The sequence below is a fragment of the Monodon monoceros genome, unplaced genomic scaffold, assembly GCF_005190385.1.
Source record: "Monodon monoceros isolate NGI ecotype Baffin Bay Population unplaced genomic scaffold, NGI_Narwhal_1 Super_Scaffold_1, whole genome shotgun sequence".
NCBI classification, from domain to species: Eukaryota; Metazoa; Chordata; class Mammalia; order Artiodactyla; family Monodontidae; genus Monodon; species Monodon monoceros.
Window position 1 is genome coordinate 78,478,412 of NW_021703765.1, and position 70,899 is coordinate 78,549,310.

The 70,899-nt window shown below is 44.9% G+C and overlaps 2 protein-coding genes and 1 pseudogene across 13 annotated transcripts; 1 reads left to right on the forward strand and 2 right to left on the reverse strand.

Moving 5' to 3' along the window:
• Positions 1 to 1,914: 1,914 nt before the first annotated feature.
• On the forward strand, positions 1,915 to 31,187 carry HVCN1 (hydrogen voltage gated channel 1). 4 transcript variants are annotated; one of them, XM_029221152.1, is made up of 8 exons: positions 1,915 to 2,055; positions 3,221 to 3,302; positions 7,538 to 7,577; positions 21,403 to 21,675; positions 26,427 to 26,531; positions 28,098 to 28,329; positions 30,329 to 30,441; positions 30,805 to 31,121. In XM_029221152.1, exons 3-8 carry the CDS (start codon positions 7,557 to 7,559, stop codon positions 30,868 to 30,870), a joined length of 810 nt encoding a protein of 269 aa, XP_029076985.1. In that variant the 5' UTR covers positions 1,915 to 2,055; positions 3,221 to 3,302; positions 7,538 to 7,556; the 3' UTR covers positions 30,871 to 31,121. The 4 variants fall into 4 exon arrangements, with proteins under 4 accessions (XP_029076985.1, XP_029077004.1, XP_029076994.1 ...); XM_029221171.1 differs by lacking the exon at positions 1,915 to 2,055 and adding an exon at positions 2,550 to 2,597; XM_029221161.1 differs by lacking the exon at positions 1,915 to 2,055 and adding an exon at positions 2,825 to 2,853 and having other exon boundaries at positions 30,805 to 31,187.
• TCTN1 (tectonic family member 1) lies at positions 30,257 to 60,198 on the reverse strand. Of its 9 annotated transcripts, none has more exons than XR_003793219.1 (15): positions 59,915 to 60,198; positions 56,975 to 57,095; positions 50,979 to 51,109; positions 49,457 to 49,608; positions 47,845 to 47,932; positions 45,648 to 45,757; positions 44,191 to 44,211; positions 39,330 to 39,473; positions 38,078 to 38,203; positions 37,377 to 37,462; positions 36,719 to 36,859; positions 34,946 to 35,108; positions 32,769 to 32,894; positions 31,834 to 32,328; positions 30,257 to 31,266 (listed from the first exon to the last, which is right to left on the reverse strand). XR_003793219.1 is itself a non-coding variant. In XM_029221082.1 (15 exons), exons 1-14 carry the CDS (start codon positions 60,138 to 60,140, stop codon positions 32,185 to 32,187), a joined length of 1,779 nt encoding a protein of 592 aa, XP_029076915.1. In that variant the 5' UTR covers positions 60,141 to 60,198; the 3' UTR covers positions 30,257 to 31,266; position 32,184. The 9 variants fall into 9 exon arrangements, 8 of the variants coding, with proteins under 8 accessions (XP_029076915.1, XP_029076906.1, XP_029076972.1 ...); XM_029221082.1 differs by having other exon boundaries at positions 32,184 to 32,328; XM_029221073.1 differs by having other exon boundaries at positions 30,257 to 32,328.
• Positions 60,199 to 64,069: 3,871 nt separating this feature from the next.
• LOC114900964 lies at positions 64,070 to 64,433 on the reverse strand (annotated as a pseudogene).
• Positions 64,434 to 70,899: the final 6,466 nt, after the last annotated feature.

The following is a 70,899-nucleotide window of genomic DNA, read 5'->3' on the forward strand; positions in this document are numbered from 1 at the left end:
AGACTCTCTGCTAAAGATGTTAACACAACTGAGATGTTTTCCTGTCCACTGAGAAGACTAAGTAGTACAGGGATTCCAGTGAAGACAGCAGTGTTGAGAACATTACCAAATTCTCCAGACTTGCTGACCAGCTCCCTCAGGATCCTGATTCCTAAAAATGTATGGAAATAGGTCCCTGCTGGTGGCCCCAGCCTCCAGGGTATAGGTAAGGTTGGCAGCTGCAGGCTTTCCCGGGAACACTGCAGTGTAGGTCAACGATGAAGCGCATGGGAAGAATAATGAGTGGTGCCTCCAGCAGGGGTCAGCCAGAAGGTCAGGCCAGGGGCAGTGTTTGAGCCTTTCCTTGGTAGGGCCTGTTGAGATCACCGGCTGTCTGTACTAAGCTTAAAACTACAGGCAGGACTAGTTGTTAAAACCAACAGAAAGGGCTTCCCTGGTGGCACAGTGGTTGAGAGTCCGCCTGCCGATACAGGGGACACGGGTTCGTGCCCCGGTCTGGGAAGATCCCACGTGCCACGGAGTGGCTGGGCCCGTGAGCCATGGCCGCTGAGCCTGTGCGTCCAGAGCCTGTGCTCCGCGACGGGACAGGCCACAACAGTGAGAGGCCCGCGCACTGCAAAAAAAACAAAAAAACAAAAAAAAAACGAACAGAAAGAGGATTGCAGTGGGAGTTAGGTGAAGGAATACCTGAACCTGTTCCCTCACTCTCTTTCCTTCCCCAGCCCTCAGGGAATGAACGCAGGGGAGGGCTGGGAAGAACAGTCCACACTCCTCTACTCTGTCGAGCTGGCCCTGGGGGCGGGAAGGGAGTTTCTACTAAAATATAAAGTGGAAGTTTAGAATGGACCAGACTACGCCTTAGGGACCAGAATGGGACTGTTGTAATAGCAAAATGTGACTGGGGAGTCAGACCAGACATGTTTTAAGAAAGCCCCCTACCCAGCAGGAGGCAGGAGGCAGGACTGGGAGGAGCGGACTCAATAGAAGCTAATGGAGACAGTATCTCTGTGATAGGCAGAATGCTGGGCCCCCGGAGATATTCAAGTCTGAATCCTCAGAACCTATGAATATGCTACCTTGCATGGCAAAAGGACATTGTACATGTGATTAGGTCAAGGATCTTGAGATGGGGAGATTAGCCTGGATTGTTCAGGTGGGCCCAATATAATCACAAGGGTCCTTTTAAAAGAGGGAGGGAGGGAGGGAGGGGCTTCCCTTGTGGTGCAGTGGGTAAGAATCCACCTGCCAATGCAGGGGACACGGGTTCAAGCCCTGGTCCAGGAAGTTCCCACATGCCGCAGAGCAACTAAGCCCGTGCGCCACAACTACTGAGCCTGCACTCTAGAGTCCACGAGCTACAGCTGCTGAGCCCGTGTGCCACACTACTGAAGCCCACGCACCTAGAGCCTGTGATCCACAACAAGAGAAGCCACCGCAATGAGAGGCCCGCACACCGCAATGAAGAGTGACCCCCGCTCACCGCAACTAGAGAAAGCCCACGCACAGCAACAAAGACCCAGTGCAACCACATGTAAATAAAAAATAAATTTTTAAAAAAATCAGATAAAAGAGGGAGGGGAAAGGGTCAGATCCAGAGAAGGAGACTTAACGATGAAAGCAGAGGTCAGAATGATTAGCCAGGAGCCAAGGGATGCAAACAACCTCTCGAAGCTGGAAAAGGCAAGGAATGGATTCCCCCCTCGGGTCTCCAGAAGGGACACAGCCAAGCCAACACCTTGATTTTAGCTCTTTGAGACGCCCCCCTGGACTTCTGACCTCCAGTGCTTTGTTGTTTTAAGTGTTATTTTTGTGCTGTGTTATGCGACTAGGTTTGTGGTAACTTGGTACAGCAGCCACAGAAAACTAGTATGGCTCCCCCTCCGCCCCGCCCCCGGCCCCGCCCCCGGCCCCGCCCGCCAGCCTAACCAGAAGAAGCAGGGAGGTGTGTAGAAGATGGATGGCTTCTGCCCTTGGAAGTTTGGGACAAGTGGTATTTTGGGGAAGATGGAAGCTAACGGAAGAACTGAGACCAGAGCGAACAGTAACAGAAATAAGGTATGGACAGAGCGCTGGAGAAGCCTGGGTGAGGGAGGGCCTGCAGGGGAGGGACGGTAAAGCTGGGGAAGGGGAGCCCTAGTCGGCCTGAGCAAGGGTGTGCTCTGCCTCGAGGCTGGAAGGCTCCTCCCTCGTGCCAATACCAGCCCAGCTGCAGGGCACCTCCTCTTCACCTCCAGCCTCACCTCCCCACCCAACCCAGGGGCGTCCTGACAGCTTCGAGGTTGGCCACCCCCTTAGGGCATTCTGCCCACCCTCCAACCCCTGCCTGCAGATACTGTGCAGGGGACACTCAGGGCCCCCCTTAAGTAACCAGGAGTTGGCAGGGGGTAGGGGGGCCGAACAGGAGCCAGCCCTGCTTTCCTGAGTGTGTGTGGTGGGGAGGCGGGTGGACCCGCTGCCAATACATCCCGTTGGAGGAAGGAAGTGGTTCCCTCCTCCCACCCCTTCCCTTAGGGTCGCCTGGGCCAGGATTCTCATGATTCGTGATTGGCTCCCACGGGCGGGACCTTTGTCCATCTGCGGGATTGCAGGAGGCCCAGGTCAGGCTCGGGCCTGCGGAGCGAGGGGGCCGGGTGGGGGGAAGCCAGAGAACAACCGGGAGACCGACAGACAGGCAAGAACGAAGGCAACGGGACTGACGCGGGCCAGAGCCCGAGACCAGCAGCTGACTGAGTTTAGAGGGCGGGGGGGGCGGGGGGGGCGGGGCGGGAGGAAGGGGCGGGCGGGCGGGCGGGACGGCTGGGCAGGCGCCGAGCTCGCAGTTGCTGCGGTGGCCGCCGGCGGGCCGGGTGCAGGGTAAGTGCTCCAGGGCCGGCCCGGGGCGCGCTGCCCTTCTCCGAGTTCTCCCAGCCCGAGTCTGCCAGGGACCCCCGCGGGATCCCAGGAGGCCCCGGTGTGCCGTGGGTTCTAGCGTTTCCCAGCTTGGGGGAACGCGGGCAGACAGTGATAACTCAGGGATCCCTGCCTGGCCCACGGATTCTAGAATCCAGTGGAGAGGAGGACAGGAGACAGCACGCGCATCTCCCCTTGAAAACGGAAGTGTTGAAGAACTACCCTTTTGTATGGAGTGCTTACATGGGCCAGGTGCCTTCACTTCATCTCGTGCCTCGTAGCAGCAGCAGCAACAGGTGAGGTAGGTACCATCCTTGTCTCCCTCTTCCAGGTGAAGACACCAAGACTCAAAGAGGCCAAGCCACTCGCCAGGGGTCACACAGCCAAAAGAGGCAGAGCCAGAACTCACCCAGGTCGGTGTGAACCCCTAAGTCCTCTTACTCATCATGCCTGCCCCGCCCTGTCCTGCACCCCTAGGGAGACGGCAGGGAGAAACCAGTGCTGGGAATAGGGGAGGAGGCCGAGATGAGCCAGCCTGCTCATCCCTGCAGGAAGAACCTCCACAGCAACAAATCCTTCGCCTGGGTAGGGGATGCCAAGGAGTAAGAACAGTGGGTTGGGGCCAGGTTAAACTCCAGGACTGAGAGGAGAGGGCGGTGCAGCCCCTGTCCAGGAACTCCTGGGCCTGTACCAGCACTCCCGCTGGGCACAGGGGGGCTCTTGCAGGCTTAGCCATGGGACTTCAGTTCTCCGTGCCTCAATTTCCTTGTCTGTTTCCTTTGCTTATCCGTAACCTCGGGGTTAAGCATGCTTCGTGCCTCAGAGGATTGCCGAGAAGATTAAATGAGATGGTTGGTGTGAAGGCCTAGCCTAGTGCGTGACTCAAGCCGTGCCCCCTCCACCATCCCCACTCATCTGAAAGCACTTCTCTGTCCTTCACCCTCAAGTCAGAGCTATCTGAGATCTGCAGTATTTCCTACAGCCCCGCCAGCAGCTGGAAGTTTCTTGAGTAAGACCAAGGCTGGGGGCTGCAACTCCTCCCTCTCTGACTCCAAGGGAAAGGCTGGTAGGGGCGGGTTTTGAAAATCTTTGGGGTGAGGCTTGCACAATTCCAGGACTGCCCTGTAGCCCCCAAGCCCTCCCCCACCACCAGTTTTGCAAGAAGGAGGAAGCCTAGCATATTCTTGCTCCAAAACCTGCTCTTCTCTTTGGCCCTGACATCTAGGCCAGCAGCAAGTGCTACTTCTCAGCATATTCTGAATCTGGTCACTCCTCTGCATCCCCACCGTGACCCCCAGATCCTCAGCACTGTCTACTGAACTCTCTGCACAGTCAGGCCCTGATTGATTCCTGACTCTTCTCATGCCCCCATCCTCACTCCACTGCCTGCTCACTGCAGCCATACTGGCCTCCTCCTTTCTTGGACATACTAAATTCTCTGCTCTCTCAGGGTCTGTGCACATGCCCTTCCTTCTCCCAGGAATTCTCTTTCTTGCTGTCTTCTTGTGATGCACCTCCTTGCAATTCAGAGACGACCATAAAAGTCACCTACTCAGAAGCCTTACCTCACCACCCCAAGCTGCAGGAGCCACTCTTGCCTTCCCTTTATTGCATTACTGTTTTTCTTTCCGGAGCTTAGCCCTGGGTGATGTTACCTTGCTTATGTGTTTCCTGGCTAAAATGTCAGCCTACCAGGGCCCAGACCTTTTTCTTGTCTCTTCACTTTGGATTCCCCAGAACCCAGTGCCATGCCCTTGCACAGAGTAAAAGTTCTGATAACTGATAAAAGTTCTGCAGGCAGTGTGTGCAACCATCAGAGTTCTACTTCTCATTGCTTAATAGCCTTCTTTCTACATTTCTACATAGACCTCAGAATTGTCATTCCTCCCACTGCCTTCCTCAGCTTTTCCCTACAGTGGGGCTTATAGGCTGTTTCCAGGTTCTAACCCTAATATCCAACTTTGCTTTAAACACTGTGGGACAAATTGCACTTTTTTTTTTTTTTGCTTTCAAATGATTTTTGAGTTACAGTTTCCAAACTGATGTGTTCAAGTCAAGGGTATGATCATCCTGAAGGCATATACCACTTATTACCAGGTGACTGTTTAGAAAAATTATCCCCAGCAACGTGTGCAAGTTTTCCTACAGCCCCGCAAGCATTGGGTTTTTTCATTTTTTGTTTTGTCTAGTTTAATGGGGAGGTTAGGGCAGGTTTAAATTTTCCATTGCTTGAATTAGTGAATCTGGGTGTTTTTCTATGCATGCGGTAGTTCCGTTTCCTGTCCTATGGAGGAAGGAAATCTCCAGGGCACCTTAATTTTTCCCTTCACCTTCACTTTTGGTGGTGGTTCCACTTGAGCCCACCTCGTGAGAGCAGGGTGAGGGCCCCCAGGGGCTGGAACAGGAACACAGCCAGGTGAACTCTGCTGGTTGCAGAAGCTGCTCTACCAGTCAACCAGCAAGAAACTGAGTCCCTTGTGCCCTAAGCATGGTACCGTGGGGAGAAAAAGAACTCTTTTTTTCTTTAGGTCTTCGTGATTTTTTTTCAAAATAGTAGTATTTTTTAAATTACAAAAATAACACATGATACATAAGGTCATTCACTGGAACTTTGGGAAGCTAACGTTGGTCACTAATGGGAACTACACACACCCCCTCAGGGGAATCCTGTGTGGTCATCCAAAGAGTGCACTTGCTCTAGAGCACACGGCGTAGAACGATCTCCGGGACACTGTGTTAGTCTCCTGTGGCCGCTGTAACAAATGACCACACATCTGATGGCTTAAAACAACATAAATTTATTATCTAACAGTTCTAGGGGTCACACGCCCCAAATCAGTCTTGGTACGCCAAGATCAAGGTGTTGGCAGGGCTATATTGCTTCTGGAGGCTCTAGGGGAGAATCTGTTTTCTTGCCTTCACCAGCTTCTAGAGGCTTCCCTTATTTTTTGGATCATGACCCCATCCCTCCATCTTCAAGACAGCATAACATCTTCAGATCTCACTCTGACTCCAATCCCTGCTTCTGTAGTCATGTCTCCTATTCTTCTGATTCTCTTGCTGTACTTGTAAAGACCCTTCTAATTACACTGGGCCCACCTGGATAATCCCCGCATCTTGGAGTCCTTAATTTCATCACACCTGGGAAGTCCCTTTTGCCGTGTACATTGACCTATTCACAGGTTCTGGGGATTAGGACTGATGGGGCTATCTTTCAGCCTCCCCACACCCTAAAGGGAAATAAGCAAGGTTCAGAGCAGTGTGAAGGCTCACATTTGTTTAAGGGGAAAAAAAAGAATAAGTATGGCTGTGCTTGGAAAGACATAGAATACCTCCAAAGGCTATGTGGGAAACTGGTAGGAGAGGCGTTCTGGGAAGAACAGGAGTAGAAAGAAGACTTATTTGTCGTAGTATCTTTTTGTATTTAAATTTTTTACTACATTTGTCACCTATGTTAAAAGTAAGTTTTAAGAAGTAACACATAATCATTGTAAAAGTTCAGACCTTCCAGAAGCCAAGAGAAAGAAAACACCCACCCCACCCTCAAATCACTCCCATTTTCTCCAGCAATAACCACTGTAAAGAGTCTGGCTGTATCCTTACAGACTTTTAAAAAAATGCATATATCATTTTTTTCACATAGATGGGATCATACTGTACACACTATGCTATAATGTGATGGGGGGCGCCCTGTTATATTACATCTTTCCTCATCCACATATGGAAATGTAACAGCACTGGAGTCTCCCACTCCCAGATGTACTGTAACTGACTCAACCAGACCCTCCCTTGTTGGTGGACGTTTAGATTCTTTGCTGCTTTCCAGAGCAATCTCAACACTAACATATGTCTGTCTGGTTCTTAATTGGAGTGAAATTCACATAACATAAAATTAAATTTTTTTAAATTAACTTTTAAAGTGAGCAATTCATTATCATATAATACATTCCCGATGTGGTGCAACTCCCACCTCTATCTAGTTCCAGAACACTTTCATCACCTCAAAAGGCAACTCTGTCCCCATTAGGCAGTCACTCCTCATTCCGCTCTCCCCGTAGCTCCTGGCCACCACCAGTCTGCTTTCTGTCTGTACAGATTTGCATATTCTGGATATTACACATCAGTGGAACCAAGTACTATGTGACATTTTGTGTCTGGCTTCTTTCACTTAGCATAATGTTTTAGAGGTTCATTCATGTTGTAGCATGTGTCAGCACTTCATATCTCTTTTATTTTTTATTGAGGTATAATTGACCTACAATAGTTTCAGGTGTACAACATAGTGATTCGATATTTGTATATATTGCAAAAGTACTTCATTTCTTTTTATGGCTGGATAACATTGCATTGTATGGATATAACATCTTTTATTTATCCATTCATATGTTAATGGACATGGATTGTTTCCATCTTTGGCTATGAATATTCGTGTACATGTATTTGTTTGAGTGCCTGTTTTCAGTTCCTTTGGGTATATACTCAGGATGTACATCCTTCTCCACATGCTTTGAGCTTTATTATTTACTATTTTCAGACACTGTTAACCTAAGCAAGTTAAAAATAATTTGTAAGAAAGTGTTGGAAAACACATACTACGGCGAATGATACTAGGGTGATAGATCTAGACAAATGTTTTCTTATTTTCCAGATCTGGAGACGACAGGAAAATGGCCACCTGGGATGGAAAGGTAAATTAATTCTGGAAGACTAGCAGCGTTAAGGGACCTCCCAGCTTGAGAAGATAATTCTGTTTGGTGTTTCTAACAAGATAGAGGAAAAACACATGTTCAGGGTGCTTCCACCATACCAAAGTGTTAAAAGTCACCGAGGTGAAAGCTATAGAAGGAACCTCAAGATAGCCTGATAATCGGAAACATTCAAATCCCAGCTCTGCATTTTAATAGCCCTGTATCATTTGGTCACGCCCTTCACCTCCCCGAGCCTCAGTTTCCTTATCTGGAAAATGGGGAAAAGTTACTTAACCACCCCCGTTCCTGAAGACTCACAGGGAGGAGTTGAGGAGACAATGGTCTCAGAATGCTAGGCCAATACTGAGCCCATAAGGGCTTCTCCCAATTGCTTATTTTACAGGTAGAGACACTTGGGCACAGAGAAGTAAAGCTACTTGCTCAAGATCACACAGGTAGGAAGTGGCAGAAATGAGATTTCAACCTAGCCTGACTCCAAAGCGAATGCTGTGCCTCCTGTGCTGTGTGGCCAACCTGAGTAGGTCTAATAAATTCTGTCCTTGATATCTGGGGTGCAGGCTTGTTGGATCTGGGGAGACATTAGTTGTGAAGGGTGGGGCAAGGTGAAGAGGAAGTGTTGGCTCCCATTTCAGCTGTTCACTTGGAGCTTCTGGGGGCCTGGCCAGGTAGAGCTGTCAGGGCAGTGCCAGAAGCTCAGGGTAGCAGCAGAGTGATGGGGCAGAGTTGGAGAAGCAAGTGTGAGGGCCAGAGGACCATGGGATGATGATGATCATGACGATGGTGGTGGGGATCTTGCATTTCGTCAAAATGATGGCCCCTTTAACTGTAAGAGTATTTCTGATTTAAAGCTGTTTACAATGTGGGAGGAGGAAGTGACCAATGGCACTTACAACGTGCCACCAATTCTGATTTCAGAAATGTGGGAAAATGTTCAACTTTGCATTAATGAAATATGGTGGCATTTCCAGCAGAGGGATGACAATCGCCCTCTGTAGAGTTGTGTCAATTCCTGATAAGATATGGGAAGCTTAGTGCCTGCCACCCAATAACAGGAGCTCCGTGAATTCCAGTTATCATTAATACTCACAGAAAGGCAAATGGAACAGTTTCCTTCATTTATAGCTCCCTACTAGGCAAACCAAAAAAACAAGCGGAAATGCACGCTCGATGGTGGTTATGCTGTGGTGTAACCGGCTCACTCCTGCATCTCACGAGTGGATCAACCCACACGACTGCTGGAAAATAACTTGACAGGGTGTATCAAGAGTCATGAAAATAGTCATAATCAAACCTGGTCATCTTACTTGCGGGAAAGGAAACAACCCATAAAAAGGAAAAAGTATAATTTACAGCACAATTTAGAAACACAAATTTATGTGTTTCTTAGCATGTAAGATGCCGTTGATTGTAGATGCACCATTATATTATGTGCTACGAAGAAGAAAAAGTGCCGCCATTTACTGTGATCTAATGTAACACAACACTGACACTGGTCAATTGTAAGACAGACTTCAGAAATGTTAATATGTGAGAAAATGTGGCCTTAGAATTGGTGATAGAGGTGCTAAAAATGAACAGAAAATGCAATAATGAGCACTGACTTCTTGGTAAATTTCTTGGCCATTAAAAAGGCATAAGTCTGATACATATAGGTAGTGGGGAGAAAATAAGATACAAAGTTGTCTGCAGTCTTCGATTATAATTGTAAAAGACATAGATTAGAGTGAGATGGGTGGATAAGTAGATGATAAATTTGGTGTGTTGGGGTTATTATTTCTTTTTGCTCATGTTTTGACAATAGTAATACTGAAAGAAATAGATCTGGAGTAAAGATCTGCTCATTGGGGTGAATGACAGCAGGTAAAGCTGGGGATTCTGGGTACGTCAGGGGGTCTGGCTGCAGGGACAAGTCGCAAGGGTGGGGGTGAGGACACAAAAACATCAGGGCAAGCAGAGTGTTGGAATGCAGAGCCAAGGACACACCTCGGGGGACTCCTGGGGGCGGGGGGAGCCTGTCTGTCATCGAACAGAGGCCAAAAGAAGGGGTGGCTCCAGCGGCATTGCTGGGGAGCTGGGGAAATTGGACCAGGGCCACGTGTAGCAAATAAGCCTCTTACTGATTCAAAGAACAAGTTCCTTTTAATAATTTACCTTGTGAAGTTAATTATGTTTTTAAAAAACTATTTTAATAGGATTGCTTTTAGGAGATTTTTAATTGTCCAGCTCTAATTTTGGAGAGGAAAACAGCTCTGTCGTAGAAGAAACTGGTGGGGTTTTTAGCCATGGCTCAGACCTGATTTGCTGTAGCCAGCTCTGCCCAGAGGGGCCCTCAGCAGGGGAGCTGCCCAGAGGGGCCCCCAGCAGGGCCCTCCCTGCCCCTTCCCACCTCTCTGAGCCTCCGTTTTCCTCTTTTGTAAAATGAGAACAGTGAGGATTAAACAAGATAGTGACTGGAAAGCATTTAGCGGGGTGCCGGGCTATGACAAACGCTTGAAACACAGGAGCTATTGACGCCATCATGAGGATAAAGTGAAACCGTTTTCAGCCCATCAGCTGACCTAGTCCTCAGCTCAGATGATTGCATGTCACCAGCCACATCTGGAGAACCTGGTTGCCAGGTGTGCTTAGAAATCCTTGTGGCCCTTTGGCACACTTCTCACAAGGTGTTTGGAGGCACCAGGTTCATTTACGATGCTGGTTCTTGACCTTGGCTGTACATTGGAGATCCCAACACCCAGGCCACCCCCAGACCAACTGAATCACAATCTTGGGGCCTGTGACCCAGGCACTGGGTTTTTTTTTAAAAGCATCCAGGTGGTTCCAGTGTGCAGCCAGAGCTGAGAGCCATTGGTTAAACTGCAGCTGCACTGGCCTCCTTCCAAGGACTGAGCCACAGTGGGGCAGGAAAGAGGGGAGCCCTGAATTCTTGTTTATCCCATCTTTTCCATGGCTGAAGCATCACTAAGATGTTGGGGGATGGGGTGGCCCAGATGACTCAGTTGTACTGGTGATAGGTCCTAATTTCTAGCTGGGTAACTATATTTTTCTTTCTATGCTTTCATTTCTTTCTATGCTTTTGTTAACACAAATAGCAGCCTGACTTATGCTTCCCAGTTAACATGGCTGATATACAGACTTTGGGCAAGACTGCCACCTCTCTGACAATCATCCTCTCCCTCCCCCAGGGAAATAGAGTACATCCCACCATACCCGTGTTTTTCAAACTCAACCCATTAGTGATTCCTGAAATCCATTAATGGGCTGCCATCAGCCTTTTAAGAAATAGAATAAAGTGGAAAACATAAGTCTCTCACATGTTAACTTTAGTGTTGGTTATAGAACGTATATATGTCAATGTGTACTAAGTGGCAGGATATAAAATGTGTTTCTTACTGAGTAACACTGGGCTGAACTCCCCGCCCAGCATTGGCCTTCACCAGCTGTGAGCTGGGTCCAGGGCAGCATTCAGAGAGGTCATGCAGGAGGGAGAGGGCTCTGGGCCAGGCAGCCTGGGCCGGAGCCTGAGCTCTGCTTCTCACTGGCTGTGTGAGCTGGGGCAAGTTGCTTGGCCTCTCTGTTCTCAGTTTCCTCACCTGTAAATGAAGAGGATTCAGTCCCCACCTTGTCGAGTTGTTGCTGTATGTTACAAAGGGCTTTTGCACAGAGCTCAGAAAATGGCAGGTGCTCTGGGGTTAGTTACAGTCGCTACAGTTTCCACTACCTTAAATATTATTTCCCACATCGTCTCCACCCAGCCTCCTGATCAACTTGCCAGGTCAACAGACTCTTCCATCAAGTCAGGAGGGATTCTGACCCTACAGGAAATGGAGAGAAAAGTTGGAGAATACGTCTCTGGGGCACCTGGGCCACCAGTCAGGCTTCTCAGTCTACCAGCAGCACCACCCCCCGCCCAAACTAGTCAGCCGTCACGGTGGTTATTTTCGTGAAACCTCAAACTTCCTCCCCACCCTAGAGAAGGAAAAGCTGCTATGCTTATTTAAAGACTTCCCTGATTTTAAAAATAGGCATTCCTCAGAACATAAATCCCTGGGGACAGGGTAGGGGGAGGTGGCGGTAGAGTACGTGAGCCTCTGGGGTACATGAGTCCCCCAAGAGGAGATATTTGCTCGAGGGATTCATTCCACCCTCCAGGTATGTTTAGTGGGAGGGAACCTGTGGTCTTCCAGGCATGAAGAATACGGAAGATATGGCATGAGCAGAAACCCACCTACCCAGTCCCTTAATGGGGAGTGGGGGAGGAAACAGACTCTGTTACACAAACAGGTGGATCCATCTCCATTGGGGAGGCATGTGGGCCATGCATGAATGCAACAGGGGAGGTACATGGTCAGCTTCCTGGAGCTGGGATGCTTGAGGGAGACCTCCTGAAGGAGGAAAAGAAAAATGACAAGGTGGAAGAGGAGTGGGCGTTCTAGGCAGAGGAAATCATGTGTGCAAAGGCCTTGTGGTCGAAGGAACCTATTGAGTACAAAGGACTGAATGGAGACCATCTGGCCAGAGCAGAGAGACTGGTGACAGGTGTGGTTAGATAGGCAGGCAGAGGCCACAGAGTGCAGAATGGCTATAGGTCTCTGGAAGGCACTTGGGTCTTTTTTTTTCCCAGCCGCACCACACCGCTTGTGAGATCTTAGTTCCTTGACCGGGGATTGAGCCCAGGCCCTTGGCAGTGAAAGCGTGGAGTCCTAACCACTAGACCACCAGGGAATTCCCTGGGTCTTTATTTTTAAGATCAGTGGGAAGCCAAAGAAGAGTTTCAAATAAGGGAGTGTGTTAGGGTCCCCAGGATCACCCCAAGTTCCGTGATTCGCTAGGAAGGCTCATAGGACTCAGCATACAGTTCCACTCATGGCTAAGATTTTTACAAAGAAGAGTCAGCAAAGGGAAAAGATACATGAAGTGAAATCCAGGGGAAACCAGACACAAGCTTCCAGATTCCTCTCCCAGGAAGTCACATGGGACTTGCTTAATTCCTCCAGCAGCAAATTGTGACAACACATGCTAGGAGAGCTTGTTAGAGACTCAGCACCCAAGGTTTTCATCTGGGGGCTGGTCACATGGGTACCTTCCAAACTCCAAAAATTCCAGACTACCCAGAGGAAAGCAGGTGTTCTACATAAACCGCTTGTCTTTACAAAGAGTCCGGTCACAGTGAGCTGTCCTTACCAGGTGGGAACCCTCCCAAAATCCAAGTTCCCAGATGTCAGCCAAGGGCCAAGCAGGCCTTTCTAAGGGCAGCAGCCCCAGGCCTTTTCTGCACGGGGAGTGATGTGATTATGTTTCAAGAAGTGCTCTCAGGCTGCTGAAGAGAATCTAAGAGTGATGGGGAGAACAGTGAGGAGCTGGTACATCCTCCAAGTAAAAGGTGGAGGCTGGGGCAGGGAGGTGGGCAGAAAATGGGAGAAGTAGATGATGAATTCAAGGGTCATTTAGATGCTAAAATGCACAGGGCTTAGTGATAGGTGGGCTTTGGGGGAGGGAGATGGAAGGCAGGGGTTGGGGACAACTTCTCTGACCCTGGCTGGGTGTGTCTGAAGACTCCTGGACCCAGAAGACAAGGTGCGGGTGCAAGTTCATGGACTGTCCACTGGGTGGTGGCAATTGCCATGTTGCAAGTCTCAGTTTCCCCCGCTAAGGGAGAGAGGATGGCATCTCAGAACCTTGATTCAGCCTCTTTCAATATCATCGTTCTTGTTGCTTTAAAAATATCAGCTTTTCTGGCATGTTTTCCCCCTCATTGGCAGAGCGTCTCAGAAAGAACAAAGCTAGTAGACCTGAGTTCATATGCCAGCTTTACCACTTATGTTTCTTTGTTTTTAAAAACTGTACACAAACAAGTTCTCAGTGTAAGAAATTAAAACAACAAACAGTATATATTAGGTTGAACCACATGAAATTGTCAGTTTCTACCAATTTTGACCTACAAAAATGGTCATCAAAAAAAAAATTTTTTTTAATATTTATTTATTTTGGCTGCACCTGGTCTTAGTTACGGCATGCGGACTTCTCAGTTGCTTCACATGGGCTTCTTAGTTGCAGCATGCATGCGGGATCTAGTTGCTTGACCAGGGATTGAACCCAGGCCCCTGCATTGGGAGTGTGGAGTCGTACACACTGGACCACCAGGGAAGTCTCTGAAAATGGTCATTTTTTTTAAAGTCTTATTTCAGGAAAGTTTTCTTGAATTATATCTTGAACCATTCTGTTCCATTGTTTTGGTTTTCTTATTCAGGGATTCCAGTTGTATACATTAGATATGTGTGTGTGTCTGTATGTGTGTGTATATATATATATTTTTCATTCTCCCTCCCTCCCCACTGCCCCCAAATACTTCATTCTCTGCAGGTTAGATCTTATTACATAAATGACTATTTCTTATGGTTAAACCTAATAGGAAAAAAAAAAGAAAGTTTCTCTTCACCCTCCAACCCAATCCCAATCCCTATCCCTTCATAGAGGTAACCACTTGGTTTGGGTTGTTGATTTTGTTTTTAACAAAAATGGCATTATACATTTTGATATGTAATATGCTGGTTTTTACTTGATCATAGATGAAAGACACCGTTCTATGTCAGTACGTACAGCCACACTGGTGTACTGCATTCTTAACAGCTGTGTGGTATTCCATAGTGTGGTCTACCACAGTGTATTTAACCATGGACCTTGAGGTTGTAGCAGGTCTGCAGTGAGCATTATGCGTGAGTGTCTTTTTGCTCATGTGTGAGTCCCTTGTCAGGTCAAACAATGACATTTAAAATTTTGATAGAAACTGGTTTAAGGCTGATCCTCCTTTGCTCCCATGCCTGGCACATTGGAGAGACTCAAATATTTTTTCAAAAGATGAAGCTGCCTCATTGCCCTCCTAAGAAGGATGTACCCATTTCCTTGCCCACCAGGTGGTATAGGGGAGTGCCTTCCTCCCCCCATCTCTGTCACCCTGCCACACCAGGTGACTTTGGGCAGTAGGTCTCCCCTCCCCAAACTTCAGTTTCCCCTTCTGTAGAATGGAGAGACCACACCTCCCTGTCCTACCTACTTCTCAGGATTTTTGTCAGCATCAAGTGAGAGCAAGAGGGGATGGAGGTGGCCTATAAGCAGCAAACAAAAAGAAACAAGTGGTTTTGTGACCTCCAAAGGAGCCTGCTTTCTCCCAGGAATGCAGGATGGATGTGTGGCCCACGAAGATGAGAGAGAGAATGAGAGAGCACATGGTCTGTAGTACCCTTGGGCTGACTCGGACACACACCCTCTGTATTAGCTTCCTGGGGTTGCCATAACAAATGACCACAAACCAGATGGCTTAAAACAACAGAAATTTATTCTCTCAGTTCTGAAGTCCAGAGTTCTAAAATCAGCGTATTGGCTGGGTTAGAGGGAGGCTCAGAGGGAGGATCTGTTCCATCCCTTTCTCCTAGCTTCTGGTGGTTGCTGGCAATCCTTGGCATTCCTTGGCTTGTAGATGCATCACTCCAGTCTCTGCCTCCATCTTCTCGTGGCCTTCTCCTCTGTGTGTCCTCTCCTTTTCTTGTAAGGACACCCGTCACTGGATTTAGGGTCCACCCTAAATCCAGAATGGTTTTATTGCAAGATCTTTTTTTTTGGCCTCACTGTGTGGCTTGCGGGATATTAGTTCCCTGACCAGGGATTGAACCCAGGCCCTTGGCAGCGAAAGCATGGAGTCCTAATCTCTGGACCACCAGGGAATTCCCAGCAGGATCTTTAACTAATTACATCTGCAAAGGCCTGTATTCCAAGCAAGGTCATATTCTGAGGTTTCAGATGGACATGAATTTGGGGGCAGCCACAATTCATCCCACTACACCCTCCTAACAGGCAGATCTCCAGTCACGGGCTGCCTGGCTTTTTCCCGGCCATGTCTTCTAACACAGGGGCTCCAGGTCATACAGCTCAAGGGCATATCCTGGCTCTGCCATTTTCTGAGTGTATGACTTTGGACAAGGCACCTTTTTCACCCAGACCCAAAATGATGGCTTCGACTTCAGAGGGGTGTTAGGAATTAAAATGAAATTGTGCATTTAAGGAATTTACCGGTGTGCTGATACAACAAATAATAAACAATCAACAATAATAGATGTTACTGCTGTTGTGTCTTGTTTGGGGTACGAGTATTGATTAATAAGCAAATCAGGGGCTTCTCTGGTGGTGCAGTGGTTGGGAGTCCGCCTGCCCATGCGGGGGACGCGGGTTCGTGCCCCGGTCCGGGAGGATCCCGCATGCCGCGGAGCAGCTGGGCCTGTGAGCCATGGCCGCTGGGCCTGCGCGTCCGGAGCCTGTGCTCTGCAGCGGGAGAGGCCACAGCAGTGAGAGGCGGGGAAATGGGGACTTAGGGGATATTAGGCCCTGGCAATCAAGAGTCGGCTGACTTTCTTTAAAAGTACCTTTTTCAGTGATTGTTGGATGACCATGAAATAGGGACTTCCCCCTCCTACAGATGGCAGCTTCAGAGTCTGTAAGAATAGACATTCACAAGAACGTTTTCTTCTCCATCAATCATGGGTCTGTTTTTCTTGTTTTCCCCCTCTTTCCCAGGGAGTAATTTTTCAGATATAATACCTGTCATGTGTAAACCAGAAGTAGGCGATTACCTTTGATGGGTAGCTCCTGCGGTTTTGCTGTTAATGCATTTATTAAATACTTATTGAGCCCCTCCCTGTGACTGGAGGAGGAAGAGCATCTGCCCTCCCAGAGTTCACAGACCAGTGCCGGAGACAGACAACCCTGAGATGTCAAAGTGTTTGTTAGTGAGGGGCTTGATGGGGAAGTAGAGGAAGGACCCTCACCCAGCAGGCGGCGGTTAAGGAAGACCTCCCAGGGGAGGTAAAATCGACGTCTGTAAGACTTGAAAGAGAACCAGGGTGAGACAGGCGAGGGTATTCCAGGCAGGGGGCAGGCCGTGTGAAGTCCTGGAAGCAAGAGAGAGCATGGTTTATTCTAGAACCGCAATGCAGTTGGTGTAACTGGAGTGTGGCGGAGGCTGGGGAGGAGACCAAGAGAGCTTTGACTTTGTCCTGAAGGCAGCGGTTGGCAGTGGGTGAGGGTGGAGGGACTGAAGGTAATGGGAAGAGGGGGAGGATAGGCGAGGGCAGGGACACAGCCAGACCAGCCTTGGAGAAGGGTGACCCTGGCCACCACTGGGTGGAGAAAGGGTCAGAGACAGGAGGCTGAGTGAGGAGGCTGGTGCTGGTGTCCCGGCAAGAGGTGAGAGCGGTAGGAGAGAGTCAGACGGAGAAGAGAAGGTGCAGCATGAGTGGTGTTTAGGAGGTTAGACTGACGGAGAGAGAGGAGTCAGGAATGATCTTTAGTTCTTGGCTTGAGCAGCAGGGTGGATGTGACACCATGATCTAGGGGAACATGTAAGGAAGAGTGGACTTGGGGGGAAAGATAAGAAATTAGTTCAGTTTGGGTCATAGCAACTAATGACCTGGCAAGATATCAGACAGCAGGCTGGAGGCTGATTTGCACCTGAGCAGCATTGAAAACACAGGTGTGTAGAGACCACTGAAGGGAGAGAGTGGCCCTGTGCCAGGACAAGCTCAGGGTTGGGGACTTGAGGACTTCCGGTGGCATGGGGGCAGGGACATGGTACAGGAAGGGAGGCCAGAGATGGGAGAAAAATCAAGAGGCGCGGTTGTCAAACAGAACCAAGTCCACAGTGTGAGAGAATACAGTCCAGTCCAGCTGGAACCATAGTTGTGGGCTTTGATACGGAAAGGTGACCCCAGAGAGAGCAATGCCAGGATATATTGGGACAGCAAGGGTTAATGCAGGGGAGATGGAGATGGGGGTGTCCAGTGCCAGGGCCTCCACTGATCTAGATTCTCCGGGTTGCACGTGAAAGAAACAACTCAATCTATATAGCTTCAGCCAGAAAAGGAATCTTTCAGTTCATGTAACTAAATAGTCTGGGGGTTGCAGAGCAGGCAGCGGGGCTAGTAACCAGAGAAATGAGATATCCACAGGTGATGATGAAGTTGGAGGAGTGGAGGTGAGAGCTTTTGTTGTTGAGGAATAATAATACCAGCTGGTGCTTACAGAGGGGCTGCTCCAGGCTAGACACTGAGGCCAGTGGTCCCCGTAGCTCACTGAGTCAGTCCTTCCGTCCCACCCAGGCAAGGTGGGGGGATCCCGAGAGCTGAGAGTCCAGAGTGGGTGGTGAAGTTACTGAGGCCCACAACGTTTTCATGATCTTTGCCCTTTTCTGGAACTTTTCTGCTTCCGGAATGACAGATTTTTGACTTAAAACCAGAGTTGTTTTGTGCTCTGCTGGGTGCCATAAATATTTTCATCCCAAATTACTGAAAGTTGCTTCTTTACTGGGTGCAAAGTTTCAAAAAAAATTTCCTTTCCTGTATGAAATATAAAATGTGGTTTTTGCAAAGCACCCTGAGGTTCCCACCATGCTGAGAACTAGTATGGGAGGTTTCCATCTGCTAGGTGAGGTGTTTTGAGGGGGGCGGATTATGGCCAGTAGCCACCCAGAGAGATTTGGGACATCTGTGGGCCTGGCCCTTAGCCAGCCCTGGGAACCCAGCAATTGGAGGGCTGGCATGGGAGACAGGGCACCAGTGCCCTCAGCCAACAGGCACTTGATGGGCTTCCGTTCTAGGTAAGGTGTCACATGATACTCTGGGGACATGGACTCTTGTATCTACGTGTTTATATTTTTCCATCAAATTTGGAAATTTTCTTCAGCCATTATTTCTCCAAATATTTTTCCTTTCATCTCCTTTTGGTACTCCAGGTACATGTATATTAGTCCACTTAATATTGTCCCTGAGGCTCTATTCTTCCCCGCACTCCCAGTCTTTTTTCTCTCCATGCTTCCACTGGATATTTTCAATTTTTTATCTTTTAGTTCACTGAACTTTTCTTCTGCAGCATCTAATCAGCTATTAAGCCCATCCAGTGATTCTTCATTTCATATATGTATTTTTCTGTTCTAGAGTATCCATTTGGATCTTTTTTGTAGTTTACATTTCTCTTTTGAGATTCTCCATTTGTTCCCTCATTAAGTTCATGTTTTCCTTGAAATCCTTGAACATATTTAGAATAGCTATTTTCAAATCTCCATTGGCCAATTCCATATCTCTGTCCCTCTTGAGCTATTAAGCTAATTTTTCTATTGGTTATGGCCACATTTTTTCTGCTTATTTATCTGCCTAGTAATTTTTTATTATATGTTGGACATTATGAATGTTATGTTGTTGAGGGTGTTTTGCTGTCTTCCTCAAAAGAGCACTTTTGAGTTTTGTTCCAACGGGCAGTTAATTTACTTAGGGATAAGTTTGATCTTTTGAAAAAGCCTTATTTTTAAGCTTAGTTGGGAGAGGTCTAAGGTAGCCCTGACTGGAGGGCTAGATTAGGTCTACTTATAAGGCATGGCTTTTTTGGAATTTCTACTGCATGCTCAGAGTGTTCAACAAGATCTCTCTACTCTAGCTGTTTGGAACTCAGATCTCCTAACTCAGCCCTGTGTAATTGGTAGTAATTCAGCTCACAGTTCCCCAAGAGTTTTTTTTTTTTTTCCCTGAAAGTTATATTTTGTCCTGCCTCATGGAGTCTTGCTCTGCACATGTGAATTTTAGGACTCAGCTAAAGTCCAATTTTTTTAGTTTCTTCTCTGCGCTGCTTCATTTTCTCTGGTACCTTGACACACAAATTCCTGAGGAAGGAAAGTTCAATAGCCCTGAACTATAATCTTTGTCTCCAGAGTCCAGAAAGTACTTCCAGGCAGGTGATTGTGGGGGCTCATCTCATTTGTTTTTCTTCTCTCAGGGATCACAGTAAATTTCATATATTTTATCCAGTTTTATAGTTTATCTAGTCTTATGGCAGTTGCTTTAACTGGTATAGTTAATTTTATGGCAGTTGCTCTAACTGGTATAGTTGTTTATACCAGTTACTGTATCATGGTCAGAATCAGAAATCCCATTCTTTTGTATGTTTATGCTGACATTTTACACATTCCGAAAACAATGTATAGTAATATTTTGCGGCCATTGACGTAGGAAGAATACTAGGAGAGTGTGGAATCCCAGATGCCAATGAAGGAAGTTTTTGAAGAAAGGGAGTGATCTGCTGTGTTCAGTACTGCTGAGGGGGTACACGTGGATGTCATCAGTGATACACAGAGACATAGTTCATTCATTTTAACTGTGTATAAAATTCCATCACATGAATAGAGAAAATTCACTTCTCTATCTCCTACCATTTAGGTGAACATTTGCAGTGAACATTCTTGAACATGTTACTGATTTGAGTACATGTGGGTGAGTTTCTCTTTGAAGCCTATCTAGGGGTGGGATTACTAGATCATTAACTAGTACAGCTTCATCTTGACAAAACAATGCCAGATTGCTTCCAAATATAGTGGTGCCAGTGTCTGTTCCTGTCTTCAGGGTTCAGGAGACCCCCTTTGCTTCACACATTCACCAACATTTGCTATTGTAGTCTTAAATTCTTGACAGTGTGAGGAACAAAAAGCTGTGTGATTGTTACGTAAATTCACATTTTCCTGAATATTAGTGAAGTTGAGTGTCTTGGCCATCTGGGTTTCCTCTCATGTGACCTGCCTGTTAATATCCACTACCTAATTTTACATGGAGTTGTATTTTTTGGATAATATTTCTTTACATATTCTGAACACTAAAATCTTTGTCTATTAAATACACTGGAAATATTTACTCCCAGCCTGTGGTGTATCTGACTTTGTACAGATGTGTGTGTGAGAAAGAGAGAGCAAGAGATAAAAGTTTTTAGCTTTGATGAGTTAGGTCTATCCATTTCTTTTGTGGTTTGTGTCTTAGTTAAGCAATCCTTCCCAGACCTGAGGTCATAAAGATACTTGTCTATATTTTGTTCTAAGACTTTTAAAGTTTTTAAAAATACATTTATATAGGTTAACACAACTGAAATTTACTCTGTGTGTGGTGTGAGGTAGGGATTTCTTTTTTTTCCCTGTTGGGAAAGCCAGATATCCTAACCTCTCCAGTGTTTTCTCATTGACCTGTACTGCCATTGCCATCACATCCAGGTTCCCACAGGGACCTGGGTCTGTTTGGGGCTCTTTCTTCCTGTTATGCTGATCATATTGCCTATTCTTGTAAGCATACCTGAAAGTTTTCATTATTGAACTTTATAAAAAATGTGATGTCTGGTAGGGTAAGTTGGGCAAAGGAATGGGAGGATATTTGCTTTTTTGCTTTGAAGTCCGTCCGTCTTTAAACAGCTGTCCATAATGTATTTAAAACAGCACTGGCTGAACTTAGGAAAAATCCGCTTGCTGCTCAGACCTTTCCAGGACTGATCTGTGGCATGGAAGGCGGGGCAGGTGGCTTCACTTTTGTGTGAAACTTTGGGTACTTTTACTTTTGCCTTTGCCCTCTCCCCACCATGCCAACTCTCACCTCTGGGGTTTTAGGTTGTGATGTCTCTGAACCATGGGCTGCTCTTCCAGTATTTACATGAGGGCCTGTGGTGGGTGTTTTGCGACTGGGTGGCAGTACCTCTCCTGTTGGTTACTGCCAACCAGACCACAGTGGCAGGCCTGACGGAATCTGGGGTTTCCTGTTGCCTCACCGGCCCTGAGACCCTGGATTCCAAAAATAAATGCACGAGAAACCACTGTGACCTCATGGTCTGTGCTTGCACGGTGCTCTGAGCACGGGGACTGTCTTCACCCCGTGGCCCAGCCCAGCAGGGGCCCTGCTCCTCCAGAGTGACAGACGGGCCACCTGAATGCTTCCTCTCTGTCCCCTCCCTTCAGGCAGTCACCCGCAGGGCCAAGGTGGCTCCCGCCGAGAGGATGAGCAAATTCTTGAAGCACTTCACCGTCGTTGGGGATGACTGCCACGCGTGGAACATCAACTACAAGAAGTGGGAGAATGAAGAGGAGGAGGAGGAGGAGCCACCGCCCACACCGGCCTCAGGCGCAGAGGGCAGAGATGCCGATCCTACCGCGGCCCCTGCCCCCGTGCCCAGGCCCCGCCTCGACTTCAGGACCACTTTGAGGAAGCTCTTCAGCGCCCACAGGTTTCAGGTAGGTGGGCAGAGGCCCGAGATGCCTGGGGTGGGGCAGAGCCGTCAGCAAAGAGTCACGAGGGCAGGGTAGGGGCCCTTCTCTGCCACCAGCTTCTTCACTCCACAGACATCTACGGAGCACTGACCATGTGCTGGGCAGGTCCCATGTGGTCTGGGGCAAAGTAAGTCTTAATCCAAAAGTCAGTTAAAGTTCATCACCTGATGAAAATGGATAAACAAAATGTGATCTATCTGTCCTCAGCCATAAAAAGGACTGAAGCACTGACACATGCTACAATTCAGATGAACCTTGTCAACGTGATCCTAAGTGGAAGAAGCCAGACACAAAAGGCCACGTGTCTTATAATTCCATTTATATGAAATGTCAGAACACGTAAATCCACAGAGACAGCAGACTGGAGGGAACGGGAGGGGGGAGTGACTGCTTAATGGATACAGTTTCCATTTGCAGGAATGAAAACATTCCGGAACTAGACAGCCGTGATGGTTGCACAGCCTTGTGAATGTGCTTCATGCCTCTGAACTTTATGCCAGCTTTAAAATAGTTAAAATGGTAAATTTTATGTTATGCAAAATTTACCACACACACACAAAGGAGACCAGGGGCGGGGGGGCATCTCTTCTTTTGTGAAGTGATGCCAAAAATATCTGCCTTGCTTAACCCACCGCCAGCCTCCAGGTGTGGTTATGGGGAGACCCCGAGAGGGAGACGCAGACTTCAAAGAATGGCAAAGGGAATGGGACTTCTACAGGGTTCAATGTCTGTCCCAACATCTGCCGATTTTGAAGGACAAACGCGAGTGGAGTCTGGCCAGCCCTGTCTGAACCCCACCCCACGTCCCCGATGTGGGCAGGCAGGTGTCTGGAAGCATGTTCTGAGTCCCAGGAGAAAGCAGGAGGCTCCTTGTCAGCCCAGTCCCTGAACGGAGCCATTTTGGGGTCCCTGCTGCAGGGATAACTACGATAATCCAGCCCCTCCCTAGAGCTAATGTTCCCCCTGGAAGGAGAGAGAAGCAGCCCTTGCCTCTCCCATCACTGACTTTGTTCCATGGTAAAATAGAAAGAAGGAATTATTTTAGTCTTTTTTTTTCCACTCTCGTGTGACTTAGAGAAACAAAGCAGGCAACACAGCACTCCTGACAGCTTAGTGCTTTTCTCTGTGGCTCTGACAGAAGAGAAGACATGGTGTTAAGTTGTTGGTGTTGAACTCCCAAACCCTCAATTTCAGGAGAGAAGGAAGGAGCCAGCTTCCTTCCAGCTGCAAGGGGAGCCCTTGGGAGGTCCCACCTCTCCTGACCGGGCCCCCCAGGGGCACATGGCTCTGGGGGAAAGCAGAGTAGAGATGTTTATTCATTCACTCAGCAGTGCAGTCGCTTCTTAGCTTCTACTATGTGCCAGGGGTACAGCAGTGAGTGTGGTGGGCATGTCCCTGCCCTCAGTCTTGGAGGATTAATGGTCCGTGAAGAGGTGGGCATTCCAGTAATCAGACATGCTGGAATCAAGTGGAGAGAAGTCCTCTGTAGGGAAACTGAAGGGGGTTCTTGAGAGATATTGGGGGTGGGGGAGACCCGACCTAGGATGTTAGCTGGAGGACGTGTGGCAGAGGAGGTGACATTTCACCTGACACCTCAAGGTTGGGCAGGAGTGAGCTCTGTGGATGGGAGGGGAGGAGCTTCCCAGGCAGAGGGGGCCGTGTTTGCAAAGGTCCGGGGGTCAGAAAGGGTCTTCAGTATTCGAGAATTTAAGAAGGGTCCACATGGCTTATATGTATCCAGTAGAGGGAGAGGAGGCACTGGAAGGCCATCCGTGGGCAGTGGACAGCCATCGTTCTGAGTATGGGGGTGGGGAGGGGTTGACATGAGCAGTTTGTAGAGGGGCCCAGAGTAGAAGCAGGGAGGCCACCTTGGAGTAGGGGTGAGGGTTTAAGGGTTTGATCTCTGCAGATAGAATCAGCATACAGGAAGATTCTGGAATCCCTTTCTTGGGTGCAGTCTCCACCTATTTCCATGGTTTGAGGTGACCAAGGTGACATGATATATAGTTAACTGTTGTCACTTCTCCCACAGAATGGCACAACCAACCAAGGGAGAGAATTTGGGGTGAGTCAGGCCTCTGTGGAAACCATGGACGGACAGGGTAGCTGGGCTAGGGGAGGATGGCCAGGAAGGCCAGGAGCCTCACTTTTATTACCTGCTCACCGGGGCCGGGCCCTCTGCTGAGCGCTCCTCACACATTATCTCACACCATGCTCCCCTTGTCACTCAGGGTAGAAAATGTGGCCAAACCCCAGTTACCCCCTGAAGGAAGCTGAAGCTTAGGGTTAACGCTGAGGCTCAGCGGGGTTGAGAGCTGTGCCCAAGGTCCAGGCTGACGGGGGAGCCGGCCCAGGACTGGTGCCCCACAGTCCACGCTCTGCGCTGCTGCGTGCTGTGGCTAGGCACGGCCATTTTCCAGTGAGATTTGGAATTAACCAGCTTCCCTGAATTCTCAGCATTTTTCTTTGTGATGTGGCTCCCTTCAGAACTAGTACTGCCTTGTGAACTGGCAAATTCAGGGCCTTAGGGATTAGTTCATAGAGGCTGCGGTTGGGACCTGGGCATTATAGTTTGTGACCTTGGGTCTCTCTCTCACTTCTTAAAATTGAGGTGAGATTCACATAAAGTTAATCACTTTAAAGTGAATAATTCAGTGTCATTTATTTAGTACATTCATAATGTTGTCCAACTGTCAACCACTATCTAGTTCCAAAACATTTCCATCACCCCAAAAAGAGATCTAGTACCCATTAAACAATAATCCCCAATCCCTGATAAACACTAGTCTACTTTCTGTCTCTATTGATTTGCCTATTCCGGACATTTCATATAAATGGAGTCATAAAATATATGTGGTCTTTTGTGTTGGGCTTCTTTCACTTAGCATAATATTTTCTAGGTTCATCCACATTGTAGCATGTGTCAGTACTTTCATTCTTTTTTTTTTTGCAGTACGCGGGCCTCTCACTGTTGTGGCCTTTCCCGTTGCGGAGCACAGGCTCTGGACGCGCAGGCTCAGCGGCCATGGCTCATGGGCCCAGCCGCTCCGTGGCATGTGGGATCTTCCCAGACTGGGAATATATATATATTATATTCAGTCTGTTTTTAATAACTCTGTTCCTTGGTTTTAGACCAGATGAGCTCTTAGATCCCTTTAGGTCTAAAAACCAAAGAGGGAGGGTGGAAAGAAAGAAGGAAAGAAAGACTTCACCTGAGGCTTGAGTATTTTCTTGGCTGCGTTGGGTCTTCGTTGCTGTGCATGGGCTTTCTCTAGTTGTGGCGAGCAGGGGCTACTCTTCGTTGCAGTGCACGAGCTTCTCATTGCGGTGGCTTCTCTTGTTGCGGAGCACGGGCTCTAGGCGTGCAGGCTTCAGTAGTTGTGGCACACGGGCTTAGTAGTTGTGGCTCGCAGGCTCAGTAGTTGTGGTGCACAGGCTTAGTTGCTCCGTGGCATGTGGGATCTTCCCGGACCAGGGATCGAACCCACGTCCCCTGCATTGGCAGGCAGATTCTTAACCACTGAGCCACCAGGGAAGTCCCTTGAACCTTTACTAAGCTACTGAATTTGGATTTGTCTGAAAACTTCATTACAAAGCACTTTGCCGTACAATTTTCACAATAAACCATGTCATCAAATACTTAATTACTGAAATAATTACTACAGGTTGAAATGGTCAAAAGGTTTAATAGTCCACTCTTTATAGGCCTGAACTTGTTTAATTTCACCCTGAAACTGTAGAAACTGCCAAGATAATGGCAGATTAATTTTCAGAGATCAAAATCTATCTACCTGAGAGTGTAAGAGGCAAGGCCCTGGGGGAAGTAAGTGATGGTCCAGTATTTCCAAGGGAAGAGAAGGGTCACGCAGTGTCCTTTGGGGTTCCTCCCGTTGCTGCCATTTCCACCACCACCATGTCATCCCCAGGGTCTCCCCAAATGCCATCACCTCCACCCCACCTTTAATGTCCTCACCATCATCACCACCTCCGTCACCATGACTACCCCCACTGCCATTGATAAGACCACCCACTCAGTTCACCCTGGTCCCCATCTTCCTCCCCCCTCCAGCAGGTCACAAAACCCACCGGATTGTCTTTCCTACAGCAGCTCTTCTCTGTTCTCCAGGAGACGCAGGACTCCCTCCCCCTTCACTCCCAGCGAGCACATGGGAGTTGGGGTGGGTACCTCACGGCTCCAGCCAGAAGCTGTTTCATGGGCACACTGGACGTCACTCTAACCCAGCTGCCTGGAGGAGGCCATATCTCTGAGGCTGCATGTTTTCAATTTTAAATTGCTTATTGAGCATCTGTTCTGGGCATACCCTGGCAAGAGCAATCCCCAGAACTAGAAAAATAAATGCTTTTAGAAACTTTAGTGTATTTTGCCATCTAGGAATTAGCAGTTTGGTTGGAGAGATGCTGGGAAGCAGTGAATTTACGAGTAAGAGAAAGACCAATGGTGACCGAGGGTCAGTCACTGGGCCACACGGAGGCTTTAGGAGGACAGGCACTGCCCAGGGCTGGAAGGAGGGGCTCCTGTCCAGAGGGGCTGGCCCCCAGCAGGCTCCCTGCAGGGCACTCGGGCTGTGGGCAGTGGCCTACCATCCTTGGCGCCTTTCCCCAGTGGGTTCACTCAGGTGTTTCCAGCCCTTAAGGATGAAAGGAGGGTCCCCATTTAGGTCCCATGGTTCCTTGCTTCTTCCCTCGGCCCACAGGTTATCATCATCTGCCTGGTCGTTCTGGATGCCCTGCTGGTGCTCGCCGAGCTCGTTCTGGACCTGAAGATCATCCAGCCGGACAAGAATAACTATGCCGCCAGGGTAGTGTGTCCGCAGCCCTTCGATGTGCTTCACTCTGTGGGTGGGCAGGGTGGGGCAGCACCTGCCTTGGAGTAACCAGGCCTATTTGAGGGTAGTTTGATTGGGTGCTTTCAGTCAAAGAGCAGAGAAAATGTCTTCCTTTCCCAATTATAGATACGAATTTACTACAAGCAGGAAACCTCCTCAAGTCACTTGATGGCTTGAACCTTGAGCTATCCTAGACCACTGAGCTGGAGTTTGTCACTGATTATCAAACCAGGAGCATGATTCCTTCCCATCCCCCAGAGGAAGACGAGCTGTTTTTCCTCCTGTCAACATTCTGACGTGGTCCCTGTGCTGGAGCCATTTGGGGGGGATGTGCCCACCATTTATTCCCTGATTCACAGTTCCTGCCTGAGCCCATCCCAGACATTCGCCCAAAGGGCAGTGGACACACTGAAAATGCATTGTGCGGCCCATCACCAGTAACTGGGGAGAAGGCCAGGGGCTTAAAAGCATCTCCCCACACCCTTTGAAAAAAATTCAGTGGACAATGCAAAAATGTCTTTTCAAATGGTAGAAGAGCAGGCAGAAAATATTAAACCTCCTTCCTACTCGTGGCCCCTTTCACCACGGCAGCCGTTAATGTTTTCTTCTGTGCCAACCCAAGTCCTCCCATAGATGATTATCTTTCCTCTCCCTGTTGTTTAATAGAATCAGTAATATACCTCCTATACTGTCTTGTGCCTTTTTCTTTACTTTTTATTATGAAAAGTGGCAAATATACATTTTGCTGTATTTGCTTTCTTTATATATATATACATATCCACAAACACACCCCACACCTATCTATTTTTGTCTGACCATTCAAAAGTAAGTTAGACATCACGGCACTTCACCCCTAAATACTAAATATCCAAACTGTCCCAAATTTGGTCACTGTGAGCCTCTTTGAGCTGACTGCTCTGTCCTCTTGACATGACTCCATAGCCTTTGAGCGTTTCCTTGTTTTCTGGCCCTGGATGATGTCCCAGCTCATTTGTACTTTCCCTGCCCCAGAATGGAAAAGGTTACTTTAGTGAAGGCTAGTATTTATAAATCAAGATCTGGGAACTCTCTTCACTTACCATCTTACCATCATTTCTAGTCGATACATACAGATCAGCCTTGGTCTTTTGAACAATTGCGTAATGCTCCATGTGGAGATACCATAATGCATTTAACAAGTGCCCTAGTCTAGTGGACGTTTCTGTTGTTCTCCAAACAATGTAGAAAATCTTTTGTTCTGCAAATGATGTTGCAGTAAATATCCTGTCTTTGTGCACGCGTGAGCTTTGCAGGGCCAAAGGGCACGGCGGATGTTTTCAACTGCCATTGCCCCATTGCCCTTCAGAGAGCAACGTGTGTGCTGTTCTCAGCCACAGTCCGGCCCGAGAACAGCTCCTGGTGCTGGCAGGAATTTGGGATTGGTCAAATAAATGGATTCTCTCGGTGACTGGGCAGGGGCATTCAAGGCCAGCTCGTCCGTGTGACCTGCCCCAGCCCATGACAGCCTGAGTCTACTCTGTATCTCCTTGTCCCCTTCAGGTGTTCCACTACATGAGCATTGCCATCTTGACCTTTTTTATGATGGAGATTTTCTTTAAAATATTTGTCTTCCGCTTGGAGTTCTTTCACCACAAGTTTGAAATCCTGGACGCCATCGTCGTGGTGGTTTCCTTCGTCCTCGACGTTGTCCTCCTTTTCCGGGAGCATGAGTTTGAGGCTTTAGGGCTGCTGATTCTGCTCCGCCTGTGGCGGGTGGCCCGGATCATCAACGGTATGTCCCCTGCGCTCCTGGGCTGGGGGGGTGGGGGATGGGACAGTGGGTGGAGCCTGGAAGGGGCGCAGAGGCCCTGGTCCTCCTCCTCCTGGCAACCAAGAGAAACATGGTCTGATTTGGTGTCCCACTGTCACCTTTGTGGCTACAAATTGACACCAGGACATGTGCTCTGAGAGGAAGCGCCTGTCTCCTTCAGACTCTCATTTCTATGATTACTGAAAGATGGTTATGGCAAGGGTTAGACTAATCCCTGATCAATCCCTGCCGGCTTGGTTCCCAAAGCACCTTTGTTTTTCATTTGGTGTTTCCTGGAGAGTGTTCTACCAAACCCCATCCCACCTTGGGAGGGGCACCTTCGGAAGGGGAGCAAGGAAGCTGAGAAATGCTGTACACTAGACTCTGCCCCCTTTGAGAAAGTCACAACACGAGTTAGCATGATGAAGGCTCTGAGAACTGTAATTGTTTTCCAAGTTGACCAGTTCAACACTTTGGGAGGAAATAACACCTATGAGCGTGCTGTAGACTCTGGCTCTGGAGGACACACTTGGGGAAATACTGCTTTACCGTATTTCAGGTACAGATCCTCTTCCTCACACACTCTCCGTTGGTGCAGGGAGCCTCCATGTCAGAGAAGCCATTTGTGCTGTGGTTTTATGTGGACCTAGTGACTGGTTAGCAGTTCAGCCATCAGCGAACTAGTCAGAGTTGATCAAATGCCTGTCCTCAGACTTGCCGCATCAGAATCACCCTCAACACTTTAAGCGGAGAGTCTGGTGCGGAGCCCAGAGGGAGGTGTCCGTCTGTGAAGCACTCCCAGGTGACTGGGTGTCCAGCAGGGTTGGGAATCCCTAGACTAGTGCCCAACACGACGGGCTGTGGGTCGCTGTCAGGAGACTGACTGAGCGACAGTGCAGCCTGTTGGAAGCAGGCCCATCCCCTGCTGCGGCCGCCTGCTGTGGTGCCACCTGGCCGGGGAAAGGGCTGTGCGAGCAGCTCTGTCGGGCATGTGGGCTTTGGGGGCGGCCAGTTCAGATCTAGTGATTAAAGTAAAGCCTATTAAGAACCTTTATTTGGGTTCTGTCAAAGGAAATAATGGAGGCTTTTCAGATAGTATTTTAGATGCTTATGTCGATTTTTTCATCTAATCTAACAGAAAAATACTCTCTGCAAAGGTTATGTGAGGTAGATAGACCATGACTGATTATAAATGACTCATGAAGCAGTTACTACCCAGTACTCTCACATCACACTGTTGTGAGATTTGTCCATTTTCTTTGTCTAAATGGCAGCGAGGCATATGACTGGCTATTGCCCGTTATTACACTGCTATCAAATTTAGTAGCGTGACTGAAGCAACACAAGGCTAAACCGGATTCAGTGAGACAACCAGGAACACTGTGGACCAGGGACGGCTACTCCCAGGCCTTGTGGACGCCACACGTGTGGGGGAAGGTCTGGACTCCGTCACTCACACTTGGAAAGGAGCGGAGCGGCCCTACTGCAGCCCAGTCTTTGAGGCCGTGTCTGCAGTGTGGTGTGGGCATTTGGGAGCGGCCCCCCCAAGCTCCCAAGCCAAGATGCAGGTCGTTGCCTGACAACTGGCCACAGCTCTGGAGGCAGAAAGTTGGCAAAGTGACAGTCCCAACCCCAAGCTTGAGCATTTCCAGGCTTGCACTTAGTGCCTTTTGAACAACTGCTGCTAAGTAGCAAGACTGTTGTGAACTGCCCCCTACTGAGGAGCTTAACCTTCATCTGGTCAGTGATTATTTTTAAGGATTTCTCACACCAGAAAAGCCAAAGAAGTATTTCACAGCTGGGTACTGAGTAGCTCAGAAATGAAAACTCTGACCCTCCTAGTTCTGATGCCTTTAAGCCATGATGACTGTTTTACTTGTCACCACTCTTCCCAGTTATACATTTGTAAGGAATACAGTTTTTTTCCCAAGGGGCTAAATTAGAGACCAGTATCATGGAGACCCTCGCAATTATTTTTCAGGGATAATTATCTCGGTTAAGACACGTTCTGAACGGCAACTACTAAGGTTAAAACAGATAAATATACAACTGGCCACCAAGATCCAACACCTTGAATTCAGCTGCTCTGAGAAGGTAAGAAGGTGTCTGGGAAAACGCCCTCTGTGAACACAGATCGTTCCCTCCCTCCAGCACTGAGCTTCTCCAGGCCAGGCCTCTGCTCACTCAGTGCCCTTAGCCCAGAGCCCACTTCCCTTGGTCAGGCCTTCCTTGTCCTTTCGGATTCAGTTTAGGCGTTGCCTCCTTCCCAGCAGCTTTGCCAGGTCTCTCTCCTCACTGCCATCGCTGCTGGGCCCCGGCTGACTGATTGCATGAGGAGTATGGCTTTCATTCAGCTCTGCTTCCCTGTGCATGTCTGCGGCTCACTGTGTGACTGCCACATCCCTGGTGAGGCTCAGAAGGTAAATTCAGTTATTTGTCTGCTTTTTGTAATAACAGGAACAAGAAATTGAAAGACTTAACAAGCTATTGAGACAGCATGGACTTCTTGGTGAGGTGAACTAGAGGCATACCTGCTCCACCCACCCCAAAGAGAAGACCTGCCTCATGGGCTTGTGACGAGGAAGACAGCCGCCCCTCCTGGGGCCACGCTGGGGAGAGGTTTGCTTTGATGGCTTTGTCTCACTGCTGCCAGCTCGGATTCTGGGGGACACAGTCTTTCAGAGGCTCTATTTCTTCCTTGGTGTGACTGAGAATGTCCCATCCCATTCCCACCCCACACTGTTTAACAAATGTATCATAAACTATATTTTTCTCATGCTGAACACTTGACTCTTGCTTGAAAATGAACAACAAGCTGGACAATTACTAGCTGTATATAAAACTTAATCTCATCAAATGTACAGTTTTCACAGTTCACATGTATATTAAGGAACCAGTGCATCCTTTCATATGACCACTCTGAAAGACAAAAGAGAAAAAAGAGAGCTACCTTAGCTATCAGCACATTCTAGAAAAATATTTTCTATTTCCAAGCTGTTCTAAACAGCTAATCACAATGTCCCCCAAGGGGCTTGTTCTCAAGTACCCAGCCCCTCCTCTGCGTCCTCCAACTTTTAGCTGGCTCCACCCAGTTCTGCACCCTGACAACATTTTTCTCAATTACTGTACAATTAATGTATAAAATAAACTCTCTCCTTCCCGCAGGCCCTCCTACTGTATTCTTTCTAGGTTCAACTGCTTGGAATCACTCTGTGGCATCCTATACCAGCCCACTAGCTGGAGAGCAAGCTAGCTCCAGTGCCTGGTACAGAAGTAGCAATTAGACCCAAGACTCCACTGTAATTAACATGACATTTGGGGGAAGATCCCCTCGTGAGGCCTTGTACTCTACTTGCATGATTTTATACAACTTGCTATTTTTGTACTCATTTTAACGGGACCTGAAAAGCCTGAACTAAAAATAATATTTTAGTATATGTGCTGCCGAAGCGAGCACTAAAAATAATATTTTAAAAAATAACTCACATTAAAGCAGGGGATGAATAAACTGGATAAACCCTCAACGCCTGCACTACTTCAAGGTCTGTTCTCTTTACGTTCTTCCCAAAGGTGCAACTTGGCTCCCGCGTATGACCTATGTATTGAGAGTACTGGAAATGGCCAAGCCAGACCCCTTCTAAAGTCAAAGCATGTAGAATGAAATTCCCAAAGGGAGAAAAGAGAGGAGGGAAGTGAGAGGAGAGGGGAAGTGTGTCCGTCTGGGGTCAACCTCAAGGGTTATACGTATAATAAAGTGGGATGTCTCCAAGGAGCCCTGGGCCCCACACACGCTTGATTAAGCAGGTGTGGTGTAGTTTCCCTATTTAATGACTTACGTCAAACAAATGGGAAGAAGAAATTAAAGGGCAGCCTAGCATTGATGGTTGGCCGAGCTCTGAAGCCTGCCTCTGCAGGTGCAGACACATCCACAAAAGTAACCGCAGTGGAAATAAGAATTGTCCTTTTATTTCCTGAGTTGGTCTGTAATAAAAAAAAATCAGAGTGATGCAAGCCCTGCCCTCCAGTGTATTCACCAGGATAACAAAGATGGGACAGACAGCTTTCATTTCCTTCCTCACCCAACCACTGTTGGTTCATGAACCTGGTAGGTACGTGGAGGGCTAATCAGCCATTAGCTCAGAGGAGAGAGACAATTTTCACTCAGGTTGTCCTAACACATCGATGTCATTCACAACTCAAGACAAGAGTTTTAAAAGATCAAGTCTAAACAAGAATGTTAATGTGAATAAAACCCCTGTGTTCAGGGGAGTTTTTTCTCCAAGTAAAAGATAATGACTGCTAAATTGTTTTAAGAATCCAGATTGTTTAAATTTTAATTATCTTTTTTACAAAATAAATTTCACCTATCACAGTTTTGTCTGGACTCGTGTCTTAACCTATACCTTTAAAATTAGGCCTACCTCAGGAAACGAGGATGAAATCAGATTTGCAGTTACATTGACGATTTTAGCCTGTGGGTTCAATAAGGATCCGTATTTAGTCCACTTCACTTCTATAGCCAACGCCACTGGGAGCTGGCAAGAATCCTGCAAAACAAAATGCTATTAATCAATTTGAGTATTAAACAACCTCAAGTCAAACTTAATCTGCAGTTCAGAGTTTTAATTACAAAATGTTTCACATATTACAAAATGTTCTGAACAAGAGGATGAATAGACTCTAGAAGTTCAGATAAAAACAGCTTAGAAAAAGCACATATTTTAAAGTACTCAATGCTCCAAAAATATTTTAACACCTAAAGCATAATTTTTCCATCCCTTACCATCTCTAAAGAGGCCAGCATTACCTGGCAGCTGTGGTAACCACAATACCCAACTGTGGAACCTCCAGGGCCTTAACAGCTCTAACTGCACCTGCCTGTTTACATCTACCTCAGAGATACTTCAGGAGCGAAGTTGGCACGGGAGGAGGGGGGAGAGGGAGAACGGTATTATTGACAGAAATTAAACCTGACTGCATATCATGTTAAAATGCACTTAGAGGAAATTTAAGTGCTTCCTTGTCACTTATCTGATTTCATCAGTTGGCAATTAAGATGCTACATTGGGGTATACAGGCGGCATCTTAAGCTGTCACAGATGTTAGCTCTCCGTCTGCACCGAGAGCACTGGTGCCACAATGAAGCTGCCCGAGTTCAGGCTAGACGCTGGGACCTGGGCCTGAGGCCTCTGCCCAGGACCCCTGTTTGCTCAGCCCCAAGGGGAAAATGGGCGAGGGGGCCTTCCAGACCTCTTTCCTGCCTTTACAGTCTCATCAATTGGCAAATGTAATAATGTTGAAGCTGCCCAACGGGGAGATGGAGTTCCACTGGAGTATTCTACTTTTGTGTGTGAAATTTTTCCACAATAAAAAGTTTAAAAAAATACATCTCTTTAGGGCATGAAAAGCTAGCAGGCCTGCTAAATTTGGTGCCTGCCAAAAAGGCACGGGTGGAATTCCTTGGCTTAAAACTGCCTTTTAAGAAATTTGCAAGCTGAAAAATCCTTGAGCATATCCTGTTATTAGGAAAAGATGCAACACGCAGCTGGTATCAACTGAGCTTAGCAGATGCTCTCGTGCTGGCTATGCCTAGAAGGCTGGTACAAAACCCGTTCCAGGCCCTCTGAGCTCCCTCACCAGCACAGACCCCAGCAGTGCTAGTGTCTGCACTGCTGCCCCTCTCCCCTCAACCTATGTCTTCCCTTCTGAGGGATAAGTAATAATTGGATGTCTTAACCATCTCTGAGAAACTAGAAGCAATTTGCCTGGTTCACTGAGGCAGCAGAGCTGAGCCAAGACTTAGGTGAACAGCAGGGACTGAGTAACCACGGGTCCCTGCTGGGGACTCGGTGGGGAGGGCGGGATCGGAGCTAGTCCTCACCCCCATTATCCCCACGCTATAAATGTGCTAAGCAGGTAAAGAGAGGCCTGAAGAAACTGTGACAAGAAAAAGCCGGGCAATTAAAGGATAAGATGGGGAGCACGCCTGCGGTGACGGGGGCTAGCCCACACTCTGACTGCTGAGACAAAAGAAAAAGGTGGGCAGAAGAACCGCACGTGATCCAGAACCTATTTGGAGGACGTCAACTTCCATTAAACTCTTCTGGGAACTTTAGAATTGAAAGCTCTGACATGTGGACTGCTTTTATAGACCAGGGAACAACGGATGGGACAGCTGTGCAGACGGAAGTCTTGTTGAAACAGTTCTGACATTTACCTATCATATCACAATGCCTAGAGAAGACCTTACATAACACCAACAAGGAATAGGATGGTGACTGGTAGTGGTTTCCATTTATGGAGTGACCACTAGGCACCATGAATGTTACCTCATTTAACTCTCAACAAGTCCATGAGGTCAGTAATATAGCTATCAGATGAGGAAACAGAGGCTCAAACCTGTAAAACCACTGGCCAAAGGCGACAATGCTAACTAGGGGCAAAATCAGTGTTCAATATCCAGGCTCATCTAACGACAAAGCCCAAGCTCCTACCCAGAGCCCCCCACCGCCAGCTCCCCCACTGCCTCTACCTCCCCACAGTGAGGGGCATGTTGGAGAAACCACTAGCATGTGGCCTTCAGCTTCTCCCCCTTTACCTTCATGTGGGACGTCTGGGTGATGAAGTGGACGGGTACCCAGTCCAGCACATCCTGGGCCTGAGAATTTCCAAAAGGGGCCACATAATCTGGGAAGCCCTGGCCCTTCAGCAGGCTCTCCACATTCTGCGCTACCAGCCTACACGCGATAGCTTTGGTCAGTCTTTTGGGAAAGAAAACAAGGTCAACCGAATGAGGTGATTGTTCAGACCTGCAGTCTTTTTTTTTTTTTTTTTTAAATAAGTGTCAGGGTCATATTTTATTTTGACATTTCTCTGGTACACAAAAAAGTACTAAAAAATGAGAGACAAGGTATTAGCCTTTATGTTACAACTGCGAAATGCATCACTTTAATACAGTGTTAGTACCCATAACATCTCTGATTATAGAATATCGTACCTGCAGTTTTTACAGCCCTCAACAACACGCATATTCTCTCTAGTTTCTTTTCTCACTCTCTAAAAGGGGATTTTTTGAAGTGAAAGTGTCTCTCACTTTGTGAAATCTTGGTTGGCCAGGGAGATGAATCCAAAACAATGTTTCCCAAACTGTATTCCATGGAGAGGCTCTGTACAAGAAGGGTTCCATGGCCAAAAATTTGGAAACTATTGCATATCCATGTCCCCCCTGAAGTACACTGGTGTACTGAAGACTCTGAGAAGTGCTTACTTAGTAAGGAATCATGTTTTTAACTTTAATTTGGTGTTTCCCAAACATACTGGACCACAGACTTACCCCTACTGACATGTTATGGAAATGTATCCCATGGAACCCTCTTTGAGAAATGCTAGTCTAAAGCAATCAGAATGATGTAAATGGTGAATATTGGTCTAACCAAAATAATGATGTAGATACCCTGGGGAGACATAAGGATGGGAAGTGAGCGGGTGGTGGGGTAGGGGATCAAAGGAGAAAGAGCCAAATCTTCATCCTCCACAGTGGAAGCTCAATAAATTAAAAAAGTCATAATAAAATAGATAAGCAACAAGGACCTATTGTATAGCAAAGGGAACTATGTTCAATTGCTGTAATAACCTATAACGGAAAAGAATCTGAATCTGAAAAGAATATAACTGAATCACTTTGCTGTACACCTGAAATTATAAATCAACTATACTTGAATAAAAAACTTAAAATTAAAAATAAATAAGTCATAAAACCAAAAAAATCAAGAAGTAGCATTACGTGTGGGTTATTTAAATATTTGGGGGTAAATTTCCAAAAAATCAGCTGTAAGAGTTGCAAGTGATTGTCTCTGGGATGGGGGAAATGAAGGTAAGAACTGCTGTCTTTAGAACAAGCCATGAAGAGCTGTTTGACATTTTACATTATGTTTGATAATAAAAAGATAAATTAAAAACAGATCACATTCAGGCTGCCTCTCATTGGGTTTGTTGTGCTGAGTACATTAAAATTCAGAAATAAAGGAAGGACTTTCAGAGAACATATTTTTGCTATGAACTCAAGAGCTATGCTACCTTAGAAACAAAACATACGAAGCCTTGAGATGTTTACTCTGGCATATTTGATAAGCGCAAGGGTTGTAACACTTTCCTTTGAATCATGACAAATGGTTTACGGTTATGAGAATTAAAATTAGAAAGCCAAAACTACATCATTGTAAGTTATTGTTACTGTTGCTACTACCCACTAATAATAATGCTAATGAGCCTGTCAGCTGATGCAGAGTTCTGATTAAAATGCGAAGGGTAAGAATGCTTTGTTTTCTGATCAACACAAATGGGCTCCAACAGAAGCAAGTTACTCTCTTACCTGAGTTTACAGCCAGATTGCATGTTGTAACCAAATAATACTGGGGTCCGGATCCCCGCTATTGCTAAGCAGTCTTGCTCAGCTGTGCTACGAAGAAGAGTAAGTTGTCCGAATCTGTTCGTGGTCTGCATAATCCCAGACATTCACAGAAGGTTAAGGGAGTTGCCCAGTACTAAAGCAGCTGATTCTTAGGAGATGGTGTCATATGAGTCACATGAGAGACCCAAATATCCCTCTCTCTAGGTCTCGGGAATTTTGACAGTTATTTCCCAGAAGAAGGCAAAAAATAGTTATAACTATTTTCTTTGATTAGGAGATCCTCAGGAGAAAACTTCTCAGAAACAGGCCCTTCAAAATTAACTCCAAATTTTCAAAATCACTCAATTTGTTTAAGAGTCTCTGTTTAAGTATAAAATTAAATACCTCTAAATGTCTGTCAAGCTTTCTGTCTTAAGATTTTCACTGTAAGACACTGACAGTCTCCTGCGCTGTACTGCTCCACACTGTCAGGCTCCACACAGCCCTACCTGCTGTGCAGGCAGAGCCACCCACAGGAAGCTCTGGCGAGAGTCCAGCCCTCAGGACTCTCAGCAATAAGAAGTGCAGCCCACACACATGGACAGGGAAATCAAGCTTCTCTATGGTGCCAAAAGGATATCCCTTCTGAGGCTGAAATCCAGCAGCTAACGGGAGCCCCACAACATAACCAGGGTTTCCACTGAGAGGAACTGGCTTTGTATTTTGCTGAAAGACAATGCAGAAATGCCCCAAGTAATTCTTTTTTTTTTTTTTTTTTTTTTTTCAGTACGCGGGCCTCTCACTGTCGTGGCCTCTCCTGTTGCGGAGCACAGGCTCCGGACGCGCAGGCTTAGCGGCCATGGCTCACGGGCCTAGCTGCTCCGCGGCATGTGGGATCTTCCCAGGCCGGGGCACGAACCCGTGTCCCCTGCATCGGCAGGCGGACTCTCAACCACTGCGCCACCAGGGAAGCCCAGTAATTCTCATTTTAATAAGGAAATGGCAGAGAGAAAATGAAATGGTTTTCATAATGTGGGATTACCAACCAATAAAAGAATCTCTCTCCCTACTCAGAACTATAAATATATCTGCTGAGTGTAGGAGTACATCATGCTGTAAAAGAACAAGCTCACATGGAAGAGCATCTTATTCCCAAACGGAAAAGATACAAGGACTCTGGCTTGATTTCATTACAAGCTCCACAGGATACATGCAAGCCCTTTGTTCCATACAAATGGTTAGAAGTGGTAATACTTCTAATTTGATTTTTTTTTTCCCCACTAAGTCATGATTTCTTTATACTTGGCAATTACATACTTATACAAAACTGATCAAACTTACCTGAATAAAGTAAATTTCAAACTTTTGTTGGAATGGAACCATTGCACTGCTAACCGCTCCCAGAAGAACAAAGACATCAGCTTTTATTATCTCACCTGCATTTGTATACGTGAGGCTATACTTCACCTAAAAAACAAAATGATACTTCAAATACACCTGTTTCCAATAAATTTCTGTAGCTATATTAATAACTCAGATAAAAAAACATGTACCTAGGAGGCAAATCCTTTCCCACTTCTCCACGTGTTAAAGCTTTTCTCTCCTGTCCAATTGGATTATGGGAAGTGTTACCTCAGCATCAGCCCCAGCTGACAGACAGGGGCATCTAAGCCTTTCTGTGCCCAATAACATAAGTTCCAAATCAGCTGGTCTGAGCAGAATGTAATCAGCCTATCTGTGCAGATAAATGTGCTAAAACAACAGCAGCGGGACTTCCCTGGTGGTCCAGTGATTAAGACTCTGCACTCCCAATGCAGGGGCCCAGGTTTGATCCCTGGTCAGGGAACTACATCCTGCATGCCGCAACTAAAGGAGCCCGCATGCTGCAACTAAAAGATCCTGCATGCCACAACTAAAAGATCCCACATGCCACAATGAAGATCCTGTGTGCCGCAACTAAGACCCAGCGCAACCAAATAAATAAATATTAAAAAAAAAAACCATGGGGCTTCCCTGGTGGCACAGTGGTTGAGAATCTGCCTACCAATGCAGGGGACACGGGTTTGAGCCCTGGTCTGGAAGGATCCCACATGCCATGGAGCAACTAGGCCTGTGAACCACAACTACTGAGCCTGCACGTCTGGAGCCTGTGCTCCGCAACAAGAGAGGCCGCGATAGTGAGAGGCCCGCGCACCGCGATGAAGAGTGGCCCCCGCTTGCCACAACTAGAGAAAGCCCTCGCACAGAAACGAAGACCCAACACAGCAAAAATAAATAAAATAAATTAATAAACTCCTACTCCCAATATCTAAAAAAACCCAAACAAACAAACACAAAAACAGCAGCAACAACAAATTTTGATGTATCCTTGTAAGTTACTAGGTTTGTGTTGAAAAATCACACGATTATTTCAGAGACAAAGAAGCGACCTCTGATGAGACAGGATAAAGGGAAGTAGGAGGCCAAGACAAGAAAAGTGATACCATCGGATGGCCAGAGCCCCCTTTGGAGGGCGTCCAGTTACCCCTCAGCACCACGCAGCTTGAGTCACCCACAAACAGAGCAAACTTTCAAAGCCAAATTGGTCACCTACCTCAAGGATGATGTTAGTGCAAATTTTATCATGCCCAGCCTCGACAAGAACCAGCGGCCTCAATACATCAGTGTCAGTGTCTTCCAGTCGGGTTAGCGTTTTATTTAGAGATTGAATGATGATGGACTGAACAGTGATAGGGACCTGCAAAGTAAAGTCCTGGATTACTAAAGACACACCACAACAGAGGTGAATGGGTTAAAATAACGAAAAACTTGAAACACACCTCCACAGACACACCGCCAAGAAGGGAAAAGTGTGCTATAGAACAATATGCATACTAGAATTCCACATTTGCAAAAACACAGATATTTATATGTAAACACATGAATACATTCACAAAGAAAATATCTGAGAAGGATATACTCAAAATGTTAAGTGATTGCCTCTGGAAACATATTCACACAAAAACGTGTACACAAATGTTCACAGCAGCATTCTTAATAGCCCCAAACTGAAAATAACCCAGTTGTCATTCATCAACTGATGAATGGATAAATAAAATGTGGTCTATCCATACAAAAGAATATCATAAATAAAAAGAATCATCTATAAAAAGGAAAGAAGCACTAACACATGCTACAACATAGACGAATCCTGAAAACACTGTGCCAAATGAAAGAAGCCAGACACAAAGGACCACGTACTACGTGATCCCGTCTATAGGAAATGTCCAGAATAGGCAAATCCATAGAGACAGAAAGTAGATTAGCGGTTGCCAGGGGCTGGGGGAGAAGGTTGGGGTAGAATGAAGGGTGACTGCTAATGAGCACAGGGTTTCTTTTTGGGGTGGTGAGAATGTTCTGGAATTAGATGTTGGTGATGATTGCATAACCTTGTGAATATACCAAAAACCACTGAATTGTACACTTTAAAATGGTAAGTTTTATAGTACGTGAATTATATCCCAAACACACACACACAAACTCCCATCACACCATCAAATGCACACATACACTCTCACCTCCAAACCACAGCTCCTACTGATAAACACACTCACTGTATACACGCACGTGCACATTCTTCACACAATCCCAGGGTCCATCCTCCTAAAGCCCCACAACCTCTCTGAATATATGCTTGACCCAGTTTACACACAACTTCTACACACACCCTTATACACGCACACAATGGGTGGTGGGATCATGGGTAAGAAAAACAGAGACAAACAAATTTTTAAAGCAAAATCAGGAAGCCCTGGTTAGACCAATGCTATATATATAAATATTTTTTTTTTTTGCAGTACGTGGGCCTCTCACTGTTGTGGCCTCTCCCGTTGTGGAGCACAGGCTCCAGACGCGCAGGCTCAGTGGCCATGGCGCACAGGCCTAGCCACTCCGCGGCATGTGGGATCTTCCCGGACCAGGGCACGAACCCGTGTCCCCTTCATCGGCAGGCGGACTCTCAACCACTGTGCCACCAGGGAAGCCCTAGACCAATGCTATTAAAGGACATTTTTCACTTATGGCCATTGCCAGCAGAGTGACAAAGCACCAAGCAATCCTTTAAATGGCTCAAACCTGTAGATATTTTGGCGTCTTTGTACCATGAGACAAGTCTGATGTTTGCTCTAAATGCCTGCTCTTAGAAACCACTGTTTAGGAAGGAACCTAATTTATATCTAGTTGTTCATATTGCTCTGAACTTTGCCCTCAACCATGTACTATGTTGTTTATAAATCAAAATTATTAAGTATTTAAGCTGTAATTTTATAGATAAACAAGGAGTTCTTATGTACTGCTCCCATGACCATGAAGACCGGCAACTATCCTTGTAAGTCAAACCTCTAATATAAGAACGTGACGTGGTTCAGAAGCAAAGACTAGATGTCATGTGATGGAGTCGCAGGAGAGCAACACCAGTCACCACAACGTCCTCTGCATAACAAGTCGCACCACTGGGTTTAAGAGTTATGCAGGGGGCTTCCGGTGGTGCAGTGGTTGAGAGTCCGCCTGCCGATGCAGGGGACACGGGTTTGTGCCCTGGTCCGGGAAGATTCCCACATGCCGTGGAGCAGCTGGGCCCGTGAGCCATGGCCGCTGAGCCTGCGTGTCCGGAGCCTGTGCTCCGCAACAGGAGAGGCCACAACAGTGAGAGGCCCGCATACCGCAAAAAAAAAAAAAAAAAAAGAGTTATGCAGGGAGTCCCATGCTACCGGTTAATTAGCTCTTAAGCAAGTCATCAAAAGATAACCCTGGATTCCTTTAACTGAACATGCCCTGATTCAGCAATGATACTGTGTTCTAAGAAAGTGCACACCGTTCCATATCCTCTGATGGAGCCATTCCCATGGTGTGTGGGTGTGGCTGGCAGAAACTGAAGGGTTCAGTTGGCTTTGTAAAGACTGATGGATGAGTGTAAGTGGCAAGAGCTGCACTAGTATATCACCATCCACTGGACCAGACACAAGAATGAAAATGGTATGGCTCTTCTGGTTTCCTGAAAGTCCTATTCAATCATATCCCATTCCCAAACTACCCACTGGCAAAGGAGTAAAGCATACTTAACAATGAAACTACAGGGCCATGACAATCCTTCATTGATGGTTCAACAGATATTGACAATAATTCCAAGCAATCACAATGGGCTTCCATTAATGGGGAGACTGGATCCGATTTTTATATTCCTCATCCTCTAACAGACCTTGGAAGCTGCATTTTAAAAGAATTTAAACACATCCCTGATATTAGTTGATACTCTTCGGAGCACAAGCTTTAGTGTCACACAGATCTGAGTCGGAAGTCACAGTTTGCCACTTCCTGTGTGGCCATAGGACGTAAAGAGAGAACGTGTGGGAAACTTCCAAACTCAGGGCTTGGCACACAGTAGAGCTAGTCCAATGTCATGGTTAAGAATAAGGTCTCTGGAGCCAGACAGCTTGGTTTCTTGTCCCAGCTCTGCCTCTTCCCCGCTGTGTAGCCTTGGGCAAACTAAGTCATCTCTTTGTGACTCACATGCCAGAGTACCAACAACAGGACCTACCTCCTAGAACCACTGGGTCAACTAAAGGACTGCAGACACACATACACTTGGAACAGTGCCCGGCACATAGTACGTGCCTTTGAGTAACGTCCTATTATCCCTCACAATAGGTCTTCCCTTCTTGATTGAATCAATCCTTAGTCATTCATTCAATTAACACATAACCCACTGAGTGCCCAGTACCTCCTAGGCACCATCTTAGTACCAACACTATATGGCGTACAGGGCAGTTGTCCCCACAGACAGTTCAAGCTTTGAATGCTATAATAAAAGCACTTTTTAGTGGCTGGAAGTATTTGAGAGCTAGTCTATTATATGACTTTCAAACTGGGTCCCTGGGAGCTGTAGGGTTCCTCACAGGGACCAAAAAAGGAGAAAGATGGGGAGGTCAGGCAGGTAAAGGGCTTCGGACCCCACCCCTGCTCCAACTAGGCGCTTTGTTTATTGGGTTTTTAAAAAAATTAATCAATTTATTTTTATTTATTTGTTTTTGGCTGCACTGGGTCTTCGTTGCTGTGCGTGGGCTTTCTCTAGTTGCGGCGATAGGGGGCTACTCTTCGTTGCAGTGCACGGGCTTCTCACTGCAGTGGCTTCTCTTGTTGTGGAGCACGGGCTCTAGGCACGTGGGCTTCCGCAGTTGCAGCACGCAGGCTCAGTAGTTGTGGCTCACGGGCTCTAGAGTGCAGGCTCAATAGTTGTGGTGCACAGGCTTAGTTGCTCCACGGCATGTGGGATCTCCCCGGACCAGGGCTCGAACCCGTGTCCCCTGCATTGGCAGGCGGATTCTTAACCACTGCACCATCAGGGAAGCCCCAACTAGGGGCTTTGGATTCAATCCATGTTACACACTAGGGAAGGCTCTCCCTTCTTTCACTTGAAGAAGCACTATAACTGAAGTAAGTTTGAAAGCACCTTCACAGATGAGGAAATCCAGGCCCACACACAGTATTGTGAAGTCCAAAGTCACACAACCATTCCTTTCCAAATGTCTACCTCAAACATGTTTGTGTCCAGAGACGTAATGAAATCAATCACAGTGGGTACTGCTGTCCGCAGCGCTTCCTGCGTGCTAGTTGCTGCACCAAGCACCGAGTCTTACATTATGTGCATTCTCTCCCTCGAGCCTTACATCAAGCCTCTGGAACAGAGACCTACCATCCACTTGCAACTGGGGAGACTGAGGCATATGTCACACAAGAAAACAACAGCAAAGCTGACTTTTGAACCAAGGGCAACCAATTCCACAGGCTCTGGAAGACTACGACAAGGCCACTGCCTTGGCCTCCTTGGGGACTGTATTCACAGGCAGGCACAGGGTGCAGCCCCAAGAGTAAGAGGTAGATCCACCATACTTCTCTCTGACATATCTGCAAAGAGACCGTGGCCTCCTGACCACAGCTCTATAGGGCCCCTGAGCTGGGGCCATAAGGCTTGGAATAGAACCCACCTGCAACTCAACACTGGAAGCTACACTGAGAGTGCTCACCTCCTACACAGGTGTGTACATTCACTGGGCAAAAGGTTTCTATCTTCTACACTGGACAGGCAGAATCCTGGGAGCTAGCCAGCTCTCCTGACAAGAGGCCAAGAAGATATCAAGGGATGCCCTGAAAGCACAGAAGCCAATCACACCCATTGTCAGTCAAGACTGCTACGTCATTTAAACATGAACAAGTGTGGACTACAAAAACTAAGGAATTTGAAAATCTGATCCTTTTGTGATAGCAAAAGGATGGTCTACTAAGGAGTTTCCCTATTTCATTTCTGCTTGCTTTTTGGCAGATGTTTTTGTTATTGGCAGTAAGGTACCCTTCTGACCATAAGTGTATTCATTTCAAACGCTCCGAAGTAAGACAATAATTCCATTAAGTACTCTTACCTTTGTTCCTGAACCAGGCACCTAGATAAAAAGAACAACAAATTTTGTTAAGTACAACAAAAAGAAGCATTTTTATTGCTTTTTCAGACCGTGGGTTAAAGGGCACATTCATCTTATTAAAGACTTCTCAAAGAGGAAAACAGAATTTCCTTAATCAAGACTTGCCACCTATATATTTTTGTATCTGTGTCATAATAACTTTACATTTCCCTTCTATATTCATTTCCTTCAGATTGGGAGCTCAGGAGACCAGCCCAACAGAGCTAGTCTCAGGAAGCCTCCACGCTTCAGTGTAATTGTGCAGTATTTTCCATATGGTCATCAGTGACATAACACTGTAGGGAAGACATGGCTCCCATCCTCCTGGTCACTTGCGCCGCACCTGTCCTCATCGGAAGGACACCACTGCCTGCCCAGGCAATGTCCAGTCTCCTAAGTGGTCTTCCTGCCTGTAGCCCGAGCCCCCTCGGGGCCAGGCTCCTTTCCTCCCCAGCACAGCTGGAACTCTTTTCCTAAAGGGCTCCACCTCCCTTCATTCCTGTCCCCACGCCGCCAATCCCACTTCTCTAACCCCAAGATGCCCTATTAGGCTAATGGGAGCTTTGGGGAGGGGGATGAGTGGACGTGGGGCGGGGGGGCTAAGCTGAAAAAGAACTGTGCCTGCACGCCTGAGGGACTGCTTCCAGGACAACTGTGAGAAGTCACACGAATTGGAAGAATTCACAGGCATAGATGGCTGACTTGGAGGAGAGAGGGAGAGGGAAAGGGCAGGGAGAGGAAAGATTCAACTTGATTCTGAAAACTGAAGCCCAGATGAATACAGGTGCCATGGACGCCCCCGTCACCACACTCCGGAAATCAGAAGGGGAAGGGGGCTTTCACAATAATCATACGGTTTTAAATCACTGCAAAATGCCTTCTCCCCTTGCAACCCTTCACATCACCCACCAAGCAGGCCAGTGGCCTCTCATCTATTCAGTTCAGGCTTCAGTCACCGTAACCAGGAGGAAGGGGCCTCTTCACACAGGGGCCTCTTCTTCTCCAGCAAACATATTTCCTGTCCTTTCCTGGGCGCTTATTTCATCTGCCAACCAGAAAGATAACTTTGTGGTGCTAACATGATCATTTCCGTGACAGACATTAAGATGTTTTTATAATTCTAAAGGTTTTGGTTATTAATAAAGGTCTTTTTAATTCAGGAGACAGACTATTGGTTACCATCAAAATGAATGAAATCAAAAAAAAAAGGAAGCAAAATATGAGCTAACTATATAAAAATAAAAATTATTTTAAGTGATTATTTCAATATCTTTGGTATCAGTATACCAAAGAACTGGAGAAGAAAAATTCTGAGTGTCAATCATGTATTGAAATGATGCTCTACTTATATTTTAAAAGGGTACAAAGAACAGAAAATAAACCCAATGAATCAAGTTTCACTTCAAAATAATTCTTACCCTCAAAATTTTAGGGCTGCTGTAATAAGCCAGGCTCAGGGTTTCAATTTCTGTACACTGTTCCAAATTTATCCTTCTGGTGCACTTAACAGCTTGGTTAACCAGAAATGCTGGAAATCGTAGCATTCCCAAGGGAAAGGGAAAAAAATTTTTAAAACAAGAAAAATTTTAACTGTCCAACAGTAACTAAAAAATTGTAATGTAAGTAAAACTGCAAAGTTATGACACAGACATAATATGCTTAATATAGGGTTTAAAAAAATATTTTTCAAATGCATAATACATTCACATGATTCAAAATTCAAAAGGCACAAAAGATATTGAGAGAAGTCTCCCCCCAACCCTTGTCCCCCAGCAACCACCAGTTCCCTTCCCCAGAGACAGTCAGCATGAAGTTTCTTGTGTATCTTTCTGGAAATATCCTATGCAAATAAACGCATGTGTATACATATGTACGTATGTGTATATATGTATATGTATGTGTGTGTGTGTATAAATTTTTTTTTTTTTTTAGTATTTCTTTCCCCTTTTGGAAACAAACTCACAATATATATTCTGCCCTTTGTTTTTTTCACTGAACAATGTATCTTGGAGTTCAGTCTATCTCAGTACATGAAGAGCTTCCTCCTACTCTTTTTAGGGAGAATTAGTATTCTATTATAGACATGCCATAATTTATTCAACCAGTTCCCCACTAATGGAAGCTGTCTCCAGCTTTGCTATAATAATGCTGCAATCTATTGTTTTGCATGTAGGCCAGAGTTTCTGTAGGACCGACTCCTAGAAGTAGAAAAGCTAGGTCAAAGGGCATATTCATTTGCAATATTGATACATAATACCAAAGTGCTCTTCACAGAGGCCTTACCAATTTTTAGTCCCACCAGTAATATAGACAAGTGCCTACTTATCCACAGACTTAAATTTCTTTACGCTTTGCCAATCCATTAGGTGGAAACAGTATCTCAGTTTCGTTGTTTTTTTTTTTCTCATTAATTTTTTTGGCTGCATTGGGTCTTCGTTGCTGCCTGCAGGCTTTCTCTAGTTGCGGCGAGCAGGGGCTACTCTTCGTGAGGTGCACAGGTTTCTCATTGTGGTGGCTTCTCTTGTTGCAGAGCACAGGTTCTAGGCACGTGGGCCTCAGTAGTTGTGGCACACGGGCTCAGCAGTTGTGGTGCATGGGCTTAGTTGCTCCACAGCATGTGGGATCTTCCCGGACCAGGGCTCACACCCATGTTCCCTGCATTGGCAGGCAGATTCTTAAATACTGCGCCACCTGGAAAGTCCCTCAGTTTCGTTTTAATTTACACTGTTCCTTTGTGTGAGCAAAGTTAAGCATCTATTCAATAGAACACATTTTCCTTCGTGTAGCAAGTGTTGCTTCATTAGGCCACATACTATCATCCACAGCTTAGCAGGTTTCTGCATAGTGAGGCTGGCTAAGGACTGGAGAGCCAGGCCTATTGCCTTCCACTGCCAAGAGGGTTACTCCATGGAGTCTATGATGCCCCTGAAGGAGAAGCAGGACCCATGGGAGGCAGCTGCATGGGTTGTATCCCTGCTCCACCACCGCCTGAGTAAGAAACTGAACGTTTCTCAGTTTCCTCATCTAAAGAATGAAAACAACCCTCCCTTAGAGGATCATTGTAAGGATCACATGGAAAAACACATGCAAGCACTTAACACAATACCCAGCATACAGTTAATCAGTGTTAACTACTGACAAACTTTAGGTCCAGTGAGGAAAGAACTTTCCAACAGGGACTTCCTTGGTGGTCCTGTGGTTAAGACTTCACGCTCCCAATGCAGGGGGGCCCGGGTTCGATCCCTGGTCAGGGAACTAGATCCCATGTGCTGCAACTAAAAGATCCTGCATGCTGCAACTAAGACCTGCTGCAGCCAAATAAATAAATATTTTTTTAAAAAAAGAACTTTCCAATAACTGGAAGAGTTAAACAACTTAATGGGCTGGTTACAGGTAGTGAGTTCCCCATCATTGCAAGTGCTCAAACAGTGACTGCAGGTTGTAGAAAAGATTCCGGCACTGGGTGGGAAACTGAACTATTCAACCTTTGAGGCCTCTTTCAACTCTAAGACTCTCTGTTTCTAGTTACGAAGTCTGTTTAATTATGACTACTATACATATAAACTAAGAACAAATTCTGTTTGCAGAGAGGAAGAAAAGTGCCCACTCTCTTACCTGCAGGGTTATTATCGGTGCACAGAGATGATGTAAGGGGAGAAGGAAATCTCAGAAATGAATGTGAAGTCTGCAGATGAACCCCATACTGCAAACAGAACAACAAACAGCTGTCATGGTGCAACTAAGGTGTTCCTTCAACACTTACTGCACACCTACTATGTGACAGGCAGCACTGCAGGCATCGGGAACACAGGGGTGATTAAAAAACAGATGTGGTCCTTGTCCGCAGGGAGCTTACCTCTAGCTAGCTGTCCCACCCTTTTCCTTTTAAGGATGTGTGTTTCTGTGTACGCATGTTACTGCATTTGCAGGCTTTTTTATTCTAGGCAATTTTATTTCTATTCCACTGGAAGGGTATGTAGGAAGCTGACACAGGTGCCAGCAAGGGGGAAACAAGCCCTGTCCTTCACCAGAGCTGGGAGTATAAATTCCTGCAATCTTTCTGGAGAGCAATCTGGTATCGGTATTTTAAATTCCCATTCATTTTGACCAAGTTAACCCGTTTATAGGAACATATCCTAAGGTTTAATCAGACAAAAATATATGTAATTAGGGACTTCCCTGGTGGCGCAGTGGTTAAGAATCCACCTGCCAATGCAGGGGACACAGGTTTGATCCATGGTCCAGGAAGATCCCACATGCCACGGAGCAACTAAGCCCGTGTGCTACAACTGCTGAACCTGCACTCTAGAGCCCAAGAGCCACAACTACTGAGCCCATGTGCCCCATCTACTGAAGCCCACACGCTCCAGTGCCGTGAGCCCCAACTACTGAGCTTGCGTGCCACAACTACTAAAGCCCACGTGCCTAGAGCCCATGCTCTGCAACAAGAAAAGCTACCACAATGAGAAGCCTGCGCGCCGCGATGAAGAGTAGCCCCCGCTCGCCGCAACTAGAGAAAGCCTGTGCACAGCAACGGACCCAACACAGCCAAAAAAAAAAAAAAAAAATATATATATATATATATATATATATGTACCTATAGGAATGTTTATTGTGGATTATTTACAATAGCAAAAACTAGAAACGAATGTCTGTTAAATAGTGGAATGACTCAATAATAAATAACGACACATCCATGGAAGGAATACTTTGTACCAGTAAAATATAGCTCCAACACTAGCTCCTTCCTATACCTATGTTTTCCTCATCACTTAAATGGAGACAATGACATATCCTTCCCAGGGTTGTGTGCAATTATGTCTGAAAAGCTCTGCACAGTGCCTGGCACATGGGAAATTCTCAAGAAGTGGTAACTTTTATAGTGACACAGGAAGACGCATAAAATTTGCATCTTTGCAAATTTTTTTTTTTTTTTTGCAAAGAAAAAAGCACTTTGCTGCATCTTTTGAGGTGGAAAAGAAAAAATTCTGCAAAGACAAATGCAAGCTTACCACAGAATAAATGCCTCAAAACCCTATGTTAGAATTCAACTACTCAAGTTTAATTTTCATGATCTTTGATCTATAGGCACGCACGTTAAGTTTTTTAGTTTATAATATGAATTCTATCTCTCAGGAAAGCCCGTTTACTGGGAACAAACTGAAAAGCTAACTTACAAAGACAAGATATTTGTGACGGGATGAGTGGACTTAAGTTCCTGGCTCACCTCATATTTTGCAGTATTTGGAGCATCTGGTTTGGTTGTCAAGGAAACATCTGATTCTGCATTCGTTGAAAAACCATCTGATGTTTTCATCAATTTATCAAAATTGCTTTCATCAGGCACTTCCGGATTAATAAAGGATAATGCAGGTTTATCTGTTTTTAGAAAAAACATTTTAGATCAGTATAAAACATAACATGTATAGTATATATAACATATGTAGTATTTTGGAAACAACTTTCAGTAGCATTAAGGTTGATGTGAAGACACTAAAGTGTCTCTTTTTATATTCATTTTCCCCAAGATTTCTTGACTCTTATTAAATAAATAGGGTCTTTCTCTATTGTGGAAGCAATGGTTTCTAAAGCCTACAGGTAAAGAGCACAACAGAAGCCAATAATAATCAATCTCTTTCTCTGGCCCACGGACTGAGGCATCTGCTGCATAAACCTCTAAGGGGCAACTCTCTCCAGATGGCTATGGGAATGAAAGACCCTGTTTCTACCCTCACACAGCCACCTCCAAAGCCCAGGAGGATAATGTGCCCTGTACATGAGAGGTGGGAGGAGGAGGGAACAGGCTGGTCTGTTCACTGGGCCTGTTATGTCAGAGAACATGACAATGACTGACCAGTCATTACCTCAGATTACAAATCACAGAGCAATCGCCTAAATGTTCAAGTGCAAAGGAACAAAATATAAAGACACTCTGAAAAGACGATAAACTTAGATAAAACCATAAATGTGTCTCTGATCTTTGATATCTTGATAACATTTTACACTCACATGTACTTTGGAACTAGACACCTAACTGAGCTAAATGCTCAGATAAAAATAAAGATCCTGGGGCTTCCCTGGTGGCGCAGTGGTTGAGAGCCCGCCTGCTGATGCAGGGGACGCGGGTTCGTGCCCCGGTCCGGGAAGATCCCACATGCCACGGAGCGGCTAGGCCTGTGAGCCATGGCCGCTGAGCCTGCGCGTCCAGAGCCTGTGCTCCGCAACGGGAGAGGCCACAACAGTGAGAGGCCCGCGTACCGCAAAAAAAAAAATAAAGAAATAAAAAAATAAAGATCCTGTTTTCATGCAAATATTCTTAGTAAAAATAAAAGAGAAAAAGGGAACCTGAAACCAAAGCTGAACCTGATTCTCAACTATTAAATCAGGAGGAAATAAAGTAAAACACACACACACATACATACACATACACATACATACACACACACACACACACACACACACCCCTAAATAAATCTAGATTCCTATGCATGTCTACATATTATAAACACCTTTGAAATAAAGTATGAGATTTCAAAAGATAACTACACAAGCACAATTAAAGAAAACGTGCATGGCCACAGGTTTATAAAGTTACTTGCAGTTGTCTGTGGAATGGCCTCAAGATAAACTCTAGCCAAACCACAGAATAACTGCTTTAAATCTAACAATGGGACATTTTTCCATAAAAGAATTTTTAAAAGAAAAAAATTTTCAGAGTTTCACAAAGTATATCACCATCAAATACTTACAGTTTGTAATGTGAATGCAGAAAATAGATGGATTGATTTGGTCAACAAGTTTAAATACTCTCTGAGGTGGGTCTGCTGTAAAATTCAATGAATAGATGGCTGCTTTTTGACTACAAAACTGACTATCACCCCTGAAAATTAAAAAAATAATAAGACAAAGTTTTAAGGCAAATGCACACAATCTTAGCAAGATTATTTTAAAACTGTCAGATGCTTGCACTATACTATGTTAACAACTACATGGAGGATATTTATGAAAGTGCGATGTTAGAATTGAATCCACTTTTATTTAGTTTATTCAGTGTTAAATTGTTTGGCATTTTAAACTTCTTCCTCTAACAGTGAAAATATGAAGACAACTAGAATCACCTTTAAGAAAATCTTGTCAAGTATGGAATATAGATCAGAGTATAACTTTGATGTAAATGAACCTTGCAAACTCTGACAGAATCAATTACATAAAATTTTGCAGAACTTCAGATTGTTTATAAGTACTCAGAATGGATCCAAAATTCCTAATCTTTAGAATAAAGCTGTCTTCACAAAGGATTGTGAGAATGAGAAAATGTAATGTCATCTGGAAGTTTTGGGGCTTAGAAGTTACAGTATAGATAAGTCTTCAACCAATCCCAGACTTAACAAACCCTAATCTATTTGATACTGATACAGATATGGCATAGAGATATAACAAAAATGAGATATTACATACTGCTTTAAGGCTTTTTTTCACTTAATATATAGTGCCCAATATTTCCCATATCAAATATGTTTTTGTACTATTATACTAAATAGCTTCATTTATACCAATTTATTAAGATACTCCCAATTTTTTTAACCAATCCTCTACTGTTGATCTAGGCTGTTTCTAATTTTCCCCGATTATATATAATGCTATAATGACATCCTTGTACATACATTTTTATTAATATCGCCATTTATTTCCTTAGGCCATATCTCCTGAAGTGGAATTGCTGGGTCAAAAGGTAGGTACGCGTAATTTAAGGCTTCTGGGACATCCTGCCAGATCGCCTTCCAGAAAGGCAAGATGCATCCTTACCAACACTGTAATAATAAGAGCGCGTATTTCCTGTACTCTTGCCAAGATTGGATATTATCATTCAGTTTTTACCCTTTGCCAATTTCATGGGCAAAAGCCTGTTATCTCATTGTTTAAATTTGAATTTTCTCTTTTACTAGTGAGGTTAAATATTTTTCCATATAGTTTCTGCTTACTGGTATTTATTCTTCAGTAAGTTGACCATTTTTTATTAGAACGTTTGTCTTCTCATTGACTTATAACCCATATATATATATATATATATATTTTTTTTTTTTTTTTTGGCTGCGTTGGGTCTTTGTTGCTGCATGTGGGCTTTCTCTACTTGTGGCGAGCAGGGGCTACCCTTCGCTGCGGTGCACGGGCTTCTCATTGCAGTGGCTTCTCTTGTTGCCGAGCATGGGCTCTAAGTGCGTGGGCTTCAGTAGTTGCAGCACGCGGGCTCAGTAGTTGTGGCTCGCGGGCTCTAGAGTGCAGGCTCAGTAGTTGTGGCGCAAGGGCTTAGCTGTTCCGTGGCATGTGGGATCTTCCTGGACCAGGGATTGAACCTGTGTCCCCTGCATTGGCAGGCCGATTCTTATCCACTGTGCCACCAGGGAAGTACCTGATTTTTTTTAAAAATAATGAAGTTGTCAATCTTTTATTTTATAGTTTGCCTTTGGGTTTATGCTTAAAAGACATTCCCTAACCCAAGATCAATAAATGTTCACCTATATTTTTCATTTGCTCATTAATTTTTTTTAACGTTTCTATCTCTTGGTAATTTACTTCGATGTAATGCTATGAAGCAGGAACCTAATGTTTTTTGTTTTTAAATAATCATCCTACATCATTTACTGAATGATCCAAACTTTACTCCACAGAGATGAAATACCATATTTATATTAAATACATAAGTAGAAAAAAACATAATACTTTTTTAAAAAATGAGCTGGTGTAAAATCAGTACACACAACTGATTTTTGGCCTTTCTATTCTCTTCCAATGACCTACTAATCTGTCTTGAATTAATACACATTATTTTCATTATTATAGTGTTACAACTGTTTTAAACCTAGAAGTTTGCTCTTCTTATTCAATAACGTCTTGGCTGTTCTGTTTATTCTTCCAGATGAATTTTAGAATCATTTTGACACATTATCCCTCTCCCAACTGACTAGAATTACATTATAATAAATTGAAATGTATAAGTAATGATTCTTCCCATCCCACTACACAGACCGTATCTCTCCAGTTATTCAAATGTTTTATGTCTCACTATATTTTGAAGTTTTTCTTCACAAAAATTCTGAATAGTTAAGTTTAATTCTAACTATGTTAAATTTCTACTGGTGTTATGAATAGAATCCATTTCCATTATATTTTTTGAATGTTTATTGATGGGGTATTGATTTATTTTGTAACTGGCCTCTTTTCCAAATGCTCTGTATAGTTCTAATGGTATATCAGTTGTTATTGTAGGCATAAAGAATATTTTTGAAAAACCGTGAGTAGTATTAATAAGAAAAGATCCAGCACTGAAAAATCTACGAGTCCTACTGGGCCTTAAAGGATGAGTAGGAATCAGACAGAAAGGGAATGCGACACTAATCCAAGTACAAGAATGACATTGGCCAAGGATGGGTAATGTACTGATGGTATTTGGAAAACAGAGTACCAAAAGTGGGCTGGATGGTGGATACCAGATGGGGTTAGTAGGAAATAAGATCTGAAAGAGGCTGGGATGGATATGAATCCAGGTTATGGATTCTGTAGGTAATGAGAATTTTTGAAGGTTCTTTAGCAAGTGAGTGATAAGTTGAGGCGTGAGCTTATGAAGAGGAAGAAAGTAGGAATGGATAAATATGAGGGCAATCGTAAAAGACAACTCAGCAGAATGGGACTCTTCACCCCTCCCCTTCGAGTCAGGCAGCTCTCCAATCCTGTGCAGTGAATCAGTATCACATCCGTACATTTCTCTTTAGTCCCACTGTCACAACCTTCAGGGGTAAAAGAGAGGGCACCTATTAATCCTCATCTGCAATAGCTTCCTACTTGGTTCCCTGTTACCAGGCCTGGGCCCTGTGATCTACTGTCCATGCTGCTGCTAAATTTATTAAGTTGGGAATCTAATCACCTCACTTCCCGGCCCCCTGAAGAATTCAGGAAAAATCCAAACCCCTCAGCATACACACAAGGCCCCTCAGAATTTGACCCCTGCCATTCCCCACACTCCTCTGGCTCCACCCTTCCCTAGCCATGCTGAGTTACCTCCAGTTAAGGCAACAGGCTGTATTCCTTCACCCCTATGCAGCTCCCTCGGCCTGGAATGCCCTTCCTGATTCCGCGCTGGCCAACTTCTACTTGTTCTTCAGAACCCAGCTCAGTTATTTTCTAGAAAGACCTCCCTACTCCCACTCTCTGGGTTAGATGCCACTCCTCTGAGTTCTCCTAGTGTCTGGGGCAGAAACTGTCATCCACTCATCTGTCTCCCTTATTCATGAGCTCTTTGAAGGCAAGACCATGTCCAACTCATCTTTAAATCCCTGGTACTGGCACACAGGAGGGCTCAGGAAAGGCATGGTGAGATGTGAAAGACGGCTTTAGATGTGAGAAGGCAAGGAAAAGACAGGAGTCAGGGTAGCCTCCAGGTTTCTGGCCTGGATTTCTGCCTGGGTAGAGAAAGTCAAAAGGGGATACCTGAGGGTCAGTTAGGGGTGGAGGGGAGAAATTCACTCATCCATTTAACTCATTTTTAATGAGGGCCAACTATGTGGCAGGAGCTGTGCTAGGCACTACTGGTAAATGGTATATAAAAGATAATTCTTACTCTCAAGAAGCTTACATCTAATGAGGAAAACAGACATTAATCCAATAATCTTAACAATAAATTTACAAGTTATTGGACGATAGGACTAGCTGATGACAGTTCAGCAAATGTAAATAAACTTTTTATGAGTTGGAATCTACATAACAAGAACACACAACTAATTAGGACTATTAGTTTTGATTTCAGTATTTCTACAATCCATATTCAGGAGAAAGTCACAAGCAAAACTAACAAAAAATTCTGAGGTCCTCTCCTGAGGGCACTACGAATTCAGCTCTAACTTCTAAACCATGAGGTCCACAAACCACACCTAATTTTGTAAATAAGTTTTACTGAAACATAGTCATGCCCATTCATTTACATATTGTCGATACTGCTTTTGCTCAACAATGGCAGAGTTGAGAAGTTGCAACAGAGACCATTATGGCCTGCAAAGCTTAAAGTATTTATTATGTGGCCTTTTACAGAAAAAAGCTGGCTGACCCCCATTCTAAATAGTCTATATCTAAAATTACAATACTGGCTAATTTTTTTTAAACAATTACATTCTAAATAATCTCAAATTGGAGCAGATACCTCACTCTCAGGCTCCTGGTACTTACTAAGACAGGAAAACAGAATGATTTTCAACAAAGACTGAACCACAATGTAGTCCAGCTAGCCACAAAAATAATCTGACTAGGGCTTCCCTGGTGGCGCAGTGGTTGAGAGTCCGCCTGCCGATGCAGGGGATACGGGTTCGTGCCCCGGTCCGGGAAGATCCCACATGCTGCGGAGTGGCTAGGCCTGTGCGCCATGGCCACTGAGCCTGCGCGTCCGGAGCCTGTGCTCCGCAACGGGAGAGGCCACAACAGTGAGAGGCCCACATACCACAAAAAAATAAAAATAAAAGTAAATAATCTGACTACAACACCCCATGCTCCAAGCATTTTTACAATATCAGAAGTAGATTCAGGGCTTCCCTGGTGGCGCAGTGGTTGAGAGTCTGCCTGCCAATGCAGGGGACAGGGGTTCGAGCCCTGGCCGGGGGGGGATCCCACATGCCACAGAGCAACTAAGCTCGTGCTCCACAACTACTGAGCCTGAGCTCTAGAGCCCGCAAGCCACAACTACTGAGTCCACATGCCACAGCTGCTGAGGCCCGTGCGCCTGGAGCCTGTGCTCCGCAACAAGAGAAGCCACGACAATGAGAGGCCCGTGCACTGCAGCGAGGGGTGGCCCCCGCTCACCGCAACTAGAGAAAGCCCGCACCACAGCAACAAAGACCCAACATGGCCAAAAATAAATAAATAAATTAATTAAAAAAAAAAAAAGAAGTAGATTCAATTTCCCATTGGGCAATAAATTTCCCATTGGGCAATTTCCCATTGGGCAATAAAATTTCCCATGGGAAAAACACATCACACTTCCAAAAAGCATTCAACCTATCAAGTTTCAATCGCTAAAACTTGATACAAGACTAAATGTAAATTAGCTATCTCTGAATAATAAATTGGTCCCATCCTGAATAAATTAACCTCTCCTAAATGCTGCTATTTTATCTGAATTATGAGAAGCAGAAAAATCAGAAGAGATTATTTCTTTACCTTATAATCGACTGGTAATGTCATTTTCCATTATTCTCCTAGACAATGTGAACTGTGAGAATTCCTGGTAGATTCGTCCATCAGAAAAGTATAAACAAAGCTTTCCTATCTATTTAATTTTTTGTTACAAGTCTACAACAAAAGCTGTAAAATTATGTTATGTCTACAACAAAAGCTGTAAAATTAAACTGTACTTTTCACCCTAGGCTATACATGAGACTAATTCACAGATACAAAAATGTGACACCTTATCTGTTTACAAATCACAGTGAAACGTAATTCAATATCTGAACACAGAGATTTCATTATACCCTTTGTAAAAAGTACACTCTCTCTTCTCTTTTGCCTGAGCTATCATCTGGCTGGATGCAAATAAGGGATAGACACTCTTGTACATATTGGTTTGGACAGCATGACTTCTGAATGATGCAAAATTCAGAAAATCAGGTTTGCGTTTTTCAGCCTGGGGGATTTTTCACTTTCTGTCCCAAAATTTTATAATCTTGGTCCAATTTTATCAAACCTGCATGTGTCACAAACTTACATGACAACTGGGATTGAGCAGGCAGAAAAGACACTGAAATCCACGGAGCTGCAATCAGGATCACAACAGCAGTTGACATCACACAGTGCTGGAGACAAGTCACAGACACACAGAGCAGCAACTACAGAAACAAGAGAGGTGGGGTGCAGAGCGTCACAATCAGCAGGTAGTGACTGCCCCCCTGCCACTGCAAGGTACCAAAAATCCATCTCATACAGAAGGTCCATTTTACTTTTCCTATTGCACTTTGGGGGAAATTTGTGAAGTGAAAATAAGTCAGTTTGAGCACTCCATCCAAGGTTTCCCCCAAGTGGCTAATCATCTGACTCACCTGGAAAGTTCTGTTTGTATTCTACCTAGAAAGACTCCGATTTGGTAAGCTAACTATGAAACCAGACACCTGTTTTTCAAAAACTTTCCAGGTGATGCTGATAATTAAAACAGGTTTAAGAACCAGCACAGTAAATCGATTGCCTGACCAAAAGAACCACCAGTTTAACACTGCAGACTCCTGAGCCCCTCCTCCAGAGATTCCAATTCAGAGGAAGGGCCCACTTAAGGCTGCCAAGAATCAGGGTTCTCTATCTTGTTCCTCTCCTCAGACGTCAACTGCAGCTTTGAAGCTGAGCCCACATTCACAGGCTATTGGCCAAGAATCAAACTGGCTCAAGTTCTTTGTACTTGGGATCCTAGAAATATCTTTTGTAATTCAGACAATAAAAGCATGGGAAGAGGTAGGAAGCCCCACTTAGCAAATTTTAATTTTTACTAATGATGACTACCTGGATTTTTAATTCCCTATTTTAGTCTGTCAAACAGGGGGGCAAAAAACTTTTAAAGAGATAGCAGAGCATGAGAATGATAAATACTGAACTCATGGTAGTTTAATTACTGCTGGAAGGGAGGGAATAAGATCAGTGCTTCAATCTTACCTGTAATGTTTTTTCTTTTTTTGAAAAAGGATTTCATGCACAAACAAATTTAAAAAAGGGATCTCAAGCAAATGTTGATAGACAATACATACAACATTCTTATTTGCATTTATGAATTATTTTACAATGTTTCCCTCTAGCCAAGGACTCCTCTGTGTGCTTAGAAGTGTTGAGGCACCCTGCCTTATGTGTTCAAAATTAATGTTGATTTGTTTTACAAAACTTAAAGCCTTTGTAGGTAGGTAGCTATAAGACTACTAGGGACAAAGCAATAGTGTTTAATAACTTTACTTAGGAAAAAAAAAGGTCTCTATCCATGTGAGTATACTTAATCAGCCAACAAGTATCTGTTGAGCACTCCCAGGGTCTAAGTAGCACTCAGCTGCTCTTCCAAGCCTCTTCACGTCTACAGGGTACTAATGAACAGAGCTCACATTCAAGATGAAAGTTATCATCCTTCTCTTCCACCTGTAACCCATTCTGCAAACGGCTGCCCAGTTCTCCACTCCCAGTCAGTCTCCTGCTACAACACGTACCCAGGGTGTGACCTAAAATCAGGCAAGTAATTCACTAACATGAAAAATGGGAATAACCCAACATCCTAAGGTTGTTATAAGGATTAAATGAGATACATCACAGATGAAATGCTTAGCACAGGGGCTGCTACACAGTAAGCAGTTAATAAATGCCAGCTGTCATTTATTATCATTACTTGCACAGGTCTAAACAGAGGCCCTTTAAAAAGACAAAGGAAAATGTAAATTCATCCTCCCATTTTGGAAAAACAGCCCTGAACACCTATTAATGATGGTTCATGAACAGCTTCCTTTTGGGGAGAAAGTGCATTAACAGATGAAATATTTACATGGATAAAAGACAACTCAGTCCAAAAATATCTTAGAGAATTTCAGATATTGAATACTCTGCTGTATTCTGTCCCAATTTATCACTTAACTTCCCTAATTCATCAAATAAATAGTTTTGATATAAAACAAAGCTTTTTTTATATTGAAATAGCAAATATATTTCTCTGTACTTTTTCTCAGGACTACTCATAATTTATAAAGGAGAAATAATGGTTCAGTAACTGAAGCCCTAGAGTTCAGAATGTCAGCCAATGATGACTTTTCTATCTACTAATACTGAACCTTACTCAATTTAAGAAAAGATCTTTTTCTCTTAAGAAGGGATAAAAAATACTGCATACCTATTGGAGTTACAGTCAGAGGGCTTAAAAGGGATTTTTTTGAGATCACAAACCCCTTTGACAAACTACTCACTGCTACGAACTCTCACCCCAGAAAAATGCATATTCACAAAAGTTTGCACTCTATCTTGGAGTCACAGCTATCCCCTGAAGTCATCCATGTCGAATCAGATTACCAAATAGTCACCAAATGTGTGACTCAAGGATTAGATCACTTTCTGAGAAATATGTCAATTATCCCTAAAGATGAATCTTGAGAAGTGGATATAACCCCTCACCCCATAACTTCCCACCTCCAACTCAACACAGGAGGAATCCTGGGTTCTTATAATTCAAGTCAACAGACAGGGGCCTTGACCTAGTCACTTTCAGTAAACTAGACTTTTTGCGTCTCTTTTTGATAAGTGAAAAGTTCAACGTATCCTATGCACTTAATTCCCACAACTGTCTACAAACTTTCGATTTAATTTCGTGTTCAGCTGCAAAGCTGCAAGCAAGTATTCATTCATTATCACCTTTAGCGTTAATGTTGTCCAAGACCACTGCAAGTACTTTCAAAGCTTTTTATATTGTCCCACTTGGGCTCGCTGAGCCTCGGTTTTCTCATCTGTCTGACAGTGAACAATAACATCTACCTCTAACGATTGAGAGAATTAATGCCTATGAAACACTTAGCAATGCCTGCACACAACAAGTGGTCAATAAACGTTAACTATCATTATTATTACATCCTCACCCGGGCTACCACCCCCCGCAGTCTGGATCACTGTAGATCCCCAGGAATTGGCACTTGGTACCCACCGTCCGTGACCGGAGTGGGCCTGGGGTCGGAGGAGGGCCTGGGAGCCCTGGGGGTTTCATGGGGCCTAGGAGATACAGCAGGTCGGAAAGTCGTCGGGGCTGGCTTCGTGGAGTTCAGGGCCTCCGTCGTCACCACCGGGGTGTCCCCGACCTGGGCGCTCACGGAGGCCCTGCAGTCCACGAGCAAGAGCAAGAGCAAGAGCAGCGGGAGATCCCGCAGCCCCATCACCAAGCGGAAACCCGCGCAGCTAGCAGCCAAGGACCGCGCGCTACCTGGCAACCGCGGCGGCTGGGTGCGGGGCATCACGGGAAGGGTCGCGAGAGGACGCGAGAGACTGGGGGCGGAGGGCGGGGCCTGGGCGAGGCGGGCGGAGGGCGGAGGGCGGGGGCGGGGCGGGGGCGGGGCCTGGGCGGGGCCGGCCACAAGAGGCGGGGATGGGGGCGGGGGAGAGGGGCGGGACTGTGGAACGCGGGCCTGGGGCAGTGTGAAGCCAGTGGACACCTGGGGCTTGTGAATCCCGCATGTGGTTTCCAAGCGGACTGCGGTACTTGTTTAAAAAATGCGGATTTCCAGGTTCCGCCTCAGGGGATTCTGAATCAATAAGCCTAGGGCAGGGTCCAGGGATCAATATTTTTAACAAATGTCCTAACGCAACCAGTGGGGGGGACAGAAATTTTGGGACCCACCCTCCTAAAGCTACTAAATAGGGCTTTTTGAAGGAGCAGAGATCACATCACTATCCTTGAATTTTCTCTGTCTCACACCTGTCGACACTTTCTTTGCCGTTTTTGTTTTAGCCCACTTAGGCTCTCTGAGCCTCGGTTTTCTCATCTGTATGACAGGGATAGTAACTACCTCTAGGGCTTGTATCCCAGGAAGTCACCAGATAACTTCTGTTCACTGTGTTGTGATAAGGGGGACAGATGAAAACTTAATAACTTTTTCTACAGACAAAAAAAATTGACAGAAATTAAATAGAATGATTTATAGGTGTTAAAAGGAAAAAACAAAGCAAATCTACTGTAACTCTACAAAATGAATTGAAGACAAGACTCAGGGAAGCCCCTCAGTTCTAAGCTGCCATATTTATAGAAGTATTCCAGCCCAGGTATGTTGGCTATATCTTTGATACTTAATCTCATTACAATTCAGAAATGAATGTGAAAATACTTAAACGTATCATGGTAATTATTCAGGAAACACATTTTTCCAATTTGGAAGAATGCCAAGGGAATTCCCTGTTGGTCCAGTGGTTAGGACTTGGCGCTTTCACTGCTGGGGGCCTGGGTTCCATCCCTGGTTGGGGAGCTAAGATCCCACAAGCCACGGCGCAGCCAAAACTAAATAAATAAATTAATTAAAATTAAAAAAAAAGAATGCCAAAACAGTATATATACCTAGTTTATTAAATTTGTACAGCAAAGCTAAATCATCAAAATGACATCTTTAGCACCTTCCTATGGCATTCCAGAGAAAGTGTATAAAATATAATTGGATCAAATGTGTAATACAGATATTTCCAATTCTTTTCTACAGAGGATTGTTTTAACATCCACCTGAAATTCTGGACCACTTTTAATAACGCTTGTATGTAACGCTTTCCTTAAAAAAAAAAACCTATTATTTTCCAAACCTTCATCTCACAACTTCTAAATCCAGGATGACTTGTTTTTCAATCTTCTCTTTACTTCCAGGCCTCTACTTTCTTTTCTATACCTTAGTATCTGTCAATCATGTTGTCCTATTTTCTGTTTTGAAATTTTAGGCTGTTGGATTAAATTTTGATAAAGTGACCGTCAGTTCTAACATTTTCGAGTTTGTGGTTTGGGAAATAATCTCACCACCCCTTTTAGTTCAATCTCAAACACTCCGTATGTGGCCCAAAAGTAATTTTATGACATTTTATACAGTCAAGATGAGGGCTGCATCAGCTCAGATCCATTTTGCAAACCTTGGGAACATTGAAACTTTTCATTTCACAGCTGACTCCTTTCTGCTAGGTTTTTTTTCATCTTTCAACCCAAAGGATCCTTTCTCTCTTCCTTGTCCCCCCACCTTGGCAGATTCCCTCATTAAGATGGAAGGACACAAAGAAGGGCCAAGATCTATTTCCATATTTTGTCCAAAACTGCAGCATTTGCGTTGTGCGTAAATGTTTGTGATCTAAAATGTCCATCTGTTTCTCTAGGATTATTGGCATTCTCAATTCCTTATAGCCTGTGCCAGCATTGGGAGGAATCAAGACAATTTCAGCTTTTTGGAATTCTGCACTTGGAAGCTGCCGCACGTGAGGAGCCTGAAAAACCAAAGACAGGAGTAGCTGGGTGGAAAAATAGCTGAGTCTGACTTCATATAACAGTGATAACCCCTCTGTCTTGGTCTTTGGTGTGGTTTGGGGTGAGTTGACTATTATTGTTGTTATTATTATTGCTAAAGTCGTGGCTTCTAATCTGTCTAAAATTAAGTATGCAGTTTTGCCTATGATTAAGTATATACACCCATCTTTATTCATCCGAGCCAAATATTTTACAAATAGGGAGGCAGAATCATTAGGCTTTATAAAGGGATTTCTTAGAACGACAGGAGATGAAGCCTGTGTGAGGAGAAAGGACTGACTCTATTGTTTTGACTGAAGTGAACTGTCGAGTAATTCATTTCTAAATCAACACCCAGAAGAAAATAATCCCCAGCTTCTCTCCTCCTTGCATTTCCCACATGCCTAGTCAACCACCAGATATTATTCTTGTTCTTCAAATGTTTTCTGAAACATTATGGGGGCAGAAGGGCTATTTGAGCAGACTTCACATTCTTGAAAGGTCTCAAATTTACAAGTTTGACCGTTTCTGAAAGTGAAGTAATAAATACAGTCACAGACATGCATTGACAAGAATGAAACAATTCTTTGTTTACCAGACAACTTTAAAGTTGCATCCTATTATTGGACCATACTGAAGTTTGAATAAACTAATCAGCTTTTTAAAAATTAATTAATTAATGTATTTATTTACTTTTATTTTTGGCTGCGTTAGGGTCTTCGTTGCTGCATGCGGGCTTTCTCTAGTTGTGGTGAGCGGGGGCTACTCTTCATTGTGGTGGTGCGCCGGCTTCTCGTTGCGGTGGCTTCCCTTGTTGCAGAGCACTGGCTCTAAGCACGCGGGCTTCAGTAGTTGTGGCACGCAGCCTCTGTAGTTGTGGCTCGCAGGCTCTAGAGCACAGGCTCAGTAGTTGTGGCGCACGGGCTTGGTTGCTCCGCGGCATCTGGGATCCTCCCGGACCAGGGCTCAAACCCATGTCCCCTGCATCGGCAGGCGGATTCTTAACCACTGTGCCACCAGGGAAGTCCCAAATAATTGGCTTCTTAAGAACAACTTTAAGGGGCTTCCCTGGTGGCACAGTGGTTGAGAGTCCGCATGCCGATCAGGGGACACGGGTTGGTGCCCCGGTGCAGGAGGATCCCACATGCCGCGGAGCAGCTGGGCCCGCGAGCTATGGCCGCTGAGCCTGCGTGTCCAGAGCCTGTGCTCCGCAACGGGAAAGGCCACAGCGGTGAGAGGCCTGCGTACCGCAAAAAAAAAAAAAATTATTTTCAGATTGAAACATTTCAATCACAATAAAAGGTACAAAAAAGACCACTGTACACTGCACCGAGATCATTCAGATTTCACATTTTTCCACATTTACTCCACATTTCTTTTTAGTCGGTTTTATTGAGGGATAATTTATATACAGTATAAATTTTTGCATACAGTTTTTTATATACAGGTTTTCTCATGCACCAATGTACAGTTTTTTTGGTATACAGTTTTATGATTTTAACTAACACATACAGTCATGTAACCACAGCCATAATCAAGATACAGAACAATTTTACCACGCAGAAAATTCCCCTCATGCTCCTTTATAGTCAGCCCCTCCTATTGTCCCAGACCTATAAGACATTGACCTGCTTATTTTCTATCCCTGTGATTTTCCCTTTTCCAGAATGTCACATGGATGGAATCATACAGTATGTAGCCTTTTGAGCCTGGCTTCTTTCACTTAACCTAATGCCTTTGAGATTTATCCACATTGCATGTATCAACAGTCTGTTTCTTTTATTATTATTATTTATTTTTAAGAGCTCAGCTTTTTATTGACCGTGTTACTAAAGATGTTTAGTCAAAAAGACCAAAGCCCATGTCATCATCGGACTCTTCAGATTCTTCTTTCTTTGCTTCTACTTTCTTCTCCTCAGCTGCGGCAGCAGTGGTGGAGGGGGCAGGATCTCATGCTGGGGCAGCACCAGCTGCTGGGGCAGGTCCACCAGCCCCCACGCTGCAGATGAGGCTCCCAATGTTGACATTGGCCAAAGCCTTTGCAAACAAGCCTGGCCAGAAATGTTCAACATTTACACCAGTGCTTTAATGAGGGCATTGATCTTATCCTGGGTGACCATCACCTTATTGTCGTGCAGGATGAGGCCGAGTAGATGCACGTGAGCCCTGAGACGGAGGCCATGGTACGGGCCAGTGCTAGGCGGGGGCTCGTCACCGGATGAAGTGAGGGCCTCACCCCAAGGCGGCCTTAGCTTCCTTGGAAGGACCGAGAGGAAAGGGGTGTTTCTTTTATTACTTTTATTATTATTATTATTATTGTAAAACACCCCACATACCATTAAACACCATCGTAATCATTTTTAAGTGTACAGGTCAGCAGTGTTAAGTGTTTTCACATTGTTGTGCAACAGATCTCTAGAACATACATCCAGAGGAGTGTGGGGTGATGTTTCATTGTGGTTTTGATTTGCATTTCTCTAATAATTAGTGATATCAAGTATCTTTTCCTGTGCCTATTGGCAATTTGTATATCTTCATTGGAGAAATGTCTAGTCAGGTTTTTTGCCCAATTTTTAATTGGGTTTTTGTTATTGTTTTTGAGATGTGGAAGTTCCTTATATATTCTAGATATTAACCCCTCATCAAATATGTGATTTGCAATTATTTTTCTCCCATTCCATAGGTTGCCTTTTCACCCTGTTGATTGTTTCTTTTGACACACAGAAGTTTTTAAGTTTGATGTAGTCCCACTGTTGCCTGTGCTTTTGGTGTTATATCCAAGAAATCATTGCCAAATCCAATGTCCTGAAACTTTTCTCCTATGTTTTCTGCTAGGAATTTAATAGTTTCAATCTATTTTGAGTTAATATTTGTATTTGGCATAAAGTAAGGGTCTAATTTCATTCTTTTGCACGTGGATATCCAGTTTTCCCAACACCATTTGTTGAAGAGACGGTCCTTTCCCCCTTATATAGTCCTAACACCACTGTTAAAAAATAATTTGGCCATATATGCAAGAGTTTCTTTCAATCCACTCCTTTCTATTGCTGACAAGTATTCCATAATGGATATACCACCATTTCTTCATTCATTCACAAGTTGAAGGAATTTAAGTTTTTCCAGTTTTTGGCAATTACAAATGATTTTCATTTCTCTTGGGTGCATACCTAGGAATGAGATTTCTGGGTTGTATAGTGAGTGGCTGTTTAATTTTTTAAGAAAATTCCCAACCTTTTCCCAAAGCGACGTACCTTCTGCATGCCCACCAACAGTGTATGAGACTCCAGTTGCTTCTCGTGCTCGTGAAAACTTGGTATGGTCAGTTTTGTTTGCAATTTCATTTTTAGCTATTCTAATAATTGTGTGGTGGTATCTCACTGCAGTTTTATTAGTTGGCTTTTAATAAATCCAATCATCTTGTAATGGCACATTTACTTGGCATTTTAACCTTGGGGTTAAAATGAATTTGTTAAATATTAAATGAAGAACTTAACTCTTCATTTTTCTGTAAACAAAGAGCCTCAGAAAATGAAAGTGGGCTTCCCTGGTGGCGCAGTGGTTGAGAGTCCACCTGCCAATGCAGGGGACACGGGTTCGTGCCCCGGTCCGGGAGGATCCCACATGCCGCGGAGCGGCTGGGCCCGTGAGCCATGGCCACTGAGCCTGCGCATCTGGAGCCTGTGCTCCTCAACGGGAGAGGCCACAACAGTGAGAGGCCTGCGTACAGCAAAAAAAAAAAAAAAAAATGGAAGTGAGCTGACCTCTTGGTACCACTGAAGGGCACTGCTCACTCCTCCCCCACTTCAATTTCTGTTTCCATGTTGTAAACATGTTTTCATCGTTTTGTTCTCAGGATCTGCAGGTAGCCCCGTTTTCATCCACCCCTTACTGGCAGCCTGTGAGTGAGTTCTTCTTGAGGCCTGAACCTGCTTCATTTTACCTGGTCATGGGGTCAGGCATTTCTGCTACAGCTTGTTTAAAGCCTTTACCTTTTGTTAACACAAATTTGTTGGAAAGAACATGGAGACCAAAGAAAAGCAAATACAAGACTGCATAAGCCTATGTCAAAAGCACCAACCTCACACTGTTAAAGCATGTTCTCCATGCCCCAAATCAGAATCCATGGTCTGACAAGCGTGCAGGTAGTTAAGAAGACAATTTAAAAATTAGAATGTCCTGGAAACATCAGAATTATTATAGTCATAGTTATGAAAAATCTGGATGGAATTAACCCTAAATCCAAACCCCAGAATCCCCACCTCTACATTATTGTCCACTTATTGGGGGGGAAAAAAAAGATGGCCTGATAAGAAAAGATGAAGTTTAACTAGGTCTGTTTGGACAAAGACTTAAATTGGTACCTCTTTTTAATAGGGATCATTTGTGTATTCCTTAAGACGAATAATGAAAGTCCGTCCAATCTAAATCTAGCTGTAGTTTCTCCCTCAGAGGGCAACTGCTTACTATAGTGGGATAATAAAAGATCAGTCATATTTTAACTTCTGTCACCTTCCGAAATGAATCAGCCTAAAAGTTTCCTCTTAAAATGTTCTCTGCAAGACATAAGAAGCTGGTAGTTGTAACAGTTTCTGGGGAGGAGGAAGGAAGGAGAATTGATCTTCAATCTATTTTGCATGTGTTACTTTTCAGTTAATAACTAATTTTTTGTTTTGGCCATGCCTCCTCGCTTGCAGGATCTTAGGTCCCCGACAAGGGATTGAACCCAAGGCCACAGCAGTGAAAGCGCCGAGTCCTAACCACGGGACCACCAAGGAACTCCCAATAACTAATTTTTAAATTAAATAACCACAACAATAAAACAAATGAAAAAACGTATGTTCCCTCTCATAATCACATCATCCCTATGTTCCATTAGGGAGAGCATTTGGAAACTAGGGCACAAATCCTTTCCTCCTGCCAGCCTTGCCCAACATCTACTGCTCAAACTAGACATGAAAGCAAATTTTAAATCTTGTGAACATTTTTCAAGTCTAAAAAAAATTAGACTCAAACAAATTGTGTAGTCTTCTATGGCTGTACTGTAAGAAGTGTTTACTTTGAGGACTTAGTGAAAATACATCTCACTGTTCTTGAAATTTTTTAAAGAGATGGCACAGGGGGAGACCCAGGTAACTTCTGTTGGTCATCTGGTCACTATGACTTGGAGGCTGGCCTTGGGTTTTGACATTTCAGAAACAAACTCTTTCCAGGTCAGCCCAGGATTCCTGGGTCATGGTAAACACATCTTCCATAGATCGAGAGAAGTCTATTATTGATCCTACTTATCCTTCAAATTTCACCTCCTCCAGGAGGCCCTCACAAATTTTGGAGAAAGACCAGGCTGTTACTCTTGTTCCATCCCTTATCAGCTGGGTGACCTTGAGCAAGTTATTTAACCTCTCTGACAAAGTCCATCATACTGATGTTTCCAATTAAAATTAAGACTAGAGGGGTTTTACTTAACCATGTTGACCATACATATTTCCTTTCTTCCACACCATAAAGCTTGGTTCTCAGAAACTCCAACATAATTTATTATTTGTCCCAAAATACACTTAGCATAGTGCTAAGTCTCAGAATAGCAATACCAATACTACCACCAAACACATGATTATTAAAAAAAAGTTCCAATTTTTTTTTTAGCTGCACACTTTCATTTAACCCCTCTGTTTTTAGCATGTTGCCTCAGCTCCATCCTTTTCTCTGACTGTGATCTCTGAACCTAGAGCTGTCACGTTTCAAGTTCTCCAAAGAATAATCTTTGCAGGGATTGGGGTAAGGAGTCACAGGAGGGAATCTGGGGTTAACAGCTCCTAGTATAGATGTACAGTTAATGATCTGTTTTCAGGGGAATTTCCTGGCTGTCCAGTGGTTAGAACACTGTGCTTTCACTGCCAAGGGCTCAGGCTTACTCCTCACTGGCATCCCCTTCCTAGGGTTTCTCCACTCAGTTAAATCATCCATCTACTTCCTACCTTCTGAAAAGGATTTGACATCTCTCATGAGCAGTCATCTTCTCTCCTGTTCTCTGTGAGTTTAGACCTTTTGGATCCCTTTTCTATCATTTTAGTAGTGTTCAGGAGAGAGCAGAGATATCTGCATGGGTTCCATTCGCCATGTTTCTATGTTTCCTATAAACATTTTCCATATCAGGCATAGTGAGGTAGTATAGTGAAATGATTAAACGCACACATTCTGAAGCCACGATGTTTGGGTTCAAACTCCTAGTTTTGCCACCTTCTAGCTGTGTAACTTGGTCATGCTTTCTCTGCTCAGATTCCTCATTTATAAAATGGAGATGACTAGTGGTACCTACCGCAAAATTGTGTGTGCGTGGGATGGTGCTGGGCACTTATTAAGCACTCCAAAGGTTTTAAATGTTATTAAAGAAAGGGTGCAGGTTTCCTTAATTGTAAAGGACAAAATGATGTTGATTAATTCTGTCTTAAGCTAAAGGAGAAAAAACTGATTCTCTGGTAATCTTGCCTTGCAGTTGACTGTATTTTCCTCAGGGCCTAGCAGTTCTGAATCTTGCAGTTTCACTTTTCTTCCTGCAGGTGGCAGCCTTTGTCACCAAAACTTTGTTCCTCACACGGGGCTGACCGTAAGGAGAAAACAAACCCTCTGTCTTTAGTCTTTCATTGGATCTATCATTCAATCAACAAATATTTTACTGAGCACCTACTATGTGCCAGGAACCAGGGAAGCAGCAGTGGTCAAGCACACACTATTGCTGCCTTCTCAAAACTTGCAGTTTGCAACAGCTGTAGAACTTAATTCAAAGAAGCTCAGAGAACATCCCAAGAAACCCTTTCATGTGAATGTACTATTACTATGAGGCACAAGCCCTAACTGGAGTCCTACTTCAGGACAGAATGCCCTGTTGAGCAAAATGACGTTGTAAAGGACATTACTTAACACCAATTATTTTTCAGGCCTCCTTGCCCCTTAAAAGGAGGTGCATTGAGACAGTCACCAATGCACAAAGCGGGTGTTGGGGTGTTGAAGTGGGTGGACAGGAGGATTTATGAATTATAGGCCAGAGATGACAACTCTCCAAATGTCCCTCAGCTTTTAAGCCAAACGTCTCCTTTTTAAGAAAAATTAGCCAAATTTTGCAAATAAGACCAAGAGAGGGCAGTGTAGCTCTTGCCATGTCATCTAGGATGTTGATTAACAAGCCCACCCAAGGATTAATTCTCTAGCAGGGGTTGGCAAACTTTTTCTGTAAAGGTCCAAGATAGTATATATTTTAGGCTTTTGGGCTATCTGCTCTCTGTCAACTACTCAACTCTGTCATCATAATACTCTGTTGTTTAGAGCAAAAGCAGCCTTACACAATATGTAAACAAATGGATGTGTCTGTGGTCCAATAAAACCTTATTATAAATGCAAGCAGCAGAGCCAGATTTGGCCCACTGGCCATATATGTAGGCCAAGGAACGTATTTTTGTTTGCTTAGCTATTTACTATTTATTAAAGGCTCAGATTTTTGTCTGTTTTGAGTTCCAAAGTATTCCTTTCCAGTATAAAAAAGAATCCCAAAGCTTATCATTTTTTATTACCCTGCAGAGATTAACCAGTTTAGTATCTAAGACCCCCTCCTCAAATATCTACTTCCTCAAAATGCTCTCTGAACCAGCTTCACCATCTTACTGTTTCCTCTTTAACAAGGTGAAGAAATTTTTGACATGTGATTATTCTCTATTTGAATGAGTCATGTTTAGACATTGTTGTTTGTTATACTTTTGTTGTTCCCTGGTAATTAGCAGTAAAACCTATTAACTAAGAGCCCTGTGTTACCATGGAGGGTAGCAAAGAAAGAAGGAACTTAGGAACTGCATCTCATTCTGTTGTCAAACTCAGAGGACAGAGGAGGGAAACCCCCTGTGAAGGGGAACAGAGTTTTTGTGCCTTTGGCAAGGAATTAAAAGCCAATATAACTTCCCCCCAAATTCCCCTCCCCTCAGCCTGCATAAGCTTTACTTCTTTATACTTCTAAAAATGGACTGTGGGAGGAGTCATTCTATCTTATCTAGTCTCGGAGTTGATCTGTAGGTTTTCACTTCCACATTCAGTACTGAAGTCCTGGCCTCCTCAAATTGACCTTTTTTTTTTTTTTCTTAGCCATGAGGCTTGTGGGATCTTAGTTCCCCGACCAGGGATCAAACCTGTGCCCGCTGCAATGGAAGCACGCAGTCCTAACCACTGGACCACCAGGGAATTCCCTCAAATTGACTTTTTAAAGCAAGCCCCACACTGAGGTATTATGGACTGAATGCTGTGTCCCTCAAAATTCATATGTTGAAGCCCTAACCCCCAGTGGGACTGAAATTAGTGATAAGGCTTTGGGGAAGTAACTGAAATTAAATGAAGTCGTAAGGGGGGGGGCTCTAATCCAATAGGACTGTGGCCTTATAAGAAGAGGAAGCCACGGGAAGGCACTATGAGAAGGTGGCCATCTGCAAGCCAGGAAGAGAACTCTCATCAGAACCCAAGTATGCTGGCACCCTGTTCTCAGACTTCCAGCTTCCAGAACTGTGAGAAAATAATTTCTGTTCTTTAAGCCATCAAGTCTGTGGTATTTTGTTATGGCAACCTGGGCTGACTGAGACATCGCCAAACTTATTCCAGCCCAGGACATTTGCATTTGCTCTTCCCTCTGCCTG

What these genes read in the sequence shown, in the direction of transcription:
- HVCN1 (XM_029221152.1), top strand. Translation starts at nt 7,557, where the DNA reads ATGGCCACCTGGGATGGAAAG. An exon ending in GGTGGCCCGGATCATCAACG is followed by an intron (nt 28,330 to 30,328) that starts GTATGTCCCCTG and finishes ATTATTTTTCAG; the next exon opens with GGATAATTATCTCGGTTAAG. An exon ending in AATTCAGCTGCTCTGAGAAG is followed by an intron (nt 30,442 to 30,804) that starts GTAAGAAGGTGT and finishes TTGTAATAACAG; the next exon opens with GAACAAGAAATTGAAAGACT.
- TCTN1 (XM_029221082.1), bottom strand. Translation starts at nt 60,140, where the DNA reads ATGGGGCTGCGGGATCTCCCGCTGCTCTTGCTCTTGCTCTTGCTCGTG. An exon ending in CACCGATAATAACCCTGCAG is followed by an intron (nt 45,758 to 47,844) that starts GTAAGAGAGTGG and finishes TACGATTTCCAG; the next exon opens with CATTTCTGGTTAACCAAGCT. An exon ending in TGCCTGGTTCAGGAACAAAG is followed by an intron (nt 39,474 to 44,190) that starts GTAAGAGTACTT and finishes TTTACTTTGCAG; the next exon opens with GTCCCTATCACTGTTCAGTC.